This window comes from Ostrinia furnacalis, unplaced genomic scaffold, assembly GCF_004193835.3.
Source record: "Ostrinia furnacalis isolate ACB-3 unplaced genomic scaffold, ASM419383v2 OfSCF3663, whole genome shotgun sequence".
Lineage (NCBI taxonomy): Eukaryota > Metazoa > Arthropoda > Insecta > Lepidoptera > Crambidae > Ostrinia > Ostrinia furnacalis.
Genome location: NW_021133902.1, coordinates 514,746 through 586,834, shown reverse-complemented (window position 1 = coordinate 586,834; position 72,089 = coordinate 514,746). Strand labels below are relative to the sequence as shown.

General features: G+C 37.1%; 3 protein-coding genes across 3 annotated transcripts; 1 reads left to right on the top strand and 2 right to left on the bottom strand.

Moving 5' to 3' along the window:
- Nucleotides 1–189: 189 nt before the first annotated feature.
- On the bottom strand, nt 190–16,943 carry LOC114358093 (apyrase-like). Its single transcript, XM_028311969.1, has 11 exons — nt 16,684–16,943; nt 10,495–10,717; nt 7,346–7,543; nt 6,911–7,044; nt 5,236–5,386; nt 4,441–4,567; nt 3,947–4,104; nt 3,327–3,408; nt 2,846–3,004; nt 1,367–1,512; nt 190–1,018 (listed from the first exon to the last, which is right to left on the bottom strand). Exons 1-11 carry the CDS (start codon nt 16,797–16,799, stop codon nt 893–895), a joined length of 1,620 nt encoding a protein of 539 aa, XP_028167770.1. The 5' UTR covers nt 16,800–16,943; the 3' UTR covers nt 190–892.
- Nucleotides 16,944–24,781: 7,838 nt separating this feature from the next.
- LOC114358079 (apyrase-like) lies at nt 24,782–26,754 on the bottom strand. The gene is made up of 3 exons (XM_028311953.1): nt 26,704–26,754; nt 25,810–26,010; nt 24,782–25,334 (listed from the first exon to the last, which is right to left on the bottom strand). The coding sequence occupies exons 1-3, from the start codon at nt 26,752–26,754 to the stop codon at nt 25,206–25,208; spliced, it is 381 nt and encodes a 126-aa protein (XP_028167754.1). The 3' UTR covers nt 24,782–25,205.
- Nucleotides 26,755–30,570: 3,816 nt separating this feature from the next.
- On the top strand, nt 30,571–47,766 carry LOC114358078 (uncharacterized). Its single transcript, XM_028311952.1, has 4 exons — nt 30,571–30,601; nt 45,322–45,454; nt 46,736–46,950; nt 47,728–47,766. Exons 2-4 carry the CDS (start codon nt 45,379–45,381, stop codon nt 47,764–47,766), a joined length of 330 nt encoding a protein of 109 aa, XP_028167753.1. The 5' UTR covers nt 30,571–30,601; nt 45,322–45,378.
- Nucleotides 47,767–72,089: the final 24,323 nt, after the last annotated feature.

Here is a 72,089-nt window from a genome sequence, read left to right as displayed (position 1 = left end):
TATTCGTTTATGCATGCGACAGAGGTTCAATAGGTATTTTTTTGCAAGTGTCCTCTGTTTTATCGTGGTTTAGCCTTTCCTCATCGCTGATTAATTTCCTCAATTGCTTTATTGCTATTGCACATGACGTATTCCGTATAAAAAGCAACCTTGAATTCCAGTTTAGCACTAATGAAATGAAAGACAAACATCGTGTTACTATTTTTAATTAACATGCTATTCACAACCGTTTTGAATTAAAATTATATTCTAGGTTTCGTACTTCTGTATCTAACAAGTTTGTTGGTATTAAATAATAATTAATTTACATTTATTATTGCATATAAATTATTTAAGCGATCACAGCTAAAGGAATTTAGCTAAATTCATCTACTTAGATTATATTACGATTAGCTTAATTTACATCTTATGTCATTCGTAATTTGCACTAACAGTATTTTTAATTTAAAATTAAATTAAAAAAAATAGTAATTCGTTATTATAAAACCTAACTATTGTACTTGATGTCGATCATAAGCGTACCTAGTTTACGTATCGTAGATAAGTAAGAGCCAAAGCATACGATGCGTTGCGGCGACGGTGCAACGCGCCGTAGCGGTGTCGCTGCGTCGTCTTACATAGAAATATTGGCGGGCACACGAGCGGTGAGGCGCCGCGTTGCACGTTACGGCGAAATCTTTGCGGTGCGGCGACGCAACGCATCGTGTGTTTTGGCTCTAAGGCCGAGTTGCACCACCGAACTTGAACACTAATTTCTAACGGCTATCAGCTGGTGATTTTTGTATGGAGTCTAATAGATTTTTGACGTTTATTAAATTACAGTAAGATGGTGCAACCCAGTCTAAGTTTATTTTAATTTTGTATCTTATGTGTTCGTATTTTATAATTGTATTTAACTAAGAACAGTAAGTCTATTGTCCAATTTGGGAGTAATGGGTGAGACTTCTTTGACGTAACTTTCAAACAGCTTCGCGTCGACTCCAAGGTTGACCAAGTTACGTGTGTTGTTTAGGAACATCTGAAAAATTAAAATAATTGAATTGAATGTATCTTAAGCTACTAAAACTTAAAAGTAAAATAAAAGGCCTATCACACATTACAAAAACCGAAAAATAATGGGACATTGTAAAGGCTCCTTCAGAACAATTGACGATGCAAGTATTTTATTAATCCAGAAAAATACACACAAAGAAAAGTATGGAAGTACCGAATTTCAATATAGTACCTTTAGAATCCTTGAACGCTTTTTAGGGTTCCGTAGCCCTGACAAGGAACCCTTATTGTAATATACTATTACTTATCATGTAATTAATGATAAATATTGTATGAAGTATAGTAACACTTATTAAATAATTACTAAACTTACATTGAAACCGTTGCCTCCCATCACTATGAAATGCATAGTGGTGACTTGGTAGTACTTGTCCTCCTTCAAGGGAACAAACTCCTGGCCCTCTTTGACTAGCACTTGCCCCACTGATTGGTCTGTAGTGTTCAATGTCACTTGCATACCTAAAATATATTAAAAATAAAATATTGAACAAATAATCGTAGTAGCAGATGCAGTGCTGTGGAGCTAAAAGTTCACGGATCGTAAGACGTAGTGTGAGCAGGCCTCCCACTAGTTGGACCGACGATCTGGAAGGTCGCGGGAAGCACCTGGATAGTGGATACGGGCAGCGCAGGATCGTAGTGGAAATCCTTGGGGGAAGCCTTTGTCCAGCAGTGAACGTCACTTGACTAAAACGATACCATACAATACAAAATGTAGTAGACTTTGTTGACTTTCACAAAGTATTTATTGTATTAGTTCATCTTAAAGTATGAAGCACACTTATCAACCTAGAAACGGATCGTAACCGCATCAACTCGAGGCGGTCAGTATTCTTTGTATGAAACTCCATACTGCGGTTGACAATTGACATCGCGGCGTAAGGCGATACGGTGTTGATCCCTTTACGGGTTGATAAGTGTGCTATGACCTTAATCTCTTTGAACAGATGAGACTCAGACTGGATTAAAATCATATTATTTTTACCGCATTAATTCCTTCAGGAATTTATTACTATGTTAAAATACACCCATTTAATTAGGCCGTCTGTAAAGTTTTCAATTTTATTCCCAGCGGCTATCCTATGTCACGTTTTGTTTACTTTTTATTTAGGTACGTGTAGGTTACTCGTTAAATATTTTTGGAGATCATTGAGTGAATTTTCAATTCCTTTAGTGAATTTAAGATAAATTTTCCTAGATGTGTAGAGTCAGTTAGGCTCCTAAAAAGGCCATTTAAAGAGTTTAGGGTGCCTTAGGGACTGCGCACATTTTCGGGCCGTCACGGAAGATATTTTTAGGTGACTGCTTCAATATTCCTGAGCATACCGTGGCATGCTAAACCATTAACATTGCAATTTCAACTATAGTGTTAAAACTTTAAAGGTACATTTTATTATTTGTCACCTAAAAATTCCTTGCCGTGTCGTCCCGATAATATAGTCTAATACACGTTTTCACCATCAATATCTAATTTTTAAGTGACCCCTTTGAAAACCAAATTCCTGATACGTGTCACTTAAAAATTAGAGATCGATGGTAAAAACGGGCATAAATCTTACAGTGGAATTCATAACGATAAATAAGATCACTTGTCTTTAGACACAAAGCTAAACAAAATAAAATAAAATAAAAAATAAAGCTCAACACAACCCGATCAAGCTAACTGCGCATCTCACTGGAATGCGACTCTCCCTCGCACTCACCCGCACATTCCCCTTGTCCGTACCAGAGCGTGTGACGTCATGGCTGCCAGGTACCGCAGTTAACTCGACCGGTTAGGACTGAAATTCACCTGATATTTGAGGCATCCACGGACCCGACCAAGGGTCAGTCCCCCAACTGCTTGTCAAACACTTTTGAAGAAACTCCACAATGTATTTCCCTTGCAACTCCATCGTCCAGAATTTGTTTGTAAACGGCAACATATTCATTATGCCACCTCTTGTTATATCTAAAAATCACAATTATTTATACTGTTGTACTGTATACACTAATAACTTGTAAATGTTACCTACTTTGAGACAAATAAATACTTTCTATTTATCCTATCGACATTTTCTTTAAATAAGACCGATCAAGAGCAAAGCTAAACCATAAAATCGGTTGATTTTTTAGTGTCCTCATTTCACCTATCATCAATTCACCCAGGTGAACAGATGTAACTTTTTTTATTGATCAAGTGCATTTATATCACCCGGATTGTCTTTGCGTAGTCAACATTTAAGGTCACCTAATCCACACCCGTATTACCTACATATTAGGGTATCATTTACCTCCTTTGGAAATGGATCCGCGCAGCATATTGCGTTGAATAAAAGCCACGTGAGGTAGTGTTGAGTTTACACTCTCCATTGCCTGAAATTAGAAATAAATAATTAGTTGAATGCCGCGTTCGGACGCAGTATCAATTAGAGCGTTTGGCGTTTTTAAGTGTGTGGGGCAGTTTCTATAAAGCGCCAATCTTTAAAGTAGGAACCCGATCGCATGGCAAGTCAAGTGACCTATGCGCTGGACCGACCAAGTGAAATCGGTAGTGGGAAACGGCGTATGTGACTGCACCAGACAACCTCCCAACAGAGAAGGCGGGAGATCGTGCGGAGAGTTGTATGCGCCTCTATAATCCGGTCTCCGAGCACGTAGAATTTCGTCCAATGACCCCAAGCTAACCATCCTTATCGCTCGCGTGTAATTATATTGCTATTGCGACTGTGCGACGGCCGGTCGTAGTGAGTGTGCGAGCGATGGGTAGCTTGGGGTCATTGGACGAAATTCTACGTGCTCGGAGACAGGGCTTTGCAACCGACGTGAACAACGCCTCAACTTGACCACGACCGCTTGCCAAGAGCGAAACGATTAGAAAGAAGAAAAGTACCATGTGTGTTGTGTGACTTACCTTAGCCCTCATGCCGTCAGTCACCAAGTCTCCAAGGGCACATTCGCGGCTGCCACAGGGTGTGTCCCACAGCAGATCTGTTGCGGTCCCTAATACTTCATTGACTATGCGATCTAGGCTCTCTTTGTATGGCTTCAGAAGACCTTTGATTTCTTGATCTGAAAGAACATGAAATTACTTATGGGCAGCACGTATACAGGGTGTCATAGATCGTTTCATCAACGAAGACGCGCCCCACCATTCTTCCGCTAATGTTTGAGTGTTATCGGTACACGCTAAATTATCCATGAGTGCTCACGCACACAACAATAATGACCCCCGCCCCCGCACTCCGTGCTTCCCTCGACCAAACATTGGTGGGGCGCGTCTTCGTGGATGAAACGATCTATAGTTAGGTAATTGGAATATCAAGCTGACACTATCCTATATTAACATAATCCATATAAATAGTAAAGTCAGCAATTTGATATCAATTATTAGGAAATAAATAATACCTTCTGGAATAGATCTGTTCAAAAACACTGGGGAAGCTTCAAAAGACTGCAGGTTTCCTTTTCGATCAAAGTACGTTGTTAAATTCCCTAAGTATTTGCTAAATGCGGAAGCTGTCACCACCACGACCTGAAAGAAAAATATGTATATTTTAATACGACACTGCGAAAAGAGCGGTGCCTCAATCGTAAATGAGAAGAATATGAAAAAAATCGAAACTAACTTTCTACAAACGATAATAGATTCACACTAAAAGAACACAAATAGGTAAAGTTTGGTGTCTCCAAAGTAAGTCTTAAGTACTTCTTAAGTAAAGTGTCGAGTAGAAAACTTAAGAGCTGATAGAAAATACTTCGGAAATTACTTGTATAGAGCAACCGTTTGACAGCTTCTTTAATAATGCATTTTAGAGTGTTTTACTGAAACTTTCAATAAAAATAGATTCTTAGGAACATAGGTACAACTAAAAGGTTGCATTATTGGACTGGACATAAAACCTTTACATGATCGTACTTTGTTGCATTATCCAAAAGAGCAACTTAAAAAAAACGAACGGATTGGAAGACGTAGCGTGGAAAGGGCCCCCACTAGATGTACCGACGATCTGGTGAAATCGCTGGAAGTACCTGGATGCGGGTAGCGCAGGATCGTTATAACAATAACAATAATTTTTATTTCAATATAAAACTTTTACAAAAACTTTGACAATGGAATCACCCTGATGATGGAATGGAAATCCTTGGGGGAGGCCTTTGTCCAACAGTGGACGTAATTTGGCTGAAACGAACGATACTCACTTTATGTCCTGGCAGGTTGTCAGCCTCAACCAATTCAGGGTATGTCCCAGACACCACCTCCTTACTGGGAGAGGTACCATTCCACAACAAGCTATGGCTGTGACCGCCAACTATTATGTCAATGTTTTCTCCCACCTCCTTCGCCATTTTTCTGTGAACACACAAGTTTTATAAAGATATTTAAATAAATAAATCATAAGATGCTGAAATGTAGCCGAAATGTCGTCTCTTTTTCTTTCAAGTGGACTATAAACAAGGCTCAAGACGTCTAAAAACAGCACTGAAATGACAATTAAATAGAGTCTATAATTTCTGTTTCCAATTGCTGTATGAAAATACTACCTATTTCTACGAATAACTGAGGTTTCACATTAGCTGGGCTCTGCACTATGTAGCGTCGACATGCTTTGAGACCTAAGTTTAATTTGAATATGCGGCTATACATATACCTACTTGTAAATCTATGCCAGTCTGAAGTGTTAAACGCCGACCAAAATCGTCGACATTTAACATGAGTCTTCAAAAGTCATAATATTTAGAAGGCATCTCGTCGACATGATCCTTTTATTAAAAAGACATCAAGCCGCCAGGCTGTCGGTGGGCTAGGTGTGTAAAGTCCATAATGATAAGGAAATAATCACAAAACACGCGTCAATGCAATTACGATTTTTTTCAATATTCTTTAATAATACGATGTAAAATCTCCTTGTAACACAATCACTTAAACCAAGCACGTTCTAAAAGCGAAAAAAACTTTACAAATCCCCACAATTCCTACCAAATCGCCTTAGATTCAGTCCGATTCATATTTCACACGGTTATTGGACGATCCTGACGGCTGCATTTTAGTTTACGGCGCGACAAGTTTATTGGAAAATATGGACGCCTCCTTCCATCTTTGCATTTAAATCGACGATAAACCTATTGGATGAAATATGAATAACGTTTAGTTACGAAAATACTGACAAATGTAGTTTTAATTCTGGAAATTAAGTAGGTTGAAACGTTATTCGTTTGTTGTTGAAGTCTTTAGATTGGAAATACGTCGCTGGCATTGTTTATAGGTGTATCTCATCTCATAGTAATTTATGAGATAAACACAGGACAGTGTAACACTGGATGTATGTAACACGAATGTAACATAGGACAAATTAAGGAATGTCGGATATAGTGCGACAGGGCTATTTCAATGTGGGGAGATTTACAATGTCATTACGGAAGGAAGGAATGACAGTAATATTGACGTCATTACTACTGATAGTGTCTGGATGCCTTATAATGTTAGCGACCAATTTTAAGTAGGTATACTAAAGACTTGTTGACTTGACTGTGTGACAGACAGGTAACCTGTGAAAGTTACTGTTACAAGCCAACGTGCTACCACAAAAAGTAAGCTTAATTTAACACTAACAAAAAATAACCAGACAATATAAAACGGTACGATAAAAATAAAGTCGCAGCTATGAAATTGAATTCTAGAATAGTTTTAGAGCTTAAAACAGAGTGCCTGAGGTATGGGAGTGGCACGGGAGAAGTGACATTGACATAATATTATGAAGTGATAGAGCATACAATCTGAAGTCTCGCTGACGTTTGACTGTCACAAATACACCCTCTTGTGCCGCTCCCATACCTGAGTCAGTTAATTACTAGACCTATAATTATATGTACTTACAAGTCTAGAAGCAAGCCACAATGAGACAGCACTATGATGATGTCGACTCCTTCATCAGTCAACAGCTGGGCTTCCTTTTTGACAGTTTCTATTGGGTCCAAGAATTTTAAATTTTTGCCTGGATTTGATGTTTTCTAAAATTATAAATACCAAATTACAATATTACACATATGTAAGCTTCTCTTAAGTTGGCTGAATAAACTTTTCTATGTTGACGACATTATTGTTTTATTACTTGCTTTAATCAAAGCATATAGGAAATGGTCTCGAAGACACAGGACGACAGGCAAGGGAAAATTAAAGAAATAAATAAATCTTCAAAAGTCATGAAAAAGCTTCGTAATTTGCAGATAATTATGTAAATACTTAAATACTTTATGACAATGATTTAAAAATCTCAGGGGATTCATAACAAGCTATTGATTGATTACTAACAGCAGTGTCCGTAGTAATAAGTCCAATGATTCCAATTTTCCTTCCATTTTTCTCGACCACGATGTGCGGTTTATACAGTCCATTCAAAGCAGTTTCGTTGGTTGAGTCCAGGTTAGCGGCTACTACTGGACTGCGGAGTGCCGCAAGGTACGGTGCTAGGCCCGCTGGTCCATCGTCGAACTCGTGGTTACCTAAGGCCTAAATGAATAATCAATAGGGTTTCTGCTCGAGCTTTCTCGAACTCGAAAAAACTCGAGAAATTTGGCTTCATTCGAGACGAGAAAAAAATCGCCGGAGCTCGAGAATTCTCGAGTTTCGATTTTGAAGCTTTAATATTCTTGAAAGCCTATTTTCTTAGACAAAAGTAAGTTTTTAATTATTTAATAGGTCAACGTTGCTTTAAGACTGGCCTAGTCTTTCCTTTTTTAACTGATTTGATTTGCAAGTAATGATCTTAATCGAAACTAAGTAATAATAATGTTCACCAACGGTAGTAATAATAATGTTGCCATTAAGGCGGAACAAAGTTCGCCGGGTCAGCTAGTAAGGGAGAGTCCGCTAATTTGGACCAGTTTTTTTCAATCCCATTTTACACATAGTTTTCTTTTGTTTTTGCTAATGTCCATGGTATATAAAAAAAGATACATTATTCAACTTACTATTTCATAAATATTAATTAACATGATTGTTGTATATTTAGCACAAATCAACGAAGTACGAGTTCAGAGCTTCGGTCCAATTTAGCCAACCGGTTCGATAATTTGTACCACAGGGTTACTAAATTGGATTTCAATAAATTTCAAGCCTATAAAAAAACTATGGCAAAATATTATACGATACATTCTTAACAAATTAGGAAACGAAAAGGAACAGTAGTTAATAACATAGACAATCGATATTGTTTTACACGTTATCACGATTTTGAGTACAAGTTTTGTAATTCCAATTATCGTAACGCACACTTGTACCTAATCTACTTTGCCAGTCTTTTGCTTTCATTTATTGTTAGTCAAACATAACTACGCTATTATAACTTCAAAATATGATTAACTAAAAAAAAATTCAAAATCCTTTGGTAAAGTTCCATACAACTTGATGTGGTACAATTTAGCCGACTAGGTGATAGTGCTTTTAAAAAATCGGTAAAAAATATAGCTTATAAATACCGAAAATTGTTTCAAATAATTGTAATCCACACTAATTTACGCTTCTAAATAATATATTAGAAACACCCTGTGATTAAATTTAACAAAATTACAAACTAAACATGTATTGTCAAAAGTTACTTGAAAACAATGAAAAAATACGTTTCAAAATAAAACACACGTGTTTGTTGTCACGGCAAAAACCACATGGCCGATATTAATTGATTTTAGTTGTGTATCGCTGAGTGTTGCAATTACAGACATTCAATAAATACTTTACGAAATATGGGGGTGGTACAATTTACCCGGCGGTACAATATACCGAACTCTCCCCTATTATTATGTATTTTTAACTCTGACTGATGTAAAGACTGAAAAACTTGTTAACCTTACCTAACAGACGTTAGGTTAGGTACTCGTGCCTCCTCGTAAAGTTTATTCAAGTCGTTATCTGTAAGAAATTTCAAAATTTACTAAAAAGTTTTTTTTGTTCATAAAAAAAAACTATTCATCGTAATTTTGCTATTTGGACGTGTTCTTTAGAAAACAAGTGATTCAATTGTAGCTCCAGATTTTTATATTTTTATTGTTATTTATCCTTAAAGTGCACGCGACTTTATGAGTTTTGTTATGATTATTAGTAAATATTATAATTAATATTATAATTAATGAAAGAAGATTTTATTTTTTGTTTCTTTCCTTACCAAATAAGTGGTACTAAATTCTAATATTAATTGTTGTGCATAAAAGTAGGTATATTAGATTAAAAAAATCTGTGTTTTTATTAAATTTCAACCGATTTCAGCAGTTTTCATTAAAAGACTCGAGACCCGAGAAAACTCGAGACTTTGGCCTCGAGAATTCTCGAAACTCGAGAAAAAAAATAAGTCGAGAAATCAGAAACCCTAATAATCAAGCAATTAGATACTTGTTAATTAGCCTGTTTCTAACCTCAAAAGTATTATATTGGTCATCTTATTGAACTGTTTTTTGAGTATTTTTTTTTTCAGGTACAAAACTAAAAATTCTGCTCATCTTTTGTAGTTTTAAAACAATTACACGCTGGTGCTGTGTGATATCGGCAGTAATTGTGATGATATAATTACATAACTACATTGCTTTTTATGTAAACTGCTTAAGTAACCATTTAGAGAGAAAAAAGTGAAGATAAACAGTTATGTCACCATACATAATATTGCATTATTTTATGATGCAAATGTGTGATACTATTACAGTCGCCTGCATCTTACATGAACAAACTGTGACTATTCTTGTACCACGAAGTATTAAGTAGGTAACAAATCATTTGATTTTTTGTTCACGTTGTATTTCTGTACCGTTTTTCCTCTAATCAACGGGTAAGAGGTAAATTGGAATGTCATAGAACAGTTAATTTTACCTGCTAAAGAACCTGTCAAGGCTGTTGAACTTATCGCATAAACAACAAAACTTGTCGGACCATCATTTAACGCCTTTGGATTCACTTTTGACTGACTATACTAACCAATTACTTAGTTCTGCACATCAAAATTCGCGTTAATAATGTTACGCACAGCACACGGGCGTTAGTAATAACATCTTGCAAAAATTTAAATAAAATAACTAGCTGGCGGCGAAATTCGTACCGCATATGTTCATCAGAAATAATGTAGGATTTTAATGGTGAAAGATTTTTTCTAATTCATCCAGTGCCAGGGGGGAGGGGGGCATTGTCCAGCATTGGACGTCATTTGGCTGTAACGAACGAACCTACTATTTGTGAATCATTCACATGCGATAGCGTATCAAGTCGATGTCTCCTCATGGATGGATGCTCCCTCGGACCCTCGGGGGATGCGCGATGCCAACAGCAAGGGCGCCCGCGGAAGATCAGCCCTTACGAGCATGTCAATATAAATGTTGTTTAATATGTTATAATATAACTAAAAAAAGAAAAACTTAATTGACACAGTACATATTATGTACTGTGTCAATTAAGTTTTTCTATCTATCCCATCAACTTACAGTTGCGTCAACTGGCATCAAATTCATGAACTTCTGCTCCACGTCCCATTTCAGCAGCGTGTACCAGTACGTCCCTTGGAACACGTCTCCTGCGTTCAGGAGCAGTGGATTCTGCTTCTCACTGAGCAGTTTCTTGATTTCGAAGTACAGTCTAGCGAAACCCCCTATGCACGCGTCGTCGTTGGTCTTACATACTGGGAATTGCACTGTTGTTTCTTCGAATCTGTAAGGGTAAAGTTTAAATAAGTGATTAATGAAAATTAACTTCAGCAGCATGTAATTAATATTCATTAGTCCGACACTGTAACTGAACTTTGTTGACTATTTGTACTTGTAATTAGCCTTAGTCATAATGCGTAAAAAAATACAATAAAAATCAATAAATAATCGGTTCATTGGAGCCGAGAAATATCAAGAATAAAAATAAACTAATTACAAAGTTATATTGTTCTTCTTAGAATGTGGAAAGTAGTTTTTATGTAAACCACTTTTAAATCATTAAAGAAAGGACTTATGGATAAACAAAATTCATCATCATCATTATTTCAGCCACAGAACGTCCACTGCTGAACATAGGCCTCTCCCAAACAAAATTTGTGTCTCTCAATCTTTATTCATAAACATTATCTTCAAAATCGTGATAGATCATTAGTGGAGTTAACATCATTGTGACAAAGGAAACGCGTGAGACAATAGCAAATCCACAATTGTGTACAAATCATGTACACTTCTTCAACAAATGTACAGTCGGCCAGATAATAATGATAATGGAACTTATACTATATTCCCACCTTTCCCACCGCTGCAACTCATGTGTAGCCAGGATCTACAGCTTGACCGCCAATAAAAACCCAACCAGTGAAGGTCAAGTTTGTCCCGAAGGAAAGTTAAACTGCCACTGGACCCGCAACAAAAATAATCAGAAGAACTTTAAGAGGAGTTCGAAAGTGATAATAGAACTTGTAAGATTTATCATTAGGTAAATCATCATCATCATTTCAGCCACATGACGTCCACTGCTGAACATAGGCCTCCCCCAATTATTTCCAGATAGGCCGGTTGGCAGCGGCCAGAATCCAGCACCTTCTTTTATAAGAATGGTAAATCATAACACACAAATCAGTACTAGGTATCTTCATTCTATTCTATGCATTAAATAGTAAAGTCATCCAACTTGTTTATTTATTTAAAACTATATTACACTCATATTAAGTCCAAACGGTGAACTTAATGCCATGTGGCATTCTCTTCCAGTTGATTTCAGTGGCAAGCAGAAAACTATAATACCTAGGCCGTGCATAATATAACAGTTTCTTTCGACTGTCTTGAATGTTGTCTATGCCATTTAACAAAACAGATCAATATTAACCATTAATAATGATCTTTGTCACTTCTAATCATGAATTACCCACGTGACGCGTGATCATTCTTCATTGCAAATAATCATTTATGACGAGAGACTATTAATTATTAATTAAGATAACTTGAGATAACATTTCTCAATTTTAACGGTGATTTTAAGATACCGTATCACGCCCACACAGTAATTTTAGACTTTCGAGGTGATTTCATTAGTTAATTACGTAAGTTATTAATAACCATTAGATAATTAAGTAGAACGTACAAGATTACTTATATTAAACTAGCTTTCCGCCCGCGGCTTCGCCCGCGTGGAGTTTTGTGCGCGTCCCTGTTTCAAAAACCGGGATAAAAACTATCCTATGTCCTTTCCCGGGACTCAAACTATCTCTATGTCATCAAAATCGCTTCAGTGGTTTCTTTAGGCATGAAAGCAAGACAGACAAACAGACAGTCAAATAGATAGACAGACAGAGTTACTTTCGCATTCATAATATTAGTAGGTACAGATAGTATAGATAGAGTATAGATTACGTCATTAACTTGCATATTAAAATAAATTTCATAAGAAATGTAATACCAATTAGGTAATCAATGTCGCTTTTTCACTATAATAAAGGTAAAAACTGATCTAAAAACAATTTCAATGTGACTACTTTGATGTATTTTTTTTTATAAATTAATTATAATGTAGGTATTATAAATAGTTTTTTTTTTGTGTCGAAATAATGTTGGTATGTGTAAATACTGGCAGAAGAAAGCATAAAAACAGGTTTAGCTATGAACATGTCAAAGACAAAAATAATGACGAACAGTCCCAAAACACCAACATGGGTACAGGGAAAATGCATAGAATATGTCGAGGACTACATATACCTGGGAAAACAGGTCTCATTCAACAAAGATAGCAACGAAGAGGAAATAAGCAGAAGGATAAACATCACCTGGAAAAAGTTCTGGTCGCACAAAGAGATCCTGAAAGGCAGCTATAGCTTGCACCTGAAAAGAACCGTAGTCGAAACCTGCCTACTACCTACCATGCTTATTATACGGGAGCCAAACTTGGGTGTACCAGACCAAAAATAGAGCAAAAATAGAATCATGTCAACATGCGATGGAGAGGAGCATTCTGAAAATAAGAAAAATTCAAAAAATCAGAAACAACAAAATTAGACAACAAACAAAACTAACAGATGCCCTCCAAAAAGCTTTAAAACTAAAATGGCAGTGGGCTGGACACCTGGCAAGGTACAAAGATAGAAGATGGACTATAACATCAACAGAATGGAAGGGACCGAAGGGGAAGAGGAATGTTGGGAGACCCAAGGAAAGGTGGGCTGATGATATAATGAGAGTAGCGGAAGAAAATTGGCTCGACCTAGCCCAGGACAGGAAGAAATGGAGCGGAATGGAGGAGGCTTTTGCCCATACAGGGGTGCCACAAGAGTGAAGACAAATGCTTCTAACTTAATTTTTTTTTAAATTGTAAACTTGCGGAAATAAAAGCTTTTTTATTTTTTATTTTATTATGTGTAAATACTCGTAAAATATCCTCAATTTCATTCCTATTTATTTATAATTTCCTCACTTTATGGCATAGGTAAGGTACTATCAAATATCAAAAATAACAAAGAAATCATAAAAAAAACTTAGCATTACGAATGACAATTTCACGTTAAATTGCCTACTGTACAGTCGACATCACGACCATTTACGTTATTAAAACAAAAAGATGCCACAGCATTTATTTAATTTGATGTGCACGCCCGTAGCCTACGGCTTCGTCAAATAGTTCGTGGCACCCAAAGTAGCCAAAAAGTTCGCAACTGTCTTTGTTACAATTGGAATAAGATTGTGTTGTCAACTTTTTGGCTACTTTGGGTGTCACGAACTATTTGACGCTGACTGTACTAGCGGCCGCCCGCGACTTCGTAGGCATGGATCCCTTTTTTACACTTAGGGGTAGATTTAGCAAAATCCCGTCTTAGTGAGTTAATGATCTACCTACGTTCTAAAAGGAACCCCCGTGCATTTGAGACTCCTAGCACATGTAGTTTCTGAAATTTCGTGATGAGTTAGTCAGTCTCCTGTGATGTATTATGGCTCGGAAACGTGGCCTCTCACTATAGGCCTTATACAGAAGCTCAAAGTTGCACAACGTGCTATGGAGAGGGCTATACTCGGTGTTTCTTTACGAGATCGAATCAGAAATGAGGAGATCCGTAAACGAACTAAAGTCGCTGACATATAGCCCGACGGAATAGCAAGCTGAAGTGGCAATGGGCAGGGCACATAGTACGCAGAACTGACGGCCGATGGGGCAGCAAGGTTCTGGAATTTAGACCGCGTACCGAAAAACGCAGCGTGGGAGGTCCACCCACAAGGTGGACCGACGACCTGATAAAGGCAGCAGGAAGGCGCTGGATGCAGGCCGCTACCAACCGTGCGATGTGAAAGTCATTGGGGGAGGCCTATGTTCAGCAGTGGACGTCCTATGGCTGAAATGATGATGATGATGAGTCAGTCAGTGACCTTTCGCTATTATACATTATGTATGTATAGCTTGATACGTCATAAGAATAGAATAACGATATTTTCGTGACAAACTGAATTCACGGGCAAAGTCACGCGCGATCTAATAGTTATTCTATACAATATTTCTGTATGGAAATTGCTTCAAGATAAATACTGTGACATCGTTTGCAATTATTGTAATACACATAAGTAGATAACATAAGTAGTTAGGTAGGAACAAGAAATCTGTAACACTTCAACAATGGATAAAGCATAATGTTCTATGCAATAGCAATAATAATGCAACACAAGTATTTTGTTAGACTGTGTTAAAACTACTAAAAATAACATCTCATAATAGAAATTCATAATGGTTTTTCACACATAATTGAAATGTTTTATGCTTTATCCATGTGTTACAGACACAGATTTCTTGTTTGTCTCTACATAATAATGTCTAGTCTGGAGCTAAGTAATTTCCATGATTTGCTTAACAAAGGATTTCTGAATTTAGGTTTTAGATTATGCATGCTCATCTTCTACTAAAGTATGAACTTTAGGGGAGACCTAGGTGAGTTGTAACAGAGGAGAGTTGTGACATTGTTGATTTTTGGAAACCTATTAACTATCAACGGGCTCGCAACAGCGCGCATCTGGTAGCTTGAGACTTGAACGTAAAATCGCCCACTATTACGAGCTTGCCAATTGTTAAGAAGTTCCAAAAAACCGACATTGTTAAACTCACCTCGGTCTTCCCTACATGTTAGTAAGTTTGAACCGGACGCCAAAGTCGATAAAATCGTATCGTGGGAAATCGCAGCGTGTGATGTCCACCCACAAGGTGGACCGACGACATCATAAATATAGCAGGAAGGCGCTGGACGCCGGCCGCTACCAACGGGCAACATGGAAAGCATTGGGGGAGGCCTATGTTCAGCAGTGGACGTCCTATGGCTGAGATGATGATGATCATGATGGGAAATCGATTAAATAGACGTCAAATGTATTGGCTTCGCGTCTGTTACGAGTATATCGATGTACGAGTATTATCTCGTACCTACATGTAACTTTATGTCATATTTTCCCATCCTCTTAAAAAGGCACTTAATTTTAACGGTGATTTTAACGATACCAAGACGAGGTGATTTCATTAGTTAAATTACGGAAGTTATTAAAAACCAATAGCCAATTAATTAGAATGCACAAGATTATATTAAATTACGTCATTAACTTACAAATTAAAATACATTTCGAAATGTAATACCAATTAGGTAAATCAATGTCGCTTTTTCACTATAATAATTATCCTCAATTTCATATTCACCTATTTATAATTTCCTCACTTCACGACATTAGGCTATTCAAAATAACAATGAAATCATAAAAAACTACAAGTTTCAACGAATCACAATTTCACGTTAAATTATTTTAATAATATGTACAGTCGACAGCGCGAATTTACTTTAATAAAATCTAACTTATTGCAACTACGACAAGATGTCACGGCATTTATTTTATTGAGCATGCCCCTAGCAAATTGAGCAACAGAGTCAAATAGTTCGTGACACCCAAAGTAGCCAAAAAGTTCGCAACAAGACTTTGTTACAATATTGGAATATGGTGTGTTGTCAATTTTTTGGCCACTTTGAATGTCACGAATTTTTGACGCTGACTGTACCTGCGCGTACGGCGCGGCGCGTACGCATCTAATGTTCCAGTCATTAGAAACCTGCATTTTTTCTAGCAAATGACATTGACATCAAGCCGCTATGTAAGTATCGTGACTTGAGTAAGCATATCGTTGATTGCAAAGTTAAGTGATATTAGTACAAATACTGAGCCTATCTCTGCTTGAATCGATTTTTATCGTAGGTACCTACTTTCTTTTACGTCCACTTTGTATATTCATCATTTAATTATTTCGATTTATTTTAAATTTTTAAAAGGTCCATTTTGAAAAAAAAAACAAGGACATACATTAACGAATATTAAAGAAAAAATGGTTTAAATTCCATCTTTTACAGCCAAAAGTTGTTATATTAATATTAAACACAAGATCTCTACAATAACAAGGTCTAGTCGATTGCATTTTTACTAAAATGGAATTTAGATAAAAAAAGTGAATTAAAATGAGTATTTACTACTGTCAACAACATTGATAGTATAATTATAATTAATTTTATCTATCAATTATTCTTAATGTACTCGTAATAATTATCTCCAATCTTTTTTGTTTACAAACTTGTCTTGCACGTGACACTGGCGGAAGCCTAAAAAAAAAGAAAAAAAGTCTTTAAAAAAAGAAAAGAAACTTACCTGTCGTGAAAATCGTTGAAATGCACTATGTCCAGTCTGTACAAATCATTGTTGATCACCGCACTACTGACACACGACAGCCACAAGGCAAGCCCTAACACGCGTACAGTCATCATTAAGTTAACAGCGCAACTGACAACTTTGTCAGCCTTGAAGTTTTAAGGAAAGTGTTCAGTGGCACGTCAAGTTACACTCTACAACCGTATGTAGTTGCAATAGACGAGGTTTTGCAACAACAAGTCTGAGACGACTGTACAAGTACGCGGTCATGCAACGGTTTAAAAGTGTTGATTACAATATATTACTTATATGCAAAAGATTGACCGGCAAAACATTGGAAAGATAAGACTATTTTGGGATTTTTTTTCTTAGAAATTTAGAAAACCTTAAAAAACCCGGCCAAGTGCGAGTCGGACTCGCGCACCGAGGGTTCCGTACAAACCTGTAGTGTAGAACTTTGATTTTGTTATAGCTTAAAGGTATTATAGAGCTGAGTATTTGATGTGAATTTAAATTTAATACCTCTACGTGTTAATGAGGACTGGGGTTGAAAGGTTAAAAAAATTAAAAACATTTTGATTAAATGATGTACTTAACTAAAAATTTTCAGTTTTCGCAATCTTTCCCTTATCTGCGCTATAAGACGTTGCTTCGTACCAAATCCCAAGAATCTGAGATCACGGAAAGTAACCTGTAGGTTTTGATTCCCTTGCAAGTGTCGAAAATATGCGAAAATTTGCGACATAAACGGCTGTATCTTTTGATTACGTTGGCTTAGAAGTTTGGTTTTTTCACAGCTCCAAGGAACAGTAGACCTGCGTATTTAGTATAAATTTTAGCTTAATACCTCTACGCGTTCCTGATAAAAAGGTTCTTGACAGACGGATGGACGGACAACAAAGTGATCCTATTAGGGTTCCGTAACTCAAAAGGAAAAAACGGAACCCTAATAGAAACAGCGCAATCAAAGGTGACATGACCTCTTAAGGCAATCCCAGTACGTCAAGTTTAATCAGTAAGTTTTGTTATCTATCATTCACGTCCAGGAACATAAAAACCCAACAGCGTAAAAATGAACTAGAGATAAAAAAGACTCAACTGCGTAAAAATGAACTAAAAAGATTTTGACAAAAAAAAAAGAAATCTGAGAAAAGAAAAAAGTTTAACGCCCACTAGATAATTACAAAAATTACAAAATTGACGAAAAATAACTCCTAAAGTATGAAAAATCGCGGAACATACATAGGGGTGATTCGGGTAGCCCTGGTAATGCTCTACGTCTGGGCTTCGGAATGACACTACTTTTTGGGACACCCTGTATTGTAGATTGCGAATACAGTGTGTCTGAATCTAAAGCTACAAACTTAATATTGTAAGAACTGGTTTGAAAACCACACCTTTAGGTTCAGATCGTTACACTCCAAAATGAACACTGAGAACTTGTATGTTATTACTCATTATAACGCGCAATGTAGAGTTATGTAGTTACTATTTGTAATAGGTATTATATACTACCTACTTTGACTAGTCAAAATAGTTTTTACTGGTTACCCCGAAGAATAACTGGCAAAGAATGGCTTATGGCATTAACGCCCGTATTCACAAAAAATACTATGAGGTCTCACAGTGCGCGTGGACGCACAGGGTGACACACGAACCAATCACAGAGCTCTATTAAACGCTGTGCGGTCGTTGCTGCTTCACTTAAGCATCATTTGTGGACTACGTAAATAAAAAAGAAGCGCGAAAGGACAGACAATCAGCAGAATATTAAGGGTTTCTTGTTGACTTTGGAAGCCTAAAAAACTAATCATTATTTTCCTTTGGTTGAAAAAACTAACAAACATTAGAAACAGATAAAAATAGTATTTTGGGAATACCAATTAGTTAAGTCAATACTAAACAACAAAACATAACGAAAAATTAGATAAGACTAAGTAAGTAGGTAATTATTATTGCGAAACGACAAACTTCAAAGTAAGATGGTGCAACCCAGCCTAAAAATAGTAGTTTCACCTGCCCATCTGAGTAAAAACTTCTCTCTCTGCTTTGACTTGTAGTCATCTTTTGTACCAGGTATGTACAGACGACAGCACGTCAACGTAACCACTGTGGGTTCTTGTATAGTTATAATAGGGGCGAGTTTGCAACAAAAATGGGTAACCTGATGTGCTGTCGTGTGTACGTTGTAGAAAGCCTTAACCTAATTGATTTCTAAAGGTACCCTTGAAAATATTCTCGTAAACATTTAATTGTTCAACAAACAAAATACTTACGTGCATTCATTAAAGTAGCCAGCCTTGAGAACTAGAAAGGGTCTGATTTTAGAACTAGAAACGGCAACCACCAACGGAATGCGCTATAAATGCAACAATGCATCTGAGAATAAATTTCACTTGCCTTGACCACTTAAACAAGGCTCAACATGTCCGTGTATGACCCTGTTGAGATTCGAACCCGTATCTGATTTCATTGTTGATAAGAAGTTCGTTGACACTTACACAATGTGGTATTGGTACAATAATTTTCAAAATCTGTTCAGTCTATACAGAGATTATCAACCCCTACAGCCTCACAAACTTTACCTCTAGGTATTAGTTTAATATTAAAGTAAATGCCGACGACCTCATAAAGGTAGCTGGATGCAGGAAATCATTGAGAAGGCCTATGTTCAGCAGTGGACGTCCCTTGACTGAAATGATAATAATTAATAAAGATTAGTGCATAAATAAGTATAACAATCCTGTAATTAGTTCAATAATTAACTACGTAAGTATTATAACTAAACTGCGATATTAAATACTTCGATAAACAAAAACGAAACTTATTACATTGTAAAGCTTTAATCCAGCTTTCAACTCACGTCGTGATACCGCTAAAAGCATTATATTCAGGAACCCATTCTCTGCTTCCTTTTGTGCAGCCTTTATAGCACTGTAGGTTCTGTTTTAAAACATATTTCGTTGTAACATTTTAAGCATAACGGCTTTCTTTGTACGGGTACATCAAGTTAATGCTACGGCATCTTTTGTAGTTGTGATAACTAAGTAAGTTGGTGTATTTGTAACAAAAAATGCACATAGGTAGTGTAGTAGAACCATTCTCCATTAGTCTGTAAATAGCAGAAGATAATAGGTCGACTATTGGTGTATAGTGGTTCGATACGGACGGATTGATGCCGAGAGGTCGCGGGTTCGATTCCCGCTCAGTACAAACATTTGTGTGCATGAACATATTATTTGTTTGTATTGGACAGGGTGTTTTCTGTTTATTATGTATACGTATTTAAAAAAAAGTATTTAAGTATGTTATCCGTTGTCTAGTACCCATAGTATTTGCTTAGTTTGGGACTAGAGGCGCAGTGTAAAATGTATAAGGATATTTATTTATTAATAGACTTTCAATGTCGACAAAACATCAGACTGGCGTTTTTTGCACCTTACCTTAAATCTCACCATGACCTTTCAATCACAACTTCACCTTTCAACTGCATAGTGATGTCAATGTTAAGTTTGTTCTGATGTCGCCCCTAACTTAATTGAAGTTGCTGAATATTCCAATAGGTAAACATTTGAGTTTGTGTTCCAGAAAAGAAAGAAAAGTCATTATTTGCGCAGCCCATACAGATTAGAGGATGTAATGTATCCGAAATCAATGTTATTTAACTTAATTAATTTACTTTTATTTTGCTACTCTATGTCGGCTCAAGGAGCTCCCTGGTGCTGAGTTACTGAGTTGACCCAACAAATTTTGAGTTCCATTTAGGCTACTGTAAAGCGCAGCGTAGGACGTCCACCCACAAGGTGGATCGACGACCTCATAAATGTAGCAGGAAGGCGGCAGATGCAGGCCGCTACCAACCGGTCATTATGTAAATCATTAGAGGAGGCCTATGTTCAACAGTGGACGTCCTATGGCTGAAATGATGATGTAGATGACACATTTCTACCAATGCACAGTGGCTCAATGACACGTAGAGCAGAGTCTCTATCGCCCGTATTCACAAACGATGCTTGCTTAAGTGAAGCAGCAAATCGAACGCACAGCGTTGAATAGTGCTCTGTGATTGGTGCATGTGTCACCCTGTGCGTCCACGCGCACTGTGAGACCTCACAGTAATGTTTGTGAATACTGGCCTATATTACTTGAACTGCCTAGTGTCTCGGGAACATAAAACTCTGGTCATATAACATTCAGACACGAAAAATATCGTTCTCATCCAGTCGCCAGTAGCAATAAAAACCTTTCTTTATTGCACTATGTAATTAAATTTTGGAGGCGTGTGTGATGCTTTACGAGATTCGGCTCATCATAAACTTGATGTGCACGTGAGAATTAAAATTAATTAACGCTCTACTAGTCGTAAAGATTTTATAATTATCCCTAGAGTCGCTCGGCTTTTTATGAAAAAGATTATTAATTTTATAGGGTATCTGTATTAAAATATAATCATACTTATTCTGGACTCACACTAGGTACACATATTTTACTCATGTCTACATGAATAAATCTCGGCTAATATTATAAATGCTAAAGTACCTACTAACTCTACTATCAGTTACACATTTTCCCTAACCGCTCTAACTAATTTGAAAGTTTTTATACATTATTAAATCCCCGCTAATATTATAAATGCGAAAGTACCTACCTAATATCTCTACTGTCAGTTACACATTTTTCCTAACCGCTTGAGGTTTCCGGCGACTGGGACCGCAATTAACTAGGACCGCATTCCCAATCGCCGGATCCGTAAAAATTAAATAATTTTCTTCCAGCGACTGGGACCACTCATTTAGTACTGTACCGATTTTGGCTTGAATAATTTATTTTTTTAAGTTATCTATGAGTGGACACAGTCGCTGGAAGACAAATATTTAATTTTTATGGATCCAGTGACTGGAACCGCGGTCCCAGTAGCCGGAAACCTCAGCGCTCTACCTAATGAAAGTTTTTATTCGCCCATATCTATTTGCATATCTGAGGACAAATAAAACCTCATTTTCATGCTTTTGCTAAGGTTTTTGGTAATACCTGAATAAAGTGCTTTTCATCAGTGGATACATACACACTAAAGTCTTACTATTAGACCGAAATCCGCGGTTAAGCTAGTATAAAAAGAACCTTCATTTAAAATTCTATTTCGCACAGACTTGAGAGCCATTGAATCCTGCTTATCAAGCGAAATCTCAACAGCAAAGATTACATCACCCTTGTAAGTATCAGGTTATTCATATTGCCAGTTCCATCCGTCTCCTTCCGTCCCCAATCTCAAGATATTGTAGGGGAGACCGGGGTGAGTTGTAACAGAGGAGAGTTGTGACGTTGTCGATTATTGGACATTAACCAGCAGCGAGCTCGCAAGAGTGCATTTGTTAGCTCGAGGTTAAAAAACGCGCACTGTTACGAGCTCGCTAGTTAATAAGTTCCAACAACAATGTCACAACACCTCTCTGTTACAACGCACCTTGGTCTCCCCTGCTAGATTTTGTACATGCAATAGGCATGTAGATAGGTCTAAATATTTAATCCAAACAACTATGTTTTTTGGGTTTTTGTGATAAAAAAGCCCGTCATTACGAGACGCCACATCAGGTACAGCCTTGTCAGATGGAAAGGCGTTGCAAAATATTTCTTTCCCTAAAAAGCTGGGGTGAAAAGGTGATTCCACTGTTCCATATAGGCATGTAAATTTGAGGGCAGGCAGTAGGCTTAGGCTCACTTCACAACTGCACTAAATGTATGGAAGCCGGAAACATTGAATTTTTGGATAGATCCAGTTTATTCTGTAATCTATTTAGTATTATTAACACTGTTTGATAGAGCTCGTGAGGCACTTTCAAGATCAGTAACCATTTTTGGATATCTTGGAAATCTAGGTGGAAATGATATGTGATGTCACTCGATTATTGCTAAACTAGGCCTAACTATACAAGATAGTTAAGTAGAACAGTATTTCTATACCTTCTGCTCTTTTACAAAATTCTGAAAATCACAGGGGCACCTTAGTGCAATTTAAAGGTAACTGCGTGCTCCCTAACTATCCCTAAAGGTAACCTACCTGTATGGAAATGATACGGTTACAATTTCAGCATAAGAGCAACCTTACTGGTTGTGCCTCTACGGTGACATACGCAAACAAAGGTGCCAATGTGCCATCACGTAAATGGGCCCAAATGGAAGAGCCCGCGACTAATGAGAGGGAAAATTTGTGCCATATTCGACGCCTTGCCTTCACCCGTGTTTTGTTTTGGGAAAAAATACATGCTCTAGCATGCTCCTTATATCCATACAAAATACTGAGCTGACCATTTATAACTTAGCGACTTATTCCTTATTAAATAAATGGACTAAGATGCATAACTCAGACGAAAAATAAACTAAACGATACATCATAAATTCAAATTTTAAATTTCTTGGACCAGAGTCCAATGATCAAACTTTTCCTTTGGATAAACTATTAATAAAATTGGCCTTGTAAGAGTAGATCCTCTAGGGGTTGCAACGATAAGAACGAAAGATGGGCATAAGTCCCATACCTTTCAAGGTTTAGAGCAAACATGATCTTTTTGCAATCTTGATTTTGGTAGAGGTGCCATAACTGGCACATTTATTCAAACCATTAAAGAACAAAGCTCCTTCCATACAATATAAACTTCCCAATATCCAGTAAACGTAGTAATAACGTAGAGAAGAGGATCTTTATTTATGGTCTGCAATAAAATGCACTGGCCGGCGCGAAGTGGTCTCCAGACATATTTCATCACAGGCCACTTATAACGTCAATATTATTTTCTTCATTTACTATTGGTTTGGTTTCATAGCTTCTGTTAGTATCTAAGAAATATTAAATTTTGTTTGTTGTTTTTAATGTAACGAATGAGATTATAAATTCAAATTTAAATTCTAGAATTGTAAATATGTCGGCCATTTTCAGGGCACTTATACACGTCCGAATATAGCTTGTCCTATACCGGCTAATTTAGTTTATTTTATAACTTATTTTTATCCAATTTGTCACAAAAATTGTAGTTGCACGTTTAGAAATAGAGCACGAAAGATACCAGAATTAATGTACATATTTTTACGCTGTTTAATTTTAAAATATTAACCATAAGCATTACCAATTACTCCAGTTCCGGACTGCACTCATACATATTAACTAAGGTTCTCTTTCCTCACTATAGTATGCTCAATTAAATAACTGTTACATTACAGGCGAACATTCCTAGTAGCCTTTACAATCTTCATCATCATCATCATCATCATTTCAGCCATAGGACGTCCACTGCTGAACATAGGCCTCCCCCAATGCTTTCCACGTTGATCGATTGGTAGCGGCCTGCGTCCTGTTGCACAGCGTGCTATGGAGAGGGCTATGCTTGGTGTTTCTTTGCGATATCGAATCAGAAATGAGGAAATCCGTAAACGAACTAAAGTCGCTGACATAGCCCGACGGATTAGCAAGCTGAAGTGGCAATGGGCAGGGCACATAGTACGCAGAACTTTACAATCTTGAATATTAGTATTTACTTGCCGAAGTTCGATTAATCTAACTAAAATATTGCATTTCCATAACTTATCTGTAAATTAGTTGTTGCGTACAAAATTTAAGTTAGTTGTTTTAGATGTAGCGTACAATATTTTGAGTGCACTTGAAACTCTCGAATAGTTTACCTATCTCCCAGATAAGTGCATCATGTGAATGTCACGTTCACAGTCGACACTACTTTTGATATTGTTATCAAATGCCGTAACAACGAGATTAGTATTTCCGCATTATTTGTAATACATTTTTTATTTATTTTCTTTGTTTTTTGTGCACGAGAGCTATCTTCTTGAGGTATTTCTTTAGTGAAGGTACCTATTAAGCAGGGGGACGTCCTACACTACTACTAGTAGTAGTAGGTAGTCTACTATACTTTCTTGAGGCATTGGGGAACCTATTGACTTGGATAAAAATGTATGGCCGCAGCTAATTACCTACTTTAGGTCAACCTAAATTAAATTCTAAAGATATTTTCGTACCTACTTTGAGGACGATTTAGATGGTTTTGTTTTCATTCATATTTATTAGTGGGTAGGTAAAATTAAACAAGTGTTACAGGAACTCTGAATATTTTATTGTCAGTAGGCAAGTTAGAGCTAGTCTCTTTTTCGTACCTATTTGTCCATTGTGTGTGTGTCTTATCTTCAATCTTTGTCCAGAAGTTCGTCTAGATTTGATCCAGTATTCGAAGAGACTAGTGTGTCTATTGACTACCTGCCTTCTCATGCCTTACACAGGTACACCATTTCAGGACTTTTCATGTTCAATAGAATTTAGATACCTAGTATGTGTCGCGAGAGGCCGAGAAAGAAACATTTATTTTACTACAATATTGAATCGAGGACATAAAATGCATAAATAAAAATAGCACCCATGGCATTTGGCGGTTGTATTATGAAAAAAAATCATAACAAAACACAAAAATAACATCAAGTATGATGTGCCTAACAAATCTTATTTAAAATCACTAAAACTATTAGTCTTCTATAATTTTAATTCTTCCATCAGTGACTACGTGTAGCGGCGAATTCTTCCTGATGTACGTCTCAAATATCTTCTGGTCTCTTCCTATCACTTGCACGTTCTTCTTGTTTTCTTTGAACATCTGTAAAAAGAAGAATCTTGTTACTAAACTACTCTGGAGCGACTCTTTTAAATAAAACTACTAAGACTTAATTAGCTACTAAACGGGACTCTTCCTAACTCTAGTTCCCACCCACAGCTTGACCACCAATAAAAACCCAACCATTGAAGGTCAAGTTTGTCTCGGTGGAAAGTTAAACTGTCATTGGACCCGCAACGAAATTAATCAAAAGAACAAAGGACAGCCAGTTTCACTATGGTTGAGGATTACAGGTGATGTCGCTTCAACCTTGGGCCTACTCATCATTTTTCATCGGGTGAGATGCAGGCAAAGAGCTGCCCCATTATCTCTTCTTCTTTGTCGCTACACTCTTGCCTTGTCACACCTGGGTTGGTGGCAAGCTTTACAATCCGTCGCCATCCCTCCCGCATTGCAGCCTTGTTGTACATTAGTGGATTATAAAATATGTAGACATATAAAAACTTTAAATCCTTACCGTATATCCATCCCCTCCACCAGCCAGGTAAGCTGGTGCTGTAACTTGGTAGAACTTCTCGCTGTCAATTCCACCGCCACTGTTGCCGATTGTCACCGACGTCACCCGCTGCCCCTCCGGTTTTGACACGTTGTATGTCACGTGAAGACCTGGTAAGTAGAAAATATGTTGTAAAGTCAAAGTACACGATGCGTTTCGCCGCTATACCGCAAAGATTTCATCGTGTGCTTTGGGTCTTAAGCTGCACGTTTCGTTCATTCGTTCATTTCAGCCAAATGACGTCCTGCACGTTTAGCTGTTGATCATTATCATTTATACAGGGTGTTAGGTAAATGGGTATATGAGCCGACACTAGCCCATGTTAACATGGTCATATAAATGGTATGGTGAAGTCAGAAATTTGATATCATCATTTTAATTTTTTTAATTTTCATACAAAATAAATTTTATAAAATCCGATTTGTATGAAAATTAAAATAATTAAAATGTAGATATCAATTTTCTGACTTCACNATCATCATTTTAATTTTTTTAATTTTCATACAAAATAAATTTTATAAAATCCGATTTGTATGAAAATTAAAATAATTAAAATGTAGATATCAATTTTCTGACTTCACCATACCATTTATATGACCATGTTAACATGGGCTAGTGTCGGCTCATATACCCATTTACCTAACACCCTGTATAGTGTTCAATATAGGAGGACGAACCCTTTCTAGTTTGCTAGAGGTAAATTGATTGATTGAGTCTATAGTCCCCACGCTGGCTAGACGGATTGGTGAGGCCTGATATTCGCCTAGTTATCCCTTAGTCGCCTTTAATGACGTCTCCGTTAAGTAAAGCTAAAGGAACAATAGGGAGGATTTAGCCTACAGTTTTCATGCTGACCTGGGTTAAAAAGGCCTGACGTTCGCATACTTGACCCTTGGTCACCTCCATAGCTGGGCACCGTTAATCAAATATTTAATTTCGTTAATCGTTAAACCGTTACTAAAAAAATTAACTTCGTTATATAGGAGTCAGTTCCATTTTGTATCCCTTTCAGACCTGAAATTTTTTTTCCACATAATTTATGTTTTTTCGGATTTTATGTAACATTTGGTCCATAAGGAAGACAAGAAAAATAATATAAAAATTTTCCGACTTTCCAATTTTTCAGAAAAGTACCCGCACTATCGTGCGTGCTAGGACTAAGTGCACTATACGCACGCTCGTGCATAATTAATAAATTAGAGGAAATCCATAAGAAAAGACTCACNAAAGTCATAAATGGTCGATTATTAAAATACTTTCTTTAATTTTTCATCTCAATGTGTTTGAAATCATTAAGTGGGCAATAGCTATACGGTTTACCCTACCTTCTTCTTGTCGTGTCGACAACAAACCTACACAGTGTCAGCCAAAACTCCGCTACAAGAGAGGCGTTGTCAGTAGCATTCATTAAATCTTCCTGCGTGCAGTTGTTTGGGCACGAGAGCACGACATCATGTGCTTCATTGACTAGGGAACATAACCACACTTGCTCGCCAAGTTTGAGCTATCCAAGAAACCCTACCTGATGGTACCTAACTTATATTATTTTATTGAGAATCCCAAGTCAGCATGTAAGTAGTATTTAGGGACAAACTTGGCTCTTATTTTACATTAGTAAAAAGATGTTTTGCTAAAACCGAAGTTGACCTAATAAAAACTAAGTCCATTAGACCAAGTAATGCCATTTGTCTTTTTTATGTGCCGCCATATTAACTCGACGTCTTTACATTTCATTATCACGAACTCCATTTATTATGACGCGTGTATGTAACCAAATTGCCTTTCCACGTTCAAATGAGCAATTAAATAAAACGGAACCTTAACCGTAATATTTTAAGAGTCAATAGTGGTTCCGTATAACAATATAAATGGACTGTTCCCCCGAGTCTGATAACGTACGATATATTTTGTCGGGTTTTCACAACTCTCTACGCATTGCGGTATAAGGCCGGGGTTTTGCGGTGGCGTGGATGGTAGGGTGGAAGTGCCGGTTTTGGACATCTATGCATCGCTTTTGGACACTCTTTTAAATAATAATGTAGAGCGTTAAAAATTAAAAATTAATTTTTAAACTGGCAACCTGCTCTGGCTTCCTATAGAATCCGTTGAAATTTGTTGCGTAGCTTAAACTATGCAAGCGTGCAGATAGCGGGAGCGACTTTATTTTTTGTTATGCTTTTCCGTTTTATTTATTTTTAATAACTTGAAAAAATCGAACTACTTAAGGTGGGAATCGAACTCATAACCCTCCGCTTGCCGGATGACTGCTCTATTAATTTAAAAAAAATAAAGAATTTTTTATACTCATTTCTACCTTAAATGACCAAAAAAGTTACATTCGCCACAAACGGGGTCGCTACCCTACGCAGCTACGTTATAACGATAAATTATACAAATTGTGCTTTGGGAAACGGTGCCAGATGAGAGATGTCTTAATTTGAGACTGTTAACAGGAATGGTACGATGTTGGTCGTGATTTAATCTAAAGGATGATTTGTAGTGTAAGTTTATTAATGAAAACTACTCTTCAACAACTGATCCAAGACACTTTGAAATAAGATAAAGAGATTATGAACGTGGGTAGATATTTGAGACCATTAATCTTATAATCGTTATACAGCCACAATACGACTCTGTGACTCTGTGAGTCTGTGACTCGGTGACTCTGTCAACAATTAATAAAAAGAAATACAAACTTCTAACTCAATTTTTTTATGAGAAGGTAAACATAAGTTTTTTGGGTTTACAGTTATCTAGGAGAGGTAACATTTATCAAACTTGTGACTGATAATATTTTGTTAGGTTCAAAAACTTTAAACATTTTATTAAAATTGTAGCATACGTACATAGTCTTTCGTGAAAAAAAGTTTGGTTGGTAGCGACACTAAAGACTATGCTACAATTTTAATAAAATGTTTGATCTTTTGAACAAAAAAATTCTTACGTTTAATTTTAAAATATTTAAAAAATTTAATAAAAATTTTCGTATCGCTACCGCAAAGCCCCAACCTTTAGCATCGTCCTTTCGAGTTTAAATTTTCCCTTCACGGGATTTGAATTACAAGTTTTTTGCAGACATGCTATGCGGTTGTGGACGCTTTTTGCGACGAATCCTTTGATGAGACGGAATAAAATTGCATGTCATTTATTTTTCAGTTATATTGGATACGCTTTGGATCCTTGAATGTTTTAGAAGTGTTTTTATACCCTTCCCCATTTGGGTTTGGATTCATTTCCCGAAAATTAGTATTATCAGTGTTATTTTGTAACATGTGTCTAATTTAAGGACTTTGGTTTAACAAACTCCAGTTTAAGTTAACGCCGTTGCGATTCAGTGGTTTAGAGAGTTGGATTCTTTCGATTTGGAACTTCTGGGTTCGATTCGTTGAATTTTAGAAGTTTAGTCCAATCACACAGACTTGAATCGAAGCTGGACTGTAGTCATCCTTGAGCGTCATGTTACGGGCTACTTTAGCTTATTTTCTTAAGTTTTTTTGTTTAATACTGACTGATATTCTCCCTTCTTCCTTAATTTTTCTAAATCTTTGCTGAGCAGTTGTTACCATTAGCATCTGTGCCATTAGTCAAACTATAGTTTTTTTACCCGAAAACGACGTGACTAAAGACGGTCATGTTTCGCTGTTATTTTTTATTATTCCATATTGCAGTCTGTGTCCAATAAGTTTCTAAACACACCATATTTATATTGCTTGGTAACATATAATGTAGCATATCTTTACATATTCTACACTAAGGCATCAGTGCCTGCTGTGACATGCACTATTCCAGAAACGGGGACGTTCATCCAATCTTGAGACCGCAACCAGGGCCCAGTGTATCTGCTCTATATGTATACCTAGAATCACCATGGCTATGCTATAAAGTTAGTAAAACATGTAACAGTAGGGGAATGGAGCAAGCTTGATTGATCATCAAAATGTTTTCGAAAAATCAAACTTATCTAATACAAAACCTCTTAACTTAAGCACGTAAAACTCGCTTTTTCTAAGCACTTGCCCAATATTGGTCTCGAAGCGCTGGTAAGTAGGGTAGACTTACGCCCTTATTCACAAACATTACTATGAGGTCTCACAGTGCGCGTGGACGCACAGGGTCACACACGAACCAATCACAGAGCTCTATTCATTGCTGAGCGTTCGATTTTCTGCTTTACTTAAGCAAGTATCGTTTATGAATACGGGTGTTAGAGACATGTAAGAGTAAAACTTTATTTTTATTAGTCTTTTATTTTTTTCTTTAAATATTTGACGATTTGTAAATACTTAACTATGTGAATAATCTCTGCAAATAATCACATTTTGACTTTGAATTCAACGTTTAGATACCTTTTTTTTAAGGGACGCGCGCTGGTACCTTTAAGAGCTTTTCCAGCTTCACCGGGCAGAGTGGCGAGTACAGAAGGAACTCTAGCCGTTTTGCGATCGTCGGTGCGCGTGCCAATATTTTCACCCTACACCGACAGTGTTTCTTTCGTATGGAGACGCTTTCTTTTACTGTGCCACATCCAAATTAACCAATTACATTTACTTGCACGATCACGTCTTGGAAACAATCGTGGTTCTAAAATAAGGACACACTCGTAAACTGGCGTTATTTATTGCTTTATTATGATGATAACGAATGATAGCAATTTTCATGGGGCCTTTTACGGCCTATTGCTATTGGTTTTATGTACGGAATTAAGTGTTTGTTTTATTGTTGCAGATTGTCATTTACATCGGTGGATAAAATGGTAAGTGCTTCAGTGTAAACACCTTCTGTATAACGGTTCTTTTAGACACCACGTGAAATCAGCCATTACAAAAAACTTAAACATACATTACACGTCGTGGTTAAAATTTACCGATAGTTTAGGCGAGCAGTTGATTAGTATGGGCATGTATGGGAGTGCGCACATTACACCGATTTGATTTGGCCGATTCTTCATACAATTTAAAATCGGGCACAACTATCGGCCAACTAAAAATCGGTGGTCTGCGCCAAGTCTAAGGCTGAGTTGCACCAACTTATTTTAGCAGTAACTATAACAATAACCGGTGTTTTTTGTATGAAGCTTGCCAGAGTTTTGACGTTTGTTAAAGTCAAAGTAAGATGGTGCAAATCAGCCTAAATGTCAGTTTAAACAAGAGTGTTCAACGCCTGATCATGCTTCATAAATTCAAGTTATACAAGAAATTCTTATACCAATTTGTTTTTTATTGTTTAGCCTATTTTTATAGATTATCCAATTATTTTCTGCAAATAGGCGTTTAAGATATTTTATATTAGTACAAAGTTATAATTCAAGATAGAGATTTTTCTTTGTTTATCATCATCATCATCAGCTTGCCCACTACCTGAGGAAAATGGAGGATTTAGTCTACACGTAGTTATCGTATTATTTACTATGCTAAATAAAATACTTTAAAACTTTTGAAGAGAGCACTTCATTTCCTTTAATATTTGGAATACAACAGGGAAGTAAAGTTAAAAAGAAATGGACCGAGCGAATGAGTGTTTATTGTGGCACTAAATATTTAGTTCCCTCCCGGTACATTTGCTTCGTAACTAAACATAGTGATGTGCTGAAAGGTTTCGAAATTGTCAAAATTGTCGATGTCCAAAAGTTTCAAATTGATCTAATGTTTTTTGTTGTTTAGCCATGTGATGTTTGTTATGTTTAGCAAAAGATGATTATGACGTATTTTTTAACTTCAACAAAAATGTAACAAATTAAAGTCCATCACTTAGCATGTAGCATACCTTTAACTGGTGACCTGAAGTCAACAGTGCGTATTTGGTGAGGTGACGTTTAAGAGACGTCAAAGAAAAACTAATGTACAAAAAAATTGGCTAACGTAAAATAAGTTTGAGGCCAAGAATTTAGTAACTTATATAGTTGTCCAAATAATTCAAGATAGAGATACAAGATACAAGATAATACAGAAGACCCTGAGCTCGTGCACCTCCTACTGACCGAAGGTGTATGGCAAACGCGGAAGGTACCAAAACGCACGGGGAGAAGCGACAAAAAGGCGGGGAGATAAATAAAAAAAAACGAAACGCGGTGTCTGAGAGACGGGCAGGTCACCAGTTAAATTTTAAATTAAGTAAGTTTCTTCTTTATTTTGTTACAAGTTGGAGTATTAGCTGAGTTACACCATCTTACTTTAACAGTAACTGTAACAATATCCGGTGTTTTTGTATGGAGTTTGACAGCATTTTGAAGTTTGATAAAGTTGAAGTAAGATGGTGCAATCCAACCTGAAAGTACCAATTTACTATAGTTTAAAATAGGTGGTTTGCTTTTTCGTATTTTTAGAAAGGAGGAGCCTAAATTGTACTTTTAAATGCTATCGTTAGGGTATAATGTCCTCAAATAAATCCTCTCAAATTTTCGTGTTTATAATCTATATACATATATAAAAGAAAGTCGTGTTAGTTACTCCACTTATAACTCAAGAACGGCTGAACCGATTTAGCTGAAAATTGTCAGGGAGGTAGTTTAGAGCCAGGAGAAGGACATAGGATACTTTTTATCCCGTTCGAAATAAAAAAAAGTGCTTATTTATTGCCATTAAGGCGGAACAAAGTTCGCCGGGTCAGCTAGTGTTTAATAAAGACTCATTTCCACTTCAATAGACAAAAGTATTGAGACGATCCGTTTCGAATGCTCAGTTTCAAAGAGACCAGACAGTTTGATCTGAACCACTGAGTTTTACATAAAAAGATACATAAAGTACTTTCAAAGATATGGCTGTCATATAACTCTGGCATACACAGTACGTGAATGCGATGTTTCGATAAAATTTGACTCGCCTGTCAATATAAGTTTATTTATTTATTTGGTTTACCAATAATTTTGTTTGGTCACAAGTTGTTTGTGTACACACGATTATGACTGTCAATTTGTAGAAATTAATATCACTTGTTGTACATTCTCATTGAAAAATAGCACTAAGTAATTACAACTTTATGCAATGTATAAAATACATACCTGTAAAATGTTTATATCTTTATTTAGAAAATTATAAACCACAAAATTAATGCCGTAAGGTATAAAAGTTAGTATTTATTTTCCACATTAAATTCTAAATATCGATAACAGAATTTTCTTCACCTGCGCACATCACTAATCTACTCTCTAACTAAACTTGGTGCCAACCACAGAGAGAGGAAACTAGAAAAATGTACTTTGTTGACTTATTTCCTCCTGGATGCGTCCGTACTTCTTATTGCTATAGAACCTTTCATCAAAATAACTATTATTGCTTTTTCCCGGACTTAGTGGAGATTTAAAAAAAATACCTATGAAATGTTATTGTTGAGTAGAAACTTGCGTCGCTTTTGTGTTTTATTAGTAGTAAAAATACACAAAAATAATTTATTAAGTATACCTACTTCTGAATTAAAAAGCGTAAGATTCTAGTCTTAATATCTATGATAAACAAGTTCAGCCCACAAATTCTATAGCAGCATGTTAAAATTTAATGATATTATGCTAAAACTAAACTACAGTCACACACGTTCATATTTTAAAGCGCTACGTCAAGCCTCTCTCTGGCTTCCAGCGCTTAAAAACCGAATTTTTAATTAACCCTTTACTAAAGCTTTTATAGAACCACTACAGCTAAATGGATCATACAAGAGCCCTAAATTTACAGCAAATGTCGTCACTAGTGAGCGCGTAATAAAATGACATTAAATGTATGACGGATTGTACAACGCCCCTAGCGGAAATATTCAAGACCGAAGAACGAAGAATGTTCATATATTTTTTACCGCGTTCACTAGTGACGACATTTGATGTAAACTCGCACTTAGCCCTCAGAGTACACATTTTTGGTGTAAAATGGTACCTATTACAACGATAATAAAGGGTTACAGAATTTAGCTTGAATTGCTGTCTGTAATTATGTACTCTTGAATTTCTTTGTATAGTGGATAGTAAGGGATACGTGGAAATTGTATTTCCAAACTACGAAAAATTGTGTAAGGAAAACTAGGAAATTGTTGCTAAAAGAATACAAGGTAAAACCTTTTTTTTTGTGACGTATTTATAGTAAGAAGGAATATTAGAGCCTAAGGCCCGATGTCTACCAAGGCTGAGCGGAGAAATTAAATGTTTTGAATAACCAATCAGATTTCATTCAATTTCAATGAAAAATAGGCTGGAATATTTGCCTACGAATCTTCGAGTGCAGGTGGGTGTAAGGACCAGAACACACGGTGAAACGCTTTGAACTGGTCAAACTGGTCGCGTCATGTGTGGTCTCTCAACGGAATCTATGGCAGAAACTTAGATGCAACTCAAAAGTAACTAGATGTTGCAGTTTCTTTGCAGTTGCGTTTCACTGTGTGTTCTGAACCGAATGGACGTCCTAGATTTCATTGTTCCCTAAAAATAACAAGTTCCTCTATAATTGTCAATATTACATTATACAGTCAATCTAGACTATACTTAGCCTAGAATCGGTCCCATAAGCGTCTATGTCTCCAATAAACACTACCCTCATGAGAAAAATCCCCATTCTAGTGTTGCCATACTCGCTGAACAAATGGGGCTAGTGTTGCCATACAATATAAACGAGGACACACGAGACAGTAATGTGCGCGCGCCCGTTTCTTATTTGAGATTATGGTCGTGAAGTCGGGATTGTTGGGCAATAATTTGTTATTGTGGGTTTGGTGGTCTAAGAAAATAGAGCTTTAAACTGTACAAACTTAGTTTTGGATAGGACATAAATTATTTGAATTAAAAATTCACTTTCTACTTTCGAATTCAAATTGGAGTAAAGTTTTTTCTCCATTAATTGTTAATTAATACCAAAAAAGTTGTATTTCTTTCCCAGTAACTAAATAATAAATTATACCGTAGAAGTTATCAAATGTCTTAGTTTACAATTTTTAGCTCCTACTCAAATCAAAAATGAACTTTAGTTGTTACTCTTTGCTGGTAGTAAAATTTTAAGAAATCGAAATGTTTTGGTCGCAGTCTATAAAACTACTAAATGCTACCAAAGTCATTTTATGTTTACGAGCAGTTATCGTTTCTTAACGGTTTAAAATCCCGTGTGTCGACAACCCCAAAACAGTAACAGCTATGTTGTGATAAAACGATATTTTCCCGGAAAAAAGTGTCCCCTTTGGACAGTTTCCAACAGAATATGGGCAACGGACGGGGAAAGCTAATGAGCTGGAGTTTCATTAATTTTATTGGAATTTCAAGGGTCGGGAAATAATTCCGCTTATTTGGTATTGACGGTTTTGGAAGGTTGTCGGTGATTGAGTTAGATTTATGAAGTATTCCTCGAATCAGATCAATTTTCAAGCGCACCTAATAATTTCTTCGAAGCGCACTTTTTAGGTGCGGCATTCAATTTTCTATCAACAAATACGTGAATCGAAAATCTCACTAATATTATTTTAAAAATAGGGACGTTATGACAGACTTTTATCGATACCCAAATTTAGTTAATTAGATGCTTAGTTACACATCTACGTATCGTTTTTAAGATTTTATTGACTTATTTCTTGGAAAAAATACATGAACATTAAGAGAGTACCTAAACAAAATGCAAATAGATCCGCCGTAGAGAAAGGAGTTTGCATCTTAATAGGCAAAAAAGTAAACGCAAAAAGTATTTTACCTGGATGAAGCCAAAACTAGAAGCAAAAATAGAAAATTTACGCTTGAAAAGACCTTTACCTGACCTCAAGCGTTACAGAGGTATACAGAATTAAGCTTCAAAAATATATTATAATATGTACGCAGTAAGTAAGGATCGTATAAATTTTCTTGCCAGCCCACTTATCCTTTCAAGCAAAAACATGGCTTAATGTTATTTACATTTTATTACTTTGTACTTATAAATGGGAGAATTGGAGGGACTTTCGATAAAAATCCCTTTTTGGTCCTTCGAGCCGGATTGGTAATCCCTTGTGTGGCGAATCTGTCATAGTGTGCTTATGAATTATGGATGCCTTTTAAGTATATTAAGAGACTTGGAAGTGTTCTTCTGTTTATTTGTATTTTGATGGACTTTGTTAATAAAATTAAGGGTAATGAAGCACGATGTCAAATGGATTAACCAGGTTAAGAAGCACAATGTGCAAAGGTCAGATAATATGACAGCATTACTAGGTTTTAAAAAAGTTTTTATTTTTATTTTTAATATTTGTTTTATGATTTTATTGTTTGTATTTATGTTAGGTATAATCTGTGTGTTTCTTTGTTTTTTATTTTTACGGCGACCCCACTGCCCCAAAGGTCCTTGCTGAAAATCAGTGTCGTGGCATATTTGTCACGACTAATGCTGAGTCAGGGACCTTTTTGGCACAGGGCACTTAAAATCTATTTTATTTTTGTTTTTTCTATGATTTTTTTAATCTTGTATTGTGCCTAATCATGTATTGTGTATTGTGCCAAATAAACAATATTCCATTCTATTCCATTCTATTCTAAGGTACCTACCATCTACTTAAATATTTTAATATCTTACGCAGTTGTAAGAAACTTCTTTTCTATTAGTACATGATTGTAGGTTGTTAAGTGCCTATTGCCCATCCTTCATTTCACCATCAATCCCTAATTTTAAGTGACCCCTACGGTAACACATAACAGGAAATTTGTTTTCATAGGGGTCACTTAAAAATTAGGGATTGATGGTGAAAACGGGCATAACTGTATGTCACAAATACCCTAAAATTGTAAAGTTTGCAATAATTGTGCAATCAGCGTCTATGTATAAATATGATTCTTCAAGTTCTGTTCATATCATTTTTTGTGTGTGCATGTTTTAGGTGTGAAATCTCACAGGGGACAGGATTAATTTTAACGATTTATTAATTAACTAAACTTAAGACCTAGTAATTAATTTACCATAAAACCTACCAACTGCCTTATGATTTTTAAGCAGACAAAATCACGAGCAAGGTTTATACGACGGAATATTAAATTATTCCTTTAAATAAAGTCATCCCACATCCGAATCCTTTGTGTGGGATGCAGGGGTTATTCTTGGGTTATAATTTGCTTTCTGCAGAATATTATTCGCAGTCAAAGGTGTATTAAATTGAAATTAGACCCACGTACGTATGTGTTAGCATAAAATTACTTTGCGTATACTTAAATAGACATGAGATAAATTGTCATCATTGAATTCAAAGCTGCAACTTTTAATAAATAAATCACTATGACTATGAATGTGACTATGACTCGAGAGAGTGTTGTTTTTTCTTTGTAAAGAAATGCCATTAATGTTAGATAAGTAATTGAAGAGTCAGTTTTTATATTGATTCATAGTAACTATGAATTGTTAAGTGTAGTTTCAAACTAAAGGCCTTATTAACAGTGATCGGCATAGTTTCACAAATTAAACTCAAAGTTCCTTGATTCTGACATCTTAATTATGAAGTTGAAATTAATTTCATTGATATAATTAATCCTAACAGAGTTTCTTAGAAAATACATAGTGAAACAGTCCCTAAATATTTCAAGTCCTATGATCCATGGACATTGGACATGCTTCCATTCATATTTATAATATAGGCTCATCATCATTGTCATCATTTCAGCCATAGGACACTGAACAATGAACATAGACCTCCCCGATGTTTTCCATAATGACCGGTTGGTAGCGGCGTACATCCAACGCCTTCCTGCTACCTTTGTATAATCATCATCATCTTCATCATTATTATTTCATCCACATGACGTCCACTTGTGAACATTATGAACTTTGTCTATTATGTGAGCTTTATTTTTCTCATATCCCACTCCAGTGGTTTCACAACATATTGTTATGACATCAAACATAAGCCCCACTAACCTAGTTCCCTCACATAGAAAATCCCTCACGAAAATATTCGTAAAAAATCGTTAAAACCTACCGTAGGAATATGCAGAATCATTTTGCTTTCACCACATATCCTTCTCCATCCTTTTTGAGAGGACAGTAATGACTTGGTTGAGGGCAAACGAGGTCACGAATAAAATGCAAGTGTGTACAGTAGACCCTTTTAACAATACCCTGGAGATGTCTCAGATCTTGCTGGTAAGTTCTTAGTTGTTCACTTATAAATAAGAAAAAAATTCTTAGGTTCTGTAATTTATTTAGTTACTTCTCTACTATGTCTCCTTTTTTAAACTCTAACATCGCTTAAAACGTCGAGTTTTTTTTCTAAGGCTGAGTTGCATTGCACCAATACTTTAACTTTGACAAACGTCAAAAATCTTTCAAACTCCATACCAAAAGCACCGGCTAATGTTACGGATAAAATGGTGCAACCCGGCTTAAGTCTATTAGTTCCTAGAAATTCTAAAAGCAGATTACTGCTTTTAGAATTTCTTATTTTCTTCAAACTCAGAATATTTTTTGCAAATATTTTCTTCTTATCGCCATCTTTCCCTTTTTAACTATTTCAATGACCTTTCTCTCCCCAGATGATCAAGAAGATGCTAAGTGTCATTCCTACTTCTAAAGATCTTGCAAATATCATAATTTGAGTGGTTAAACTAAATACTATTTTTTTGCCTTATTTCACTTACCGGAATGACCTGACATCCCTAAAGAAAACGAAACCTAAAAAGGGCTAGGTCCCAAAGGTGTACCTTTGAAAACATTAGGCGAACCTACTGCCTCCCTCTATTCTGTCACCACTAACAAGACGCGATGTTACAAGTAGCATAAAAAGTTGACTACATTGATAAAAATATTCTACTTTGTAGAAAATCAAGAACTTTGTAGTTAAAAAGGAGTGTTCGTTATATCATAAGTTCTTTGATCTTTAGATTGAAACGCGGTTAATATTTTAGTCTGGCAAGAATTTTTCATATCAATTTTGATCTGAGAAAATTCTGCAAGATTTGCATTGATGTCTTTATCCTTTGTAAGTAGGTATAAAGTATTTTTAGAATTTTCTTTTGCATTGAGTTCGTCTAATCAGATTGCTACATTAAGTAAAATTGTATTTTACTTTAATGTTACTAGTTTATAAATGTTTTAATCCAACTAATATTAAAAAATGAAAAATATTGTGAGAGGGAATGGAGAGATTGATGTTTTTACTCTTTGAGGCAAACCATTGAATATTTTTTGACGATTTGAGAGGAAGACAGACATAATAGGTAACAGGACTATTCCCATCTCTCGTTCCCACCGCTGCAACTCCTGTGTAGCCAGGATCTTCAGCTTGGCCGCCAATAAAAACCCAACTAGTGAAGGTCAAGACGGTACTTAGATAATTAAATAGGTAAAGCTACATCTACGTAATTACTCTATCTACTATAGTTACATAGTTTTTCACTCTCCTGTTATGTAGCCAATTTTGGAACCTAACCATTGTCATGATGCTTTCAGACGTCACAGCTAGGGCATGAATATCGGAATCTCGTAATATCGGAATCTCGGACTGCGAGATCCGATATTTCAATTCCGATATTGAGCGACCCAATATCGTAATATCGGAATCAGATAAAAGTTTTAATTGACATTTTAAACAAAGCGTTTAAACTCGCCACAACCTGCCACAAAGCCCAAAGTACATGATTGACAAAGACCAATGATTTTCTCATGTCTCTCACCATCATTTTTTGTTCCACTGCAAATATTTTAATATCTTTACTATTTATGGTTAATTTAACTTGTTTTAAATCAATTTTAGCAATTGCCATAGGTACTTGGTCAACAAAGAACGACATCTCAACTCCCTTTCAAACATTAATTTTACTGGACTATGGACCGTCAGTTCTGCGTACTATGTGCCCTGCCCATTGCCACTTCAGCTTGCTAATCCGTCGGGCTATGTCAGCGACCTTAGTTAGTTTACGGAGCTCCTCATTTCTGATTAGATCTCGTAAAGAAATACCAAGCTTATCCCTCTCCATAGCACGTTGTGCCCTATATTCAAAGGCCACGTTTTCGAGCCGTATATCATCACTGGAAACACACTAATTGAAGACTTTCGTCTTCGTATTCGACGATTTACCTCTTTCTCGAAATTGCATCTAACTACCTAGCTGATCGTTTGTCCGAGATAGACATACTTACTTGTCAACAATCTCGAGAATGGTCGCCACCAACCGGCCATTGTGAAAATCAGCATCGGAGCCTGTGTTCAGCAGTGGACGTCCTATGGCTGACATGATGATGATGATGATGGCTCGTGGTTTTGTGAGTTGTACATCGATAATCAAAAAGGAACAAATTACAAGCATATTCAAGTTTTTTACCACTCTCTACAATTTTTGTAACACGTGATTTGAATGACTAAAATTCGTTCCGCCAACATAAAACAGGGTAATATAATGAAGGAGTAAAAGTTTGTTTGATACCTGTGATTTTACAAAAACACTTTAATTATTTGCTAGTCCATTATAGGATCATTATCAGTAACCATTCATTATCAGGTGATCCGTCTGCTCGTTTGCCTCTTGTCACATAAAAAACCAAATGCAATGGATACCCATAACGTAAAAATGGTTTTAAAATACTTCAATTTTATGAAGTGCTGTTTTGTACCAAATTTAAGATTTTGATTAAAATCGTTATTTTATTGTAAACAATCCAGAATTCTTACGAATATAACCAAATATTAATTTTGTAGCACTGAACTCAATTCCGATATTAATATCGGAATTCCGATATTGAGATCTAATATCGGAATCCAATATCGGAATTGAAAACCTTCCGATATTACATGCCCTAGTCACAGCAAGTAAGGTCACCAATTTTATCATCAGATTTTTTTAATTGATTCTCAACTTTATCATAAAGATGTTGTAACTCTTTTCGGGAAATCCTCAGCTTTGTAATAACGTAAGCGTAGATCTTCTGGCGTATATACGTGCATTTGACACCTTTGATCTTTCGGATTCGCTTTACGCAGGCGCGTTTTATTTTTAACCCTTCTTCTGGTTTAGTTGCTATCATATTTTGAACTTTATGCTATGCAACTTTATGCTTTATTTTAGTTTCTTTATTATCAGCTTTTTTCGATCTATCAAATCAAACAGCACTTAGGAGTATGTCTAGTGAAGTTACCACGTTATCGCTTTCATCATTAAGGTGACTTGTTTAAAGTTCTTAATCTTCTACTGATTCTGTCCAATTTAATTATACCATTATACTCGTACACCCAATAAATACAGATTTTTAGTTGGCCAATAATATGGTCAGCTTCTGATTTGTGTGAGAAATCGGCCGATACCAAATCCGTTTACTCGTAACGTGAGCACTTGCATACAAGGCATGTTGTTAGTGATTGACAGCCCGACCCAACTATCAGCTAACTAAAAGTCTGTAGTCTGGGGAGAGTCTTAGGCTGAGTTGCACCCCCTAACTTTGACCGTAATTTTAACGATAACCGGCGTATTTTGTACGGAGTTTGGAAGATTTTTGACGATTGTTAAAGTCAAAGTAAAATGGTGCAACCCAGCCTTAGTGGGAGGATGTCACTATTTTGCGATCTCAATTGCTACTTATACCGAAAACCTCACTAGATTTCAGGGTAAGACAAAAGTGTTTTTGAAGAAGTTATTTTGGATTATTTTTGTTCATGGTTTCTTCTAAATACTCAATTTCTCAAAACGATTTTCAATTAGTGTCTCACCTGAAAGTCGAACTTCTTAGGTTCAAGTGAATCGAACAAGTTTCTAATAACAGCTAAATCCCCCAATCCGACAACAGAACAATGGATTATCACAACTTAATCCTTAGATATAGGTAGACTCCGTTTGAAGTCATTACAAGTTTGGTTGTTCCACGAACTGGGCATTTTATCCTGTTCCAATACTTGCAATCCCGATGGAGTCAGATAGTGATGTTACTTGTAAATATCGAGAAACTATTGTATTGATAGATTAAATGTGTTACATGAGTGAATAATCTTTACTTGAATGGTGACACTGTTAAAACTATGCAACTAGTGTATGGGATAGTGCTTTACTGGACGATGTTTTATTGATAAATTTTAAAAATATCTGTAAAATAACTAACTTTCTAGCTCGTTACAAAATTTATAGCCTATTTCAAGATTCATCATCATCATCATTTCAGCCACAGGACGTCCACTGCTGAACATAGGCCTGTAAAGATTACAACATCAAGAAAAAAAGTCTAGAATATTTAAGAAAAGTTACACAAAATACAGCTGTTTTTCTAAAGAGAAAATGGTTTCGCTAATTGTTTTGATAAGTACAAGAACTTCGTTGGAGCGTTCTATGAACAGAGGTTTCGGCGAAACGTGATTTCGACGGATAAATGTTTATGTCAACAGATCATTCTATGAACGGTTGTATCACTCAAACAATTCGGTGAAATGGTAATATAAGGTTAAACTTTAGTGCACGTGTACCTCACTATCGATAATATTGTCGATACTTTAACATCACTAGTCGAAGTTCTGGGACCAGTCGGACTCTATCCGTCTTTCGTAAGTTCGCTTTAGTAATTTGTTTACATCTTCCAAGGGTATGATTGGGAAACTTCAAGGGAAGTCAATAAGATTTTGCAATTTTTTTACAGGTTTGAATTTTTATTTATACTACCTTTTTTATAAGGTAAAATCATCATCTTAATCTGGAATTTTTGAAATATAGAATTGAGTAGAAAATATACGACAACATAATACACAAAAAGGTTTATCTACACTAAAATTACAAAGACGAAAGGTTTGTTTGTTTGTATTGAATAGGCTCCGAAACATCTGAGCTGATTTTAAAATTTCTTTCACTATTAAAATCCTACATTATTTCATTTATTTCTGATGAACATACCTATGCGGTACGAAGTTCGCCGGGGTAGTAAGTATTAGATAAAAGTAATGCGCAGTTCCTAATAATAGATTATTCTTTGAAGTTAATAGCAATTTTTGCATACAATATTAGAGTGAAAGAATTTAATATTCTCCAAAATAAATTCTTAGTATAATATCGATAAACTTTAACGATGTATTAACCCAACCTAAACCTAAGCTGTTGGAAATAAGTGTTCTTTTACACTATCACGATGTGCGTAAAATTTCGATAGTCCTAAATCTTTGTCTGGGTGATTTATTTTCTGCCATGAATACGGACAATAAAGTTCTATCTTTAATTTTAGATCGTAGATAATTCGGGTCTTGAGATATTAAGTGGGATCAGGTTCAGTTCGGGTTAGAGATGGGATATTTCACTATGGGAAACGTCGATTTCACGTAAGGCCTATGTGATCGAGAAGTTATAACGCTCCGAATTCTAAACTATCTATAATAATATTATAAATGCGAAAGTAATTCTGTCTGTCAGTCTGTCTGTCTCGCTTTCACGCCTAAACCATTGAACTGATTTTGATGAAATTTGGCATAGAGATAATTTGAGTCCCGGGAAAGGACATAGGATAGTTTTTATCCCGGTTTTTGAAACAGGGACGCGCGCGATAAAGTTTATCTGTGACAGACAAAATTTCACGCGGGCGAAGCCGCGGGCGGAAAGCTACTTCCAAATATGGAGCGTTATTTCTTCTCGATCTTAAATTATAAAACTTAATAAAATTGTATCAGTGACACCTTTTTATTTAACACGTCCGCACCGGCATTTTTATTCGACTAAAATTCTTAACCACCTCGCGTTTCAGTGAATAAATTGATATTGAATATTTGTAGCAGTCATGAAACTGTAATTGGATCTCTTATTTAATGTTTTCAATCATGTAAAATTGTAAAATGGCTGCTGTGTTTCTTAATAATAAATAAATTGATATCAAAACGTCACGTTTCAATTACTTTTTAAATGAATGAAACTTAAATAATTATGTAAAGAACTTTTGTATTTAAATTTTCTTAACAAATGATAAATTATTATAATTACTTAGAGTAGGCGCACACCGTTGATTTTTAGTTGGCCGATAGATGTTCCCGGCCAAATTGAATCGGCGTAGTGTGCGCACTCCCATACATGCCCATACTGATCAACTGCCCGACTAAACTATCGGCCGACGAAAAATCAACGGTGTGCGCCTACTCTTAATCTAAACTAAATTGGATAAATAAAATCTATCAAGATCATGTATTTCTCTTCCATTCTCTTTCCTTCCTTATCTCTGTCTGTGTGATAATAATTACTTAAAAGAAACAATCGATTCATAAATCGATACTTGTCACATCCCTATTTAGGGTTATGTTGTTTTATAAGTGCCTTATAAAACTAAGTAACAAAGTTTAGTCCCACTTTGTTACGACGAATGCGTAAAATTTATGTCAGGATTAATAATTACAGAAGACTATTAAACAAGAATTTAACTACCCGACTTGGAGTTAAGTAATTTAACTTAGTTTTTAAATTGCTAGCTATCAAGCAAATTGAAGTCGAACCTGGTAGCTAGTAGATAGTAGTATAAAAATAATTTATATGTCTCAAACACTCAGTATCATCTTCTACAAACTCAGATGAGTTATATAAAGTTCTCTTAATTCTTTAATTTCGCTTCCCTTTACCTACTCCATTGCCTTTTTTGTTTTGATCCCCAGGGATCATCTCGTACATGTAGAAAGGGATCGTCTTGACCCAAGTCCCACTTTTTGGTCAATGTTTTCTACCATAATCTACAAGTACGCGGCTATATTCGTATGGCCAAAATATTAAAATTAAACATACTAGGCAGTAATTACATAAGCATTGTTTGAATAAAAGTAACATTAGGTCAAAGTCATGCCTATTTTAGATCAGAAGTACACTATTTTTATTTTTTCTCGTCAAAATCGATGTATCGCTCACGCCACCAATACGATTTGACTGAGGTGGGGAGGTGTCCAGGGCTATGTTTTACCAGTGAAAGAAACTAAATGACGTTAGTGGTTTCAGCACAATCGCAAAGAATCATCTTACCCCAGGGGAACAACTCGTACTACTTTCCCCTATATTCCTTTAAAAAGTATTAAATTGCAAAACCGCGTGATACTGGCAGAATAGAATAGGACCACCCCCGTCCGTAAAAGACGAATAAGGGAAAATTTGAGAACATCAAGTCTTCCCAACCCATCTGGTCAGCGTACCTAGGGGGTGTAGGTCAAATCCTTCCTTTTACCTCTGGTAAATTCGAAAGGGTCATCCTCCTACAGTGAAGACTAATGTCCATTCTGTGCCGGTCATAGATATTTTGTGTCAAGATGTTAGTGAAGATGCACAAAACTCTATTGAAGGTTACTGGATAGGTGTCTGTGGCTGTCATTACAAACACGCTTTTCATCATCATCATCATTTTCAGCCACAGGACTTCCACTGCTGAACATAGGCCTCCCCCAATAACTTCCACGTCGCACGGTTGGTAGCGGTCTGCATCCAGCGCCTTCCTGCTACCTTTATGAGGTTGGTACCTTGTGAGTGGATGTCCCACGCGGCACGTGGCCTCCACTCTAGAACCTTGCCCCGTCAGTTCTGCGTACTATGTGCACGCTTTTACTTCTATAGTATTAAGGGTCATATTCTTGTTACAGAATCAAAGACGACTGGACAGGTGAACTCTATGGCCCCCCAGTCCTGGGGTTGACAGGATGACGCCGGCTGCCCTCTTGGTGTTCTGCTCTTTGCTGACCAGGACGCTATGTGTCATAGCCCCGCAAATACCAGGTGAATATTGAAGATATGGTACTCTAAATTTACTTCTCTCTTCTGCCCTCTGCCTTTTCGCCTCTTCCCTTTTTTCTCCCCCCTCTTTCCTTTCACCGCTTTTCTTTCCTCTTTCCTCTCTCCTGTCTTTTTCTCTCTTCTTTTCCCTATCTCCTGTCTCCTCTCCTCCCTTGTCTCCCCTCGCTCCTTTACTCTCCTCTCTCATATTGCCTCTATCATATCTCCTTTATCCACTGTTCTCCACTCCAATCCTCTATTGTCCTTGCAAATTTTAGTGGTGTACATGATTACGAATTAACAAAAAATTTTTCGTAGTTGATAATAATAATAATAAATACACTTTATTGCACACCAAACAAATAACATAACAGAAGAAATGGAACACACAAGGTACAATTAGTTGATTTGAAATTTTATTTTGTAACTTTTTCACGTTATGTTTTGATTGCAATAATTTTTTTCGTTTCGTAGTCAGATACGAGAAATCGGTAAATTCGCTAAAGTCTTGTGGCATTTGTATTTCTGACGTGATTGTTACGTGTTTGTCCAAGTCATTCCAAGACATTCCAAGACGTATACAGCATGATACCAATGCATCTTGATTTACCTGGTTTAGAGAGGATTTCATATTCAAACAACCTCCAGGTATGTTTGCTGAACATACACTAACTATAAACTACTCGAATATTGACTTAGCTTTGAGATATTGGCTCCGAGCTTTGGGAACTTAACTGGTTAAATAAAGGTATAATTACAGATAAAGACATTTTATTTGTAAATCCCCTAAAGTAGGTATATTCCCTTTGACCAGTCAATCAAGGTTTAGCAGAACAGACTGCGAAATTATAAAAATATGGCATAGGGGACGGGACTATTCCCACCTTTCGTTCCCACCGCTGCAACTCCTGTGTAGGATCTACAGCTTGACCACCAATAAAAACTCAACCAGTGAATAAAAGTTTAATTTTCATTGGAAAATTTAAGAAGAACATAAGTAGGAGGAGTTTGTAGTTAAGGTTCGACTTCCTTTTACAAATTTTCGACAGGTTTTTGTCAGTGAACCGTATATTAAGGGTGGGTTGCACCATCTTACTTTAACTTTGACAAACATCAAAAATCTGTCAAACTCCATACAAAAAACACCGGTTATCGTCATAGTTACCGTTAAAGTTAGGTGGTGCAACTCAGCCTAAGAGTCTAATATTCGCCTCTGGTATAGTTAAAATGTTAATAGCAAAACAATCTTTTACCAATAAAAACTGACATATCCATTTCTTCCAGTGGACTTCAAGACCGGTGACAAGAAGGTGATCTCAGGCCCGTTCTGGCACGAAGTCTTCACGGAGACGTATGAGGAGCACGAGGAGGATATATCCACCACCACTTCAGAACCTCTGCCGTTCTTCGAGGATGACGCTTCAACTAACAACGTGACGGCGCAGCTGGGCAGCCGAGTGCATTTGCACTGCAGGGTCCATGATTTGGGGGAGAAGACGGTAAGTTAGTTTTTGATGATTATTTTCTAATGGTTAAACATTTAAGGGCTATAAGACCTTCAAGGCTTTGATGATTACTTCTAACTAGCTGTGCCCGAGACTTCATACGGGTGAAAATAGTTTGGTATTTCCCGTTGTTGCAACATTTTTCTTTATTGCTCCGTCCCTATTGGCCGTAGGGTGATGTTATATAGCCTTAAGCCTTCCTCGATAAATGGGCTATACTATGGGTTCCTGATAAAATTAGCGTGTTCAAGTAAACAAACGACGACATCATAAAGGTGGCAGAAAAGCGCTGGACGCAGGCCGCTACCAACCGGGTAACATGGAAAGCATTGGGAGAGGCCTATGTTCAGCAGTGGACATCCTATGGCTGAGATGATGATGACAAACAAACTCTTCAGCTTTATAATATAAGTATAGATGGTTACACATTTATGAGGGCTATAACACCTTCAAGGCTAGTGTGTAGTAGTGGCTAGTGAAAGGCACCTTCTGGAAAAGCTTGCTCCATCATAGATTGCACCTGCACCCTCTGGGTATGATTATTATCAAGAGCACGGTAATAGTATTACCGTGTCAAGAGCAAGCCCTTACTACTCTTACCTACATAAAAACAATAGAAAAACAGTCTATAAAATGTTGTATACGGAATGCTTCTCATTTCTCCCATGCTGTTCTATAATTTTACAACGGTGAGATGGTGATCGTCTCTACGAGCTATGTGCCCCGCCCACTGCCACTTGGCACAATATCGTGTTCATCCTTTTTATCCAGATCCAAAAGCGACTCATAGGCCCTTATTACAGAAGTTGAGTGTCTTTAATCTATACTACCTATACTAATATTATAAATGCGAAAGTAACTCTGTCTGTCTGTCTCATTTTCACGCCTAAACCACTAAACCGATTTTGATGAAATTTGGCATAGAGATAGCTTGAGTCCCGGCAAAGGACATAGGATAGTCTTTATCCAGGTTTTTGAAACAGGGACGCGCGCGATAAACTTTTTCTGTGACAGACAAAATTCCACGCGGGTGAAGCCGCTACCAATCGATCAATGTGGAAAGCATTAGGGGAGGCCTATGTTCAGCAGTGGACGTTCTATGGCTGACATGATGATGATGATGATGAAGCCGCGGGCGGAAAGCTAGTATAAATCTATGATCTAGAATATAATTTAGGAACTTTTTGGTCTAACCGATGAAATTATCAAAGAGGATAGTGTAAGAGAACTTTGACCAGCGTGGGAAGTGTTGGCCAAATTCTTCTTTTGTATTTGGTAAATTAGAGAACGTCATGTCATGCTCCTGCAGTAGAGACTGAATTACCTGAGGATGGTGATAAAAATTGAATTTATCAATTAATCATAAATGAAATTAAATTTGAACGAATGCCCGTCTTCTATAATACAATCTATTAAAGTTTACCAGTGATGTCAGCTGTCACCCATTTTTTTTTGTCGCGGGGGCAATGCTTTGCGCACCGTCACCACTGTCGGGAGACAGTGTGGTGTGTGGGCCTCCCGGCGCCCTGAAAAGGGCGCTGATCCGTCCTGAAAAGGACGGGGTATACCCACTAAAACCTCCGCGGCGTTCTGTCATCGCCCGAGTGGGGGTGTCGCGAGTATCCGGCCGTAGCCTTAGACTTCCGCGACAATCAGCTGTTACTCATAACCCATTCATTAGAAACCCTATTAATGACTTGTCCAATAGTTTCAAAAAACCCTATCATCAATATGAAACTCTGTTAACCATACATATTTACCCTGTAACGTTACCTTCTTTTTATTGCTGCAATATCCATAACGAATTAGCATAAAAATTGGGAAATACATTCAATAAAAACACCAATAATTGAAGTATTGTTTTTCAACCAACCACATCTGTCGGTTTCGCACGGAAAAACATAACATCAGAAATTGTGTTTCTATTTATATAAGTTCTGATTGAATTTGTTTCGGTTTCCTGGTACGTTCTCGCGGGAGCATTCAAGTTTTGTATTGAAACCATCTTTTTATTTTTAGTATCTTCTTGATTACATTTAGGTTAGTTACCTTTTCAACGTAAATTCAATTGCAAATTATGTTTCATGGGACTGTGAAACTTACGCCCGTATTCACAAAGCTTGCGTGAATCAGCAAATCAAACGCACAGCGTTGAATAGAGCTCTATGATTGGTTCGTTTGGACGTACACTGTGAGACCTCATAGTAATGTTTGTGAATACGGCCGTTAAATATTTTGTGAACCCTGGATTCTCTAGATTCGTATTTTGATTGTCTGCCTATCATACAACTATATTTGATGAAGTGAATGTCAATTGTCTAGTGCTATTACAGAACTAATTCATCTTATCTATTGTTGGTGACATAATTATTATAACTTTTGAAGTGATTAAGAAGTGTTTTCATAAGAAACAATTAGTCAGACAGAATGATATACAACCAATATCATCAAAAGAAAGACTTTGGAAAATAACTATATCAATAAACCATTAGAACGAAGTAAATATTTTCGAAGCAAGGTTATGTATCTCAAGCCACATTTAAGCTTCACCACCAAACCAATTTCTTGTACGAGTAAATAGGACTTTCAGCTTGCTTATAACCTGTTCCCGTATCAAAAACACATCACTAAAACTGTCCCAATACCAAACAAAAAACAATTTCGCCCTCAAGCCCATTCCATTAATTTTTACGTCATATTGAACGAACCAAAGCCAGTGTATTGTACTAAATTCGTCGCCGAAATAGTACACAAGATTAACCAGCCCTTTGACCTTCAGTAGACCAAAACAATACAACACAATAGCAGCATAATCGGGCTGAGTCATAAATCTCAAGTATCAAGACCGTTCGTTTCGGGTTAGAGGCGAGGGTATAATGGAGAGTGATTGAGCAAGTTCGATTTTATTGTGATGGAGAAAGAGCTCAATATTCTGCTACTGCCTAAATGTTAGGTAGGTACTTCTCCAACTTGTTAGATTATATGTAGCTACTATTACTCTTTGGTGTAGCTATGGCTTTTATATTTCCAAATTACCCCTAAATTCATTCCAGACTAGCACTACGACTACGAGTAGACACTAGTACCAGTCAAGTTATATTCTGTTTTTGGCTGCACATGTCTAGCAAACGGAATGCACTGAGGACAAGACGAGTAGTCCGTTGTTTAACTGATTAGCTATAATTTACGACGGCATAATGCTTAAATCAGTCTAGGGAAAGTATACGGCCTATACTCTTTGAATTACTAACTAAGCTGGAAAAACTATGTAGAGGTGATAGGGATAAATGGTTTACCTTTTTTTCTACTTCTTCTATCTTTTATTCGAAGAGAGTGAGCCTTCTGAATAAACTTAAACTATGGAAGCTGTGGAATTACAAAAGCTCCCATCTAATCCTTTGATACTAGATATAATTGTAATAAAGCATGCGTTAAATTATATTATTTCAACCACTAGGCCTTTGCGTTTAGATTGTTTGCTCAAAACAATAACTTCGATATCAAATCTCATTTTCTGAGAACCGAGCATCAACTCAAGGGTCAGATTTGAATTGGATACGTTGCCTTAACCATGGATATTTTAATATTGTTAGCTGCTTCCAATTTTTAGGAATCCCAATCCAGAATAAGACCTATGTAAAGTCTTCCCCTGTGTTGGTTTCAATTACAATATCTAATAGAAAAGACGTCCACTGTAGGACAAAGGCCTCCCCTAAGGATTTCCACAACGCCCAGTCTGCCGCTGTTCGCATTTAGGTGCTTACCGCGACCTTCACCAGTACCTCTAGTAGGAAAAACTTTCGAGTTCGTTTCGTTGCGTATTCAAAGTGTCATCGAAAAATTTTGTATGAAAAATTAAACAGCGCCCCCTAGGGCGGCTATAATATAGGGGGCGCTGTTTAATTTTTCATACAAAATTTTTCGATGACACTTTGAATACGCAACGAAACGAACTCGAAAGTTTTTCCTACTAGAGGTACTGATCATTGGCCCATCGATTGGGAGGCCTATGTCTTTTGTCCTTGGACGTCTCTGAAAAATTCGCGGTTAGTAAAACGGCAGAACGAGCTATGTGCTCCGCCCAACGCCACAAGTCTAATGCCCGTTTTCACTAATCCCTAATTTTTAAGTGACCCCTATGATAACAAAATTCCTGTTATGTGTTACCATAGCGGTCACTTAAAAATTAGGGATTGATGGTGAAAACGGGCATTAGTTTGACAATTCTGTGGCCTATCACTTATTTTGTTTCTTTGAATTGGAGGTCTTAACCATAAAGGCATTTGGTTTTCTACTAGGGCATCTTGACCTTGGTTTGATTAAAAAAACTCTATGTAAAACTAAATGCAGTTTGCAGACCAAGAAAAGCCAAGTTAGTTAAGCTAAGCTCCCATAGCTGACGCAGTATACCATAGTGTTTGTATACGTCATAATATAGTTTGCCTTACGTGGGCTGAGGCCTGAGTGTGAGTTTATATCAAACGTCCTCACTAGTGAGCGCGTCAAAAAAAATATGAAAATTTTAGTTCTTGAACGTTTCCGCTAGGGGCGCTGTACAATCCGTCATACATTTAATGTCATTTTTTACGCGCTCACTAGTGAGCGCGTTTGATGTAAACTCACACTAAGCCCTCTGTACGTAACAGTTGACGATCCTATGTTACTTAAAAACTTACTAATAAAATCCGATTTTCGTCTAGAATACACTAAAGAACTACGAAAGTCCGCAAATTCAACGTCGGTTTTTCGCACAAGTTAATAATTCAGTAGTAAATCTCAAATCTCAAGTATCAAGAATCGTATTTCGCGAAGAGCTCTGTGGAATTCCAAAAGCTACCCACTTATCCTTTGATTCTGGAGTGGAAAGGTACACGCGTAGCGTCGTTAGAACGTTTTGCGTGTTAGATTGTTCGAATCGGCAAATATTTGGCATGCTTTAAATTTTGTTGACGATTCGTTGGACGCAAAACGCTGAGGCATAGGTTCCCAACGTTTTGATGACATCGCCTTTTACATTAAAAGGGATGCGTGAGAAATTGATGTGTAATCCGTTCGTTCATTTCAGTCAAATGACGTCCACTACTAGACAGCTACAAAATGACCACAAAATATTTTTTTTTTCATTTCTAACCATAAAGTTAATTATACCTAGCGGAATAGAACAACAAAGAACTATACCTCTAGCATGAACAACTTTCGTCTTCGAATCGTTTGCGTATTCGACTTTAACTCAACCTTCGAATTAAACGATAACGTGACAATTTTGATTCTCAAAATAAGTTTCGTGCAACCACTTCTCAATACTAAGTTCACTTTACGACACGTACTTACGTACTAAATCTTTTGATGGCGATTCGAATATGCAAACGATTCGAACTCGAAAGTTTTTCGTGCTAACCGTAGGTACTGAGCAATACCCTGTTAATCTCTCAAACTAAACTAATGCTTGTGTCGTGACCTCTCAAATCCTACGTATTATAGCACACAATTCAGGCAATCTCAACACAATACCTCCGATCTCCCTCCCCATCCACTCCGAGTCATATTGCAAGTCAGCAAGCCAATACTATCTGCATTGCAAATACTTATAAATATTAACAATACATCTCCACTTACAAATAGCCAGTACGTTTTCAGAAAACTACATAGCAACTTCATGTTAAGGGTGGTTGGATTTCAAGTTATGTTTCGTTATTTCACATTATGCTGAAATATTTTTTTCAAATAGTTATTATGGTGTCAATATACCGTGTGTCATAAACCTACATCTTCAAGAAATATGATTATGAATGAAAATGGCCCGACGGATTAGCAAGCTGAAGTGGCAATGGGCAGGGCACATAGCATAGTACGCAGAACTGACGGCCGATGGGGCAGCAAGGTTCTGGAGTGGAGAGGCCGCGTACTGGAAAACGCGGCGTGGGAAGTCCACCCACAAGGTGGACCGACGACATCATAAAGGTAGCAGGAAGGCGCTGGACGCAGGCCGCTATCAACCGGGCAACATGGAAAGCATTGGGAGAGGCCTACGAGTATGTTCAGCAGTGACTGTGGACGTCCTATAGCTGATGATGATGATGATGAATGAAAATAAATTGAGATCAAAGACTTTGGATGAAGCTGGTGAATGAACTGCTATTAAAAGCTTTATGCATAAATGTGAAGTAACCTCGTAATTAATTATTTAAATAATCGAAAGTTTTATATTTAGTGATACGAAAATTAACGACTCTCAATATTTTGTGAGTTAAAGCCTGTATTTTTTTTAACGTTGCTATAGTTAACCCCAAGCAGTCGCATATAACCGTGTTACAATTTATTTCTATTGTCTCGTTTCGCAGGGATTGAAGTGTTAGTAAAAAGTGGCAAAAAATGTATTTATCGTATCGTAACGTCAAAAATTCAATTATTTTTTTGTTCTCTTTTGCAGTAAAAGAACTACCGCATCATAACCTAATTCCTAACTTTGCCCGGCCTCAAATCTACATAATATTGGAAGGATCGCTAGCCTATCTGAATAAATTGTTTTATTCAACCAAGCGGGCAGCGAAATGTAAACGATAGAGGTCGTCTAAAAATAAATAAATTTAAACAGAAACTCCTGAAGAAATTTCTTATCTTAAAACTTTGAGATCTAAAATGGAAATAGTTGCTGAGTTTAAAAGCAAGCTTCGAGATATAAAGGGTTGTACTCGTACTTTAGTTGCTCAGCGGTTTTTGAAATTGAAGTAGATTTTTTACTACGATATTTTTTTGTCCTTTGTTTTTAAATGGATTTTTCACATCAGTTAAACTGCAAGGTTATGTCCGGCACTTAACTCAGTCAGTACCTGAGGTATGGGAGCGGTACGGGGGTGACATTAACATAATATTATGACGTGACAGAGACACATTTGAAGTCTTACTGACGTTTGACGTCCCAAAACACCCTCCCTTGCCACCTGTAGTTTTCTATGAGTCGCATTGTTTTAGGTGGTGATACTAACAAAAAAAAAACTCAATGAAGAATGGAATAAATAAACTATCACCCGGCAATCTTCAAATTTCACTGTCCACCGTGTCTCGTTAAACACTCGACATTGGCGAAACCAGTGTGCTTCAAATACGCACCATTGAGGCCATTAAATAGAATAATAATATGAGTCTGACCATGAGTTATGAAGTGAGGTTTAAATACCAAACGCACCCGCTAGCGAGTGCATAAAAAGATCAATGAAAGAAAGAAAAAATGATTATTCAGTATCATCGACAATAGGTACACTGTTTTAGTTCTTGAAAGTATCTGCTAGAGACGTTGTACAATCCATCATACATACACTCGACAGCAAATAAATCGCACCACCCGCGACGCGAACTTTAAAGATTTTCTTTTGACACAATAATGGTGCCCCAACAATATTGGTGTTATTTGAAAGCCCAATAAATATCCTTAAAGAAAAACACATTTAATTTCTTAATAAATGATTAACATATACCATGTGACTTGAAAAAAGACCTCACTTTGGGCTCACCTCTGGGATCAATTAGACCAAATTTTATGGTTATAAAACCAAATACGTAATGACCACACGTGTCCTCTTTAACAGATGCATAGCGATTAATCCCAACTTAACAGTTTTATAGTCATAAAAAATGGCTATAGCGTAACTACCTATTTTTTGAAGAAGTGACTCTGGATCCTTGTAAAGACACATTTTTGGGGTAAAAACCTTTCCTTTAATAAAATGAAGTTTAGAACTAGGCTTTTAAATGGTGCCAATATTGGTGGGAAGTACCTAGGGATGCTAACGTTTGAAAATGCATCATGTCGCGGGTGGTGCGATTTATTTGCTGTCGAGTGTATTTTAATCTAATTTTTTTACGTACTCGATATAGTATACGTTTGATTTTTGTTCTTGAAAGTAACCGCTAGGGGCGCTGTACAATCTGTCTATCATTTTTAAGCAGTCGCCAGCGAGCACGCCTAATGTAAACTCATGGTAAGCACATTGTAGCTGCTCGTGCTCACGTCATAACAGAGTGAGTGAGTCATGTTCCGAGTGAGACACAACTACCAGGGTGCAGGCTGAAATGGATGTGTGCTTGCACCGAGAAATATGGTGGTGTCTACACGAGCATGCAGCGAATATTTAAAACTATTCGCTGGGATAACTAACGCTCATATTCACAAACATTACTATGAGGTCTCACAGTGCGCGTGGACGCACAGGGTGACACACGAACCAATCACAGAGCGCTATTTAACACTGTGCGTTTTGCTGCTTCACTTAAGCAAGCATCGTTTGTGAATACGGGTGTAAATCAACTAAAGTCAAGTGTTCGAGTTGACTTGTTTCAATTACCTAGCCTAGGCACAGACCATCGACTTTTAGTTGGCCGATAGTTGGTCCCGATTGTAATTTATATAAAGAATCGGCCGATACCTAATCGGTGTAATGTGCGCACTTTCATACATGTCCATACTAATTAAGAGACCCAACTATCGGCCGACAAAAAGTCTGTGGTCACTGGCTAGGCTTAGACAGAGTTGCACCATCTTATTTTAACTTTAAAAAACGTCAAAAATCATAAAATCCATACAAAAAGCACCAGCTGCCTGATCATCACTTACCATCAGGTGAGAACCGTGAGATACAAGCCAAGAGCTTCCTTGTTGTGTGAATGACATCTAGCAATGTCAAAATAAATGACAAAGGTGACGTAACAAGATGTCTAGCGATCACACAATGGCACCCAGCACCTTTGAAGCCACGTGACACAGGATATTGAATATTCGAAGCCGTAATTCAAGTAGGATTGAGAGTTTGTTGTTGTGTGTTACGTCGGAATAGTTTGTAGAGCCTAAAGGTCATAGCAGACATATCAACTTGGAAAGGGATCAACAACGTATCGCTTTTGGCGAGCTGTCATAGATTTTCGAGCGCTCTCAATCGCGAGGCGAAGCGTTACCGTGCGGATAAGCCTAGACGCAGACTATCGATTTTTCGTCGGCCGATAGTTTAGTCGGGCAGTTGATCAGTATGGGCAATTGGGCATGTATGGAAGTACGTACATTGCACCGATTTGATATTTCCGATTGCCGATTCTTCATAGAAATTAAAATCGGGCCCAACTATCGGCCAACTAAAAATCGGTGGTCTGCGCCTAGTCTTAGTGTGCGTTGCAGTATGGAGTTTCATACAAAGAATACTGACCGCCTCGAGTTGATAGGGTTACAATCCCTTTCCGGGTGGATAAATGTACTACAGCCTTAATACTACATGACTGTGAAGGATCATGTAGGATCGCTCCATCACAAATCACGTGGGCGTACATTTGAGGTATGTTGCTCAAAGGTTTTTTATCAAGACCAGGCCTATGCTATCGAAACTCGCAGGCAGTTTGATCGTTTCTATTAGTAACCCCTTTTCAAGCAAACCTTATGGCGAGTACAGATTTGCGAAATGTAGCATTCAATGGGACATCAAACGTCGTCACTAGTGAGCGCGTAAAAAAATTACATTAAATTTTTTAAAGCCTGTAAACCTTTGAAAAAGAGGCTGACATTAGTGTCTAAGTTTCTTGCACTGCTTCACACTGAAATTTTCAAGAACTAAAATTTTCATANATCGAGCGTTGCTATTGGTTGATTAGAACGAGCGAAACGAATGAAGTTTTAAACGAATGTTGGCGCGGCATGATTTGAAATAGTTACGTTTACTGTACATACCGCCCACCAAAATACAGCTGGTATTTTCCAGAAAAAAAAACTATGATAAAATATCGAAGAAAACTAACATTGAAATTTATGACGTATAAAAGAGAACGCATGAGTATTAATTACTTCCTACCAATAACTAATGTTAAACTAAGCATATGGGTTTTTTTTTTNGCGGCGGCCATATTTAATCTTATTGGAGAAAAAGCGAAGGACAGACGTTGTTGTACAAGTTGTGAAGTAATTAAGAAGAATAAAACCCCAAGTGTTAATAATAACTTTAGCATTTTATTTCAACATCAAACCTACATATAACACAGTAAATACTCAGGAATCTCCGTGTTGACGTATTTTTCTTCGAATTCACGACGCAGTTTTGAGTCTAATTTAGATAAAATGTGATAAACGAGGATAAAGTCCCAATTATGAACAGGAAGATCTTGTTTACGTAAGATGCTTAGGTTTTCGTCGANACTTTCACATTATATTGCCTTATTTTAAATACAATTCATCACTTAGCACAAAAGCGCGCGGAGTCGTCTCCGCGCGTCCCTCTATTCTGACGTTTGATTCTCGAGTGACATTGACAATACGTCAATGTCACTATGACAGCAGCTCATTGGCTATAACGATACCGCTATTTTAACGTTTTATATTTTTCACAATTAACAATAGGAACGGCGACTGTACAGATACTTTAGGTATTTTTTTATCAATTTGTACTTATTGACTTAAATTTTTCGTGTGTAGTCTCAAGCCTATGACAACTGAATACCATATGAGAGATTCTCGATTTTAAACACTTACAACACTCACACACATCTGACAGGTACTTACTTACCTACAGCATTCAAATAAGGTAAGATAGCCAGTTCCTCCGTGGTTGAGGATTCCGGGTGAAGCTCGCTTTCGGCCTGATCGTCACTTACCATCAGGTGAGATACAGGCCAAGAGCTTCCTCGATGTGGATAAAAAAATCAAATGCAACGACAACAGTGAAATGGGCTGGCTCATCTATTCTAACCATGCTTTGTAAGTGAGAAACACAAATATTTTTCAAGATATTATTATCTTTGGCTCTTTCGGTTTCTTAGAATAATGCAATCACAAAAACAAACAGCATTGAGATATTTCGCTGGTTGAATTTAATACTTTTTCATTTGAAATGTTTACATGAAGATTATTATCAAAATAGTTTTATTAATATTTAATATATAAATATTAATATCAAAAGTTTATCTTAGCTATGTCTCGAATCTATACTCTTATAATAAATCTGTAGAGAGGTCTATTCTGTACATGAAATATATTTTCAAAATAACTATCAGGGGATGATTAGTGATCGATACTGATGCCAAAAATGCAATCAGTAAAATTTTTGTCTGTCTGTATGTTCCTTATAGAAACAAAAACTACTTGACGGATTTTAACGAAACTTGCTACAATTATTCTTCATACTCCTGGGCAGGTTATAGGATACTTAAAAATTCCCACGGGAACGGGAGTTAGCGGGAAAAAACATTTGTATGAAAAAATCTAAACCGCGTAAGATAAACGCTTGAAATATGGCATGCAGGTACCTTAGTAAACTTAAAGCTTAGTCACAACAGGATATTGCAAAATTCCCACGGGAACGGGAGTTAGCGGGAAGAAACATTTGTATGAAAAAATCTAAACCGCGTAAGATAGATGAAGGGGGTAACACGGGATCCACGCGTACGAAGTCGCGGGCGGCCGCTAGTCCTTATCCTTAATAAAAACACTTAAGTATTATTTATTTTTAGTATTTTTTTGTTTGTGTCTAGGAAAAACATTTGGAGAATGTTGCCTGCCTCTTTGGTACCACTCTCTCCTTTTACTGGTAAGATCTATGTAAAATTATATAAAATGGTGATTATACAGGGTGATTTTTCAGTTTTTACTAGCTTTCCGCCCGCGGCTTCGCCCGCGTGGAATTTTGTCTGTCACAGAAAAACTTTATCACGCGTTCCTGTTTCAAAAACCGGGATAAAAACTATCCTATGTCCTTTCCCGGGACTCAAACTATCTCTATGCCAAAAATCAATATCGGTTCAGTAGTTTAGGCGTAAAAGAGAGACAGACAGAGTTACTTTCGCATTTATAATATTAGTATAGATTAATTTAATTATGCAAAATATGTTATTATTTTCGTTAAATACATAATAAATTACTCGTACTTACCTAATATCGTACCTACTTCTCCAAGTAGTCTACATGATTCACAAGTAATTGCCCCATTGGGTATGTCTTACCCGTCCCCATTACCCTCTGGGGTCAGTTTGACCCCTAGAATGGTGATATTTTAAAAAAGTTTGGTACAGTGCACTTCAGACTACATTTTTTTGGCAAAATCGTATCTGTTACAACTACATCAGAGTCTTTATTTTGTTGTCTGTAACTGGCATATTGACATCCCCTTGAGAGCATTTAATATGCATGTTTTTCACGTACTGCGGCTACAAAATTATGACTAGGTTATAAGCCTAGGTATAATAATTATGTATGTTATTCCGATGTATAAACAGTAATACAGTAAAGTTTGAGAAAGAAGCCGTTCAATTGTTTTTGCGTGAAATATCATCCATCAATCTTCATAAACTTTTACATCTATACTTATAATAAATCTGTAGAAAGGTCAATTCTGTACATGAAATATACAGTGTGAGTCACGTTAAAGTGTACATATGAAAATAGATGAAACTAGACCTATTTTTATCGACAAAAAAGAGGTCAAAAAATTTTTGAGATTTTTTTTTAATTTTTTATAGAATTTTTTTTCTTCAAATTACTTATTGTAAAGATAACGTAATAACTTTTAAACTAAGCGGTATATCCTGATAAAATAAAAACAGTAATAATGCTAAATAATAGGCGATACTAAAAAAATACATAAAATACACAAAAAATGCCAACAAATAATTAAAAATGATACTTTTTGAAAAATATCTGCTTAAAAATTCGTGTTTTTTTGGTTATTTTATAAATTTCTCCAAAAAATGCCCCTATAACCGGTGGTTTTTATTACTTTGTATTATTTTCTATCGTATTATCTTTGTAAAACCAAAAATTGTCTGTCTGTCTGTATGTTCCTTATAGAAACAAAAACTACTAGACGGATTTTAACGAAACTTGGTACAATTATTCTTCATACTCCTGGGCAGGTTATAGTATACTTAAGAATTCCCACGGGAACGGAAATTAGCAGAAAAATCCTTTTGTTTGAAAAATCTAAACCGCTTAAATTAGACGCTTGAAATTTGGCATGCAGGTACCTTAGTAAACTTAAAGCTTAGTTACAAGAGGATATTGCAAAATTCCCACGGGAACGGGAGTTAGCGGGAAAAAACATTTGTATGAAAAAATCTAAACCGCGTAAAACAGATGAAGGGGGTAACACGGGATCCACGCGTACGAAGTCGCAGGCGGCCGCTAGTCTATCTATATATATAAAAGAAAGTCGTGTTAGTTACTCCACTTATAACTCAAGAACGGCTGAACCGATTTAGATGAAAATTGTCAGGGAGGTAGTTTAGAGCCAGGAGAAGGACATAGGATACTTTTTATCCCGTTCGAAATTAAAAAAAAGTCTGCTTATTTATTGCCATTAAGGCGGAACAAAGTTCGCCGGGTCAGCTAGTTTTTCATAATAATAACTAGCAGTAGATACTCCTTCGTTGCGGCTTCACGCACCTTAGTTTCGGACTGTCATTTAAAGTTTCATTACAGCTTATGCCTCTGTGTCACCCGCGTGAATGCAAAAACTCAATTTAGGTGTGTGACTCAGGAATTATACATAGAGCTTTAAATTGTTGAAAGAATCGTCGAAATCTGTTCTTTAATTCCAGAGATTATCTGCTACAAATTAACTTTATTATTGAATTATTTAAAAGAGTATGATTGAGTATGACGTAGAGTTTCTCCTTTTCAATCAAAGTTATTAAAATTGGTTGAAAGGTTTTGCGCAATAATTAATTCACTCTTTGTATGAAAATATAAATCTTTATTTTCTTTATTTAAAGGCATGTCTAGCAAATAGTTTCTAAATCTGTTGACAAACTTATTAGTAGAGATCTGTCGAAACAAATCCAGGTTGGGAAGGGTTTAATGGGTACCCAGATATTTAATCCAAAGCCGGAGAATGTATTACTTCGGAGGGTATATTATAAATTGTGTTTCCAAATTAAATTCCGTAAGCCCTCTCAACTATAAATAATAGTTTAACCATCAACTATGTGCTTGCTATGTGTTATTAAAGCTCGGTTTTATGCTTGGGTTGATTGACAATATCTACATTCCTTCTAATAATAATGTTAATATTACAAATACACATTTAATATACGTACGAACTAAAGTCACTGACACAGCCCGACAGATTACCAAGCTGAAGTGGCAATGGGCAGGGCACATAGTACGCAGAACTGACGGCCGATGGGGCAACAAGGATCTAGAGTGGAGGCCGCGTACCGGAAAACGCAGAGTGTGACGTCCACCCACAAGGTGGACCGACGACATCGTAAAGGTAGCGGGAAAGCGCTGGACGCAGGCCGCTACCAACCGAGTAACATGGAAAGCATTGGGGGAGGCCTATGTTCAGTAGTGGACCTCCTACGGCTGAGATGATGATGATGATTTAATATACCTACATAGTAGGTTCGACTTTCAAGAACGCTAGTTCAAACCCCATCGTTCGCTGGAAGCTTATATTTAGCTTACTCGGAGGGGTTAGAAGGGATATTAATAAAAATAACTCTGCTACGTTTTCATGTGTAGGTAAACTGCAGGACTATACATATTGACTACCATTTATGATAAAAATAAATCTTAGAAGCTGAAAATTTGGGGTAAAAGTTTAAAGGGAATTTTAAATATTTTGGTATAGTTCAGTGATTACGATCATGTTCTTGAACAAGCTAAATAGGTACTGTCTGAGGCAGACCGAAACCAAAAGTCTTTAATTAGGCTGTTAAAGAGCTCTTTTATGATTTGTAATCCCTTTAAAAAATGTTTTATCTTTACTTACTGAAAAATGTTAATCGAAACCTCAGAAAATTTCACAAAATACACTTTCTTTTCCCTTCGTTCTTAAAAGTGAAGCTCGCAGAAACCGAAGTCTATCCGTTAAATTCATCCTTTTAACGCAATGTCAAAACGGGATCCGAACCCGCGACATCTGGAGCAGGTCACGGTCGCACCTGCCGAATCAGGTCAGGTATATTTGGAAACAAAATGAGTGATATTGGATTTCTTTTGAAATATGAAGCCTTATTTATAAGATGGCTTATATTAATAAAGCATGGGATGTATTTACTTAGCTTAATCTTGTAAAACCTTTGAAAAAAGGCTGACGCCCGTATTCACAAACGATGCTTGCTTTAGTAAAGCAGCAAATCGAACGCACAGCGTTGAATAGAGCTCTGTGATTGGTTCGTATGTGACTCTGTGCGTCCATGCGCACTGTGAGACCTCATAGTAATGTTTGTGAATACGGGCGTAAAAATAGTGACGTAAGTTTCTTGCGCTGCTTCTTTTTAGCACAGGCCCATATCTGTCCCGAAACAGTGGTAGGGTTGGGATGTGTAAAAGTGCTCTTTAGGAGCCTAAATGCTTTGAACTGTGACAAAATAAATTAAAATAATATTTCATTTCACTATACGAGTAATATAATTAATTATGTATTTAGCCGGTCAAATATTGAAAAGGCCAAGCTTGGCATTTAACTTCATGATAATACTCCCACACTCTAGAAACTCTGAAAAAGTGTAGATAGTAGCCCACAGAATTGCTAAAATCAAGTGGCAGTGGGCGGGGCACATAGCTCGTAGAGCTGATGGCCGCTGGGGCAGGAAAGTTCGCGAGTGGCGACCACAGGCCGGAAGACGTAGTGTGGACCGACGATCTGGTGAAGGTCGCGGGAAGAGCCTGGATGCGGGCAGCGCAGGACCGGTCATTATAGAAATCCTTGGGGGAGGCCTTAGTCCAGCAGTGGACGTCGTTTGGCTGAAATAAACGAGGTATTACTATATTCGAAGATTTTTTTGAAACTAAAGGGGAAAAAATCAAAATCAAAAACATTTTGTCAGCCGTTTGGTGTAGTGGTTCGAAACGGACTACTATTCCGGTGGTAGCGGGTTCGATTCCCGCACAGTACAAACATTGGTGTGCATGAACATATTTGTTTGTATTGGACTGGGTGTTTTCTATGTATAATAAGTATGTATTTACAAAAAAAAAAAGTATTTAAGTATGTTTATATCCGTTGTCTAGTACCCATAGTACAAGCTTTGCTTAGTTTGGGACTAGAAGCGCAGTGTAAAATGTCTAAGGATTTTTTTTCATCAACAGCCCTTTACAGTCCACTGCTGGACTATGAGCCTCCTCCACTATAGTGGAGGGTTTTGCCATAATCTCCACGCTTGGCAGGCGGGTTGGAGATCGCAGTTTAAAAGATTGTTGTTTTTCAGAGAGCGCTGCTGCCCATTCTCTGTTTGATGCGTAGTCCCTAAGTCGCCTCTTACGACACCCGCGGGAAGAGTAGGGGTTGATGACAAATGTATTCTACTCTGCCGTCACCACACGGCTAGGTCCAAGGATATTTATTATTTATTATTATTATTTACTAGCGGCCGCCCGCGACTTCGTACGCGTGGATCTCGTTTTATCCCCCCTTCATCTATCTTACGCGGTTCAGATTTTTTCATACAAATGTTTTTTCCCGCTAACTCCCGTTCCCGTGGGAATTTTGCAATATCCTGTTGTAACTAAGCTTTAAGTTTACTAAGGTACCTGCATGCCAAATTTCAAGCTACTATCTTACGCGGTTTAGATTTTTCATACAAATGTTTTTTCCCGGTAACTCCCGTTCCCATGGGAATTTTGCAATATCCTGTTGTAACTAAGCTTCAAGTTTACTAAGGTACCTGCATGCCAAAATTCAAGCGTCTAAGCGGTTTAGATTTTTCATACAAATGTTTTTTCCCGCTAACTCCCGTTCCCGTGGGAATTTTGCAATAACCTGTTGCAACTAAGCTTTAAGTTTACTGAGGTACCTGCATGCCAAATTTCAAGCGTCTAACTTAAGCGGTTTAGATTTTTCATACAAAAAGATTTTCCCGCTGATTCCCGTTCCCATGGGAATTCCTAAGTATCCTATAACCTGCCCAGGAGTATGAAGAATAATTGTACCAAGTTTCGTTAAAATCCGTCGAGTAGTTTTTGTTTCTATAAGGAACATACAGACAGACAGACAGACAGACAAAAATTTTACTGATTGCATTTTTGGCATCAGTATCGATCACTAATCACCCCCTGATAGTTATTTTGAAAATATATTTCATGTACAGAATTGACCTCTCTACAGATTTATTATAAGTATAGATTTATTCAGTTTAGACCACAAGTGGCACTTATGAACGTCAAAATGTAAATAATAAAAAAAGAAAAGGTAGCCCTTATGGGGCACTTTACATGTCTCCTTATCTTTTGGGCCCTACCAGCGCTTCGAGACAAACATATGGCAAGTGCTGAGAAGAAACGCCGGAACAAACTCAGTCACCACTTATTGCCAGGAATTATCTAACGGTAAGAATAGGCAAATTTAAGTACATCAAATATGTGCAGACTGAACTGACCACTGAAACTAAATGGAAGCGAAACATTCGTATCAACTTTTGGCGTCACGTAGCAAACCCGTAATTTACGTAACAAATCGGAATTCACAGTTAAAATTCTCAATCTCAACCCTTTCTAACACAAATGTAGGGTACACGATCATTTTTATAATCTCCCCATAAGGGCCCTCGGGACCCAAAGGGCGCGATAAGCCCTGCACGGGACGCTTTCAAAGCGTTATGTTAAACAGCATCCTACCTTCCCGTGACCTTGCGTTTTGCAGGTACGATTTTATTAGGATTTACGCAGCTGGGTGTACAATTACTTTTTTGTGCGAGTTAGTTGTGTAGTAGAGATTTTTAAAGATTTTTTTTAATATTTGTATTCCTTTCAGTCAGATGACGTCCACTGCTGAACAAAAGCCTTCTCGGATTTCCACGATGACCGGTCCTGCGTTTTCCGCATCCAGGTGTATCCAGCGATCTTCACCAGATCGTCAGTCCACCTACGTTTTCCGATTCATGGTCGCCACACGAGAACTTTAAAGACTTATTGACTGTATTACGTTCGTTCGTTCGTTTCAGCCGAAAGACGTCCACTGCTAGACAAAGGCCTCCCCCAAGGATTTCCACAAAGACCGGTCCTGCGCCGCTTGCATCCAGGCACCTCCCGCGACCTTCACCAGATCGTCGGTCCACCTGGTGGGAGGCCTGCGCCCACGCTACGTCTTCCGGCTCGAGGTCGCCACTCAAGAACTTTCCTGCCCCAGCGGCCATCATTCGGTAAACTCTTTAATGTCAAAGTGAAATTTAAACATTAGCAAAAGATTTAGTTGCCGTCAGCAAAAAAGTACCTATTCAAAAAGCCACAATGCCAGTCAAGCCTCTAAAAAACTACATAAAAGCGCCGCAAACTCGGTTAAAAACGTAATCTATTTCACTTCTTCTGTCGGGAAACTACAAAGAATGGCCACACAATCGCTCTTAGACTCAGGCATACGAGAAAAAGTTGAATTAAAGTAATAAGTGCTTGGGAATCGTCTGTTTTTGCTGTGAAGTTTGTCATTTTCCTAATATGACCGAATAAAAGTCAACTTAGTCCATTATGCATGAATACCAAACGACCTATTAAAAATTAAGCTGAATTTTGACATGAAACTTTACTTTTTCTTGTAATAAAAAACCTATCATGAAGCCAACGCCCATATTCACAAACATTACTATGAGGTCTCACAGTGCGTGTGGACGCACAGGGAGACACATGAACCAATCACAGAGCTCTATTCAACGCTGTGCGTTCGATTTGCAGCTTCACTTAAGCAAGAATTGTTTGAGAATACGGGTGTAAGTATTTTCCACATATTGTTAAAAAAAATAAAAAATGTTTAGTTATTTTTTTACTTCTTGAGATTCAATTGTTTACTGAAAACAATACATTTTTCCAAAACTAAAACGAACGTAAATAATTACGAATATTTATTTGCAAAAAAACACGATCGAAAGATACAAAAAGCCTTGTAGGTTTTAGTTTTTAAAATAATGTATCGTTTAAAAAAAATAACAGCAATTCTCAGTAATTGTAGAGTCCTGGCCACTACAAGAAATATCAGTTCAAAGACCTTAATTATTGATTCAATGAACACCTCTAATTGAAAAGCTCGCATCAAAGGATTCAAGAATTCCAGAAACTTGCATCAATAAATGTTAATAATACAAACGACAGCACAACAAGCTGAACACATTGGTATCTTATTTAGTTATAATACGGACGATTTTGCAACAAAAAAGTACATTCTGATGTGGTATCGTCTGTACACCAAGTAAAACATTGGGCATCGTCCAAACTGAGTTTGATCCTGTTTAAACATCGCAAACACAACATTATTTGCATTGGACCTTTTGACCCTGGAGACTCGACTCTGCGATTGTTGACTTGCTAATCAGGTGGAATATCCAATGTAATTATTTGCTAAATATTTGATTATTCGTCGTAGTCGTTTTAAGCCGAATGACGTCCACTGCTGGACAAAGGCCTCCCCCAAGGATTTCCACAAAGAACGGTCCTGCGCCGCCCGTATCCAGGCACATTCCGCGCCCATTCTAAGGGTTATGTCAGTCACTTTTGTTCTCCTGCGGAACTCTTCATTTCTGATTCGATCACGCAGATAAACTCCGAGCATAGCACGCTCCATCGCAATTTGGGTGACATTAAGCCTTCTTATGAGGCTCATAGTAAGCGACCACGTCTCAGATCCGTATACCATCACTGGCAACACACACTGGTCAAAGACTTTTGTCAGACGTGAGTTTGTTTATTATTGCAAAGAAAAAAGGACAAAAGTATCTGACCCAGATTTATGAAATAAAAATTAATTTCAGCTTTTTATTTTTCATAAAAGTGAAATTAAAAAAAAGGCATAGTGTTTCTATTAGGTACTTATTTTTAATTTGTTCATAAAGCTAGGTCAGGTACATAAGAAGATAGAAGATTTTCTAACCGACCCTTTCTTTGCGTTCAAGTACTTTATTCTCTGTTGTATTAACTACGGATTAAATTACACCCGAATCAAAGAACAGAATGATACTAGAACACGTCTTGTTCTAACTCGTCTCACATGTGACCTATAACAAAATTATCCATACCAAGGAACAGACAACGCTTTGGAACTCAATAGACAAACTTGCGAACTTTTATTTTCTTCGGGAGCTTCTGAAAGCTCGCAACTAAGTTGGAGATTAAAATGTAAAAGCACACTCGGATTTCTATTATACATATTACATAGGTCTAAACCCCGGTCCGCGACTGTGCGACGGGCGCCCGGGCGCCCGCAGTGATTGTGCGAGCGCGATAACAACATACTTCGGCCTGATCGTCACTTACCATCAAGTGAGATACAGGCCAAGAGCTTCCTCGTTGTGGGTAAAAAAAAAAAAAAAATACTTACGTGCGAGCGATAAGGATGGGTAGCTTGGGGTCATTGGACAAAATTCTACGTGCTCAGAGACCAGACTATAGCGCTTTTCAGTCAGTGCCTGAGGTATGAAAGCGGCACGGGAGGGTGTTTTTGTGACGTCAAACGTCAGCGAGACTTTAAGGCTAAGAACTCATGGCGCGATTTTCACCCGCGCCCGCGGCGGTTGCGGGCCCGCAGCTTCTGTAGAATGCAGATACTTATGTTAGTAAAAACTAATGCTCAACTCGACGCGGTTTTCGCCCGCAGTGGGTGCGGTTGTAATCGGGTCTCGCTCGGCGGTTTCGGCAGGCGACCATTTTGTACCAGTGACTTAGCACGTGAGTTCTTAGAATAACCGCGCAAATAACCGCTCCCGTGAGTTTTGAAATAAAACTGCTATTCCACAACCGCCGCGGGCGCGGGTAAAAATCACGCCGTGAGTTTGTGCATCAGATTTGTATTCTCTGTCACGTTGTAATGTCAAAGCCAACCTTCCCGTGCCGCTCCCTCAGGCATTAACTCATTTAAGGGCTAGACCATATAGCAAGAAAATAACCATAGTTTTTGAATTAGCGCTGCATAGGTAGATGTTTTATTTAAAACTGTACAAAAAACCATTTGTACATACAAAAGGCGGACGGTGCTATTAGAAAATTGTTTCTTATTCTACTTACAGGCCCAGAGAGGGTGTCTGAATGTTAATTGGGAAAAATATTCTATAATAGAGCAGGCGTCCGGCAAGCGGAAGGTCGTGGGTTCGAGTCCCGCCTTATGCAATTCGATTTTTTCAGGTTGTTTATTTAAAATTTAGTTCGAGAAGCGACTCTATTCGCTAAGAAATTTTAATAACTATGTGATTGTTAATCTATTGAAATACATAAGAACAAAATAATCTCCCAGCAGATTAAAGTCAATCCAGATATACGTCAAATGCGGATTCCCTTGCATCCTCGTGCTTTGTGGTGACGTAAGCCTACAAAGCTTGTCTCTTAGACTATTGTAGCTACAAATCTAGAACATAATAAAGTCTGATGAAGTAAGTCCAATGAAGCCACGATAGCCGAACGGTGAAGGAAGTCGTGATTCGAGGAACGCGGGTGCGATCCCTGCCGCTCGATTATTGTTATGAACCCACTCGTAACACAAGCATATTTAGCTTACCACGAGAAGTTAACGGGATTGTAGTAAATTGTATAAATTGATAACCTATTCTTTTTGTTAATAGAAAAATCCACATTATGTATGAAGTATTTTTTTTGCGTTTCCACAAGAGAAGTGGTAAGATACGTCGCGAGATATTTATTTGTTAAAAATTAGTATTACAATTATTTATTTAATACGATACAGGCCTGCGAGCCTTGAGCAGAAGTTGTGGCCTTTGCTTTGAGAAAAAATTATACGCGAAGCAAAGTTAAAGCCATGCTCCGCGCAGTTCAAGTGCCATAAATGGTTTTTCTTTATTTATTTTCTAAGAAAACCAACTAAACAACGTTTTTCTGAAATTAATTTATAGCTAAAACATGTCAAAAATCATAGCAAATAACAGGTTTTCCTTGCTTAACAAAGTAGGTACTGTGTTGTTGGCCTCCCCCAATGCTTTCCATGTTGCCCGGTTGGTAGCGGCCTGCGTCCAGCGCCTTCCTGCTAACCTTTATGATGTCGTCGGTCCACCTTGTGGGTGGACGTCCCACGCTGCGTTTCCCGGTATGCCAAACATTATCCTTCAAAGTTTCTAAAGCTAAGTGATTAATCGTGAAATAATTAAGTTGAGAGGCTGTACCTATTTCTATTTTTGGGTAGGGACTTATCTCTTAGGATTGGTTTGATTTGAAAACTAAGGCTGAGTAGTACCACCTTACTTTGACCGTAACTTTAACTATAACCGGTGTTTTTGTATGGAGTTTGACAGCTTTTTGACGTTTGTCAAAGTTAAAGTAAGATTCCAGCCTAACTCTTTAGTTTAATAATCTTTAGCTTCTTCATTGAGGAATTTTGGGTAACAATTTAAGATTTTAGCTGATTTTAGGTACTACTTCATGAACCTGCATTATGATCTAGAATTCTAGACTGAGCAGTCAGACAAAGCCGAGTTTCACCTGGGAGATTAAAGTGGATACAAATAGAATTGCTATTTAGGTTGCAGTTTTGTTAGTTTTGTAACATTATCCAACATCTTTTCAATCGTTTTAACTATGGTATTTATCTGTTCAGGTGGCGATTCTTGAATGGCTCAAACTTTGTTCTCCAGAGTGCAAGTGTGGTTTTGTTCCCCAGTCGACGAAGCACACGATGTCGTGTCCTGCGTGCCCAAACAACTGCACACAGGAAAATTTAATGAAAGCTACTGACAACACCACTTTTGTGGCGGAGTTTTGGGCTGACACTGTGTAGGTTTGTTGCCGACACGACAAGAAAAAGAACGATGGTATGTCAAGCTACACAGTGTAGCATCTTATTTAGAGGGTATAAGAGTGGTTTTGCACTTAAAATATACCTACCTAAAGCATGAGGTGTTTTAACTACCTACGTACATTTATGACATTTAGCTGTTGTGCTCAATATTTTAGTAGGCTATTTGGCTCCATGGTATCATGTGTGATTCGTTACGTCAGCAAACAAACAAGTTTAAAATTACGGTATTTAAAATCTACCGATTTAATTCCAACTAGGTATATCATTTAGGTATTTCAACTTCTGCCAGCGTGGAAATCCATCTATAACGGATTTTAAATTTTACGGACTTCATTTTGGGACGAGATATATTTGTTTTCTTTTTCCATAAAATTTATACCTAGGTACCTACATACTTGTAAAGTGTTTAACGGCCGTTTTCACAAACGATGCTTGCTTAAATGAAGCAGCAAATCGAACGCACAGCGTTGAATAGAGCTCTGTGATTGGTTCGTGTGTCACCCAGTTCGTCCACGCGCACTGTGAGACCTCATAGTAATGTTTGTGTAATATTATAGGATTTCTTTATCATTAAATGTTACTTCATTTTAAGAATTACTAGTTCTAAAGATAACTACTTTTACAACCAAAAGGAACACCACAAACTCCAGTTTTAAGTTCTAAAACAGTGAGCTAAGAGCGCTTAAAGCATTGTTTTGGTTGGACGACTCTCCCTTGGGTAAGCTTTTGTAGGAAAAGAAAAATAAACTCAACATTGGAGGAATCGACAGCTACACAGAAATAAATGTTATTCGTGGAAACGATCAGAAAGCAAGGTTAGTTAATTCTTAGTAACAAATTACTGCAAACATTACATAATACATACAAAAGGCTCTGATCGTATGAACAAATTTTTTACAAAATTATTGTGCCTATTCTCTTCGTTATAACCGACTTCAAAAAAGGAGGAGGTTTTTACACTCTTTTCATAGTTGTCGCGATGGGATCACTCTCTATCTACCTACGTGTAACTACTTATAGTATAGAGCCAGGTATGTTAGAATTGATTTCTATTTAAACTTTATTACCATGTCTAATGTCTATACTTTAATATTATAAATGAGAAAGTACCTAACTCTGTCTGTTTGTCTTGCTTTCACGCCTAAACCACTGATCCGATTTTGATGAAATTTGGCATAGAGATAGTTTGAGTACCGAGAAAGGACATAGCATAAAGGCGCGTGATAATTTTTTTCTGTGATACACAAAATTCCACGCGGGGGAAGCCGCGGGCTGAAAGCTGGTAATTTATACATAATGCCATAAAGGCATTCTCTGCTAGTTTGCCTTCAAGCTGAGGAACTCTCGTGAAAAATAAATGAAATTATCAGTTTTTTACTTCAAACGTTCATAAAATATATTTATTTCGCTGAATAATTCTCAAATAACTTTTATGTACACTTGGCGACCACGGGCTGGAAAACGTAGCGTGGGCAGGCCTCCTACTAGGTGGACCGACGATCTGGTAAAGGTCGCGGGAAGAGCCTGGATGCGGGCAGTGCAGGACCGTTAATTGTGGAAAACCTTGGGGGAGGCCTTTGTCCAGCAGTGGACGCCATTTGGCTGAAACGAACGAACGAACACTTGGTTTATTCAAATGTATGATAAAAATAATCCAAAACAAACTGCTGCTCGTAAAATGTTCGACTTCACCATAAGATCGTGGCAATATATCTTCGAGATCGTTTTGGTCGTGGCTTACTCAATAAAGCCAGATTTATTGTCGACTCCCGATTGAGAATAGTATTGGAGGGTTAAGTCGGACAGTTTGTTCTATAAATAATTAACTTTTTTTAAAAATAAAACCGACTTCAAATGCGTGAACACAAAAAAAAAATTAAAAAATTAAAAATATTGCGTATAAAAAAGTTCATCCCCAATTTTCCACCCTTGGGGGTGAAATATTTTCTTCAAATTCGCATGAAATCACCCTTTTGATAATACCTATTCAACAAAAAAATAATCGTTCAAATTGATTTATAATCGGCGGAGATATTGCGTATAAAAAAGTTCATCCCCAATTTTCCACCATTGGGGGTTGTTTTTTCTATTATTAAATTTAAATGGGACCACCCTTGAGGTATTACCTATACGCCGAAAAAAGATTTGTTCAAATCGGTTCATAATTGGCGGAGTTATCGCGTAACAAACATAGAAAAAAAAAACATACGGGTCGAATTGAGAACCTCCTCCTTTTTTGAAGTCGGTTGAAAATAAGGATAGTCGACATAATCTCACAACACATTTTTGTTTTAAAATACTTAGCACTTGTGTTTGTCTATCAATGCATTACTTGTAAAATGCACCTAGTCATTACTATTGTTACCCTACAGGGCAGGATTATCCATTAAGCAGGCAAAGCCAGAGCATTAGCAAGCTGAAGTGGCAATGGGCAGGGCAGAT

Coding starts and splice junctions, on each gene's coding strand:
- LOC114358093 (XM_028311969.1), bottom strand. CDS start 16,799: ATGATGACTGTACGCGTGTTAGGGCTTGCCTTGTGGCTGTCGTGTGTC. Junction 3,005..3,326: donor CGGATCCATTTCCAAAGGAG/GTAAATGATACC, acceptor TGTGATTTTTAG/ATATAACAAGAGGTGGCATA. Junction 1,019..1,366: donor TGGGAGGCAACGGTTTCAAT/GTAAGTTTAGTA, acceptor TTAATTTTTCAG/ATGTTCCTAAACAACACACG.
- LOC114358079 (XM_028311953.1), bottom strand. CDS start 26,754: ATGGAGGTGACCAAGGGTCAAGTATGCGAACGTCAGGCCTTTTTAACC. Junction 26,011..26,703: donor GTCAGGCCTTTTTAACCCAG/GTCAGCATGAAA, acceptor TTTGCGGTATAG/CGGCGAAACGCATCGTGTAC. Junction 25,335..25,809: donor GTGGAGGGGATGGATATACG/GTAAGGATTTAA, acceptor TTCTTTTTACAG/ATGTTCAAAGAAAACAAGAA.
- LOC114358078 (XM_028311952.1), top strand. CDS start 45,379: ATGACGCCGGCTGCCCTCTTGGTGTTCTGCTCTTTGCTGACCAGGACG. Junction 45,455..46,735: donor CATAGCCCCGCAAATACCAG/GTGAATATTGAA, acceptor CATTTCTTCCAG/TGGACTTCAAGACCGGTGAC. Junction 46,951..47,727: donor ATGATTTGGGGGAGAAGACG/GTAAGTTAGTTT, acceptor CTTTTTATCCAG/ATCCAAAAGCGACTCATAGG.